Source organism: Anabas testudineus, chromosome 1, assembly GCF_900324465.2.
Source record: "Anabas testudineus chromosome 1, fAnaTes1.2, whole genome shotgun sequence".
Classification (NCBI taxonomy): Eukaryota; Metazoa; Chordata; class Actinopteri; order Anabantiformes; family Anabantidae; genus Anabas; species Anabas testudineus.
In genome coordinates this window covers 1350179-1420986 of record NC_046610.1, presented here as the reverse complement: position 1 = coordinate 1420986, position 70808 = coordinate 1350179, and the positions used below count along the sequence as shown (strand labels likewise).

The 70808-nt window shown below is 41.5% G+C and overlaps 5 protein-coding genes across 7 annotated transcripts in view; 2 read left to right on the top strand and 3 right to left on the bottom strand.

Moving 5' to 3' along the window:
* Positions 1–1080, bottom strand: part of mark1 (MAP/microtubule affinity-regulating kinase 1) — a 15583-nt gene extending 14503 nt beyond the window's left edge. Inside the window, exon 1 of the mRNA XM_026360699.1 lies at positions 1–1080. This exon is cut by the window's left edge and continues 148 nt beyond it. The gene's annotated coding sequence lies outside the window, so the exon portion shown is untranslated.
* A 561-nt stretch (positions 1081–1641) lies between these two features.
* Positions 1642–15885, bottom strand: zgc:158270 (uncharacterized protein LOC791213 homolog). 3 transcript variants are annotated; one of them, XM_026359920.1, is made up of 14 exons: positions 15798–15885; positions 10719–10993; positions 9467–9601; positions 9280–9384; positions 9097–9147; positions 7536–7592; positions 7267–7359; positions 7042–7180; positions 5765–5892; positions 5164–5220; positions 4679–4750; positions 4168–4599; positions 3995–4009; positions 1642–3406 (listed from the first exon to the last, which is right to left on the bottom strand). In XM_026359920.1, exons 1-14 carry the CDS (start codon positions 15856–15858, stop codon positions 3296–3298), a joined length of 1731 nt encoding a protein of 576 aa, XP_026215705.1. In that variant the 5' UTR covers positions 15859–15885; the 3' UTR covers positions 1642–3295. The 3 variants fall into 3 exon arrangements, with proteins under 3 accessions (XP_026215705.1, XP_026215708.1, XP_026215707.1); XM_026359923.1 differs by lacking the exon at positions 15798–15885 and adding an exon at positions 11120–11198; XM_026359922.1 differs by lacking the exon at positions 3995–4009.
* A 4019-nt stretch (positions 15886–19904) lies between these two features.
* LOC113162117 (heterogeneous nuclear ribonucleoprotein L-like) lies at positions 19905–35812 on the bottom strand. Its single transcript, XM_026360130.1, has 14 exons — positions 35791–35812; positions 34592–34884; positions 28048–28166; positions 25472–25709; positions 24986–25071; positions 24664–24760; positions 24434–24506; positions 23955–24014; positions 23635–23867; positions 22875–22996; positions 22386–22584; positions 22199–22256; positions 21929–22027; positions 19905–20408 (listed from the first exon to the last, which is right to left on the bottom strand). Exons 1-14 carry the CDS (start codon positions 35795–35797, stop codon positions 20353–20355), a joined length of 1740 nt encoding a protein of 579 aa, XP_026215915.1. The 5' UTR covers positions 35798–35812; the 3' UTR covers positions 19905–20352.
* Positions 35813–38557: 2745 nt separating this feature from the next.
* On the top strand, positions 38558–44549 carry slc22a7a (solute carrier family 22 member 7a). The gene is made up of 10 exons (XM_026360340.1): positions 38558–38905; positions 40250–40353; positions 41367–41521; positions 41694–41862; positions 41942–42062; positions 42945–43054; positions 43127–43341; positions 43442–43550; positions 43800–44006; positions 44465–44549. Exons 1-10 carry the CDS (start codon positions 38558–38560, stop codon positions 44547–44549), a joined length of 1623 nt encoding a protein of 540 aa, XP_026216125.1.
* Positions 44550–49417: 4868 nt separating this feature from the next.
* On the top strand, positions 49418–60947 carry LOC113161304 (NACHT, LRR and PYD domains-containing protein 3-like). The gene is made up of 15 exons (XM_026358813.1): positions 49418–49442; positions 50720–50744; positions 51483–51570; positions 51654–51773; positions 52070–52189; positions 54470–54542; positions 54625–54844; positions 54924–56718; positions 56947–57120; positions 57764–57937; positions 58968–59141; positions 59282–59455; positions 59637–59810; positions 60110–60156; positions 60244–60947. The coding sequence occupies exons 3-15, from the start codon at positions 51497–51499 to the stop codon at positions 60774–60776; spliced, it is 3852 nt and encodes a 1283-aa protein (XP_026214598.1). The 5' UTR covers positions 49418–49442; positions 50720–50744; positions 51483–51496; the 3' UTR covers positions 60777–60947.
* The last annotated feature ends 9861 nt before the right edge of the window (positions 60948–70808 follow it).

Sequence of the window (70808 nt, the reverse complement as noted above, 5' to 3'; positions counted from 1 at the left end):
AAGCTCCGCCGGCCGGTGGCAGAGGGAGGACGGGGCGGCGGCTACAGGAAGGCCCGGTGTTTGTGTCGGTGTAGGAGAGAAACCGGCATGGAGACAAAGAGAGAGAGGAAGAGGAGGGAGTGGAGGAGGAGGAGGAGGAAGATCAGAGAAGAGGAAAAGTCAAATGGTTCCAGCGGTTTGTCAGGTCACACAGCAGCACTGCAGAGCCCGAGGAAGAGAGTCATCAGTATGACGTCAGAGCTCCTCCTCCTCGTCATCCTCATCTTCACCATCATCGTCATCCTAAAAATATCCCAGCATCCTCAGCTGTTTCCACAAACACACCCTCTTCAGAGGCTCCACGCTCCGGACTTTTATTTTGAAAAACCTCGTAATGGCTGAAAAGTGAAATAAAAGACAAACAGAATGAGAAGAGGCAGGAAGTGTAGAGTTTAAATTAAAACAAGCACAGAAGAGAAGCTATCTGCAGGACTATAATAAAATAAAACTGTGCAGAGCGCAGTATCTACACCTCTGGTCAGTGTTTTAAGCTCGTGTCTGACCCCCTGTATGAAAACAGCAGCACATTAAACAACAGTCTGAATATTTTGATCCAGCTTGTTCTGCTGCCATCTGCTGGTTTTTCTGCTCCGTTGTGTCTCAGTGTTTCAGATCCTGGAAGATTGAGCTGCACAGTGCTGAGCTGGTTGATTACTCTGGTCTGTGCCAACTCCGTCCTTCAGCTCTTTCTCTTCGGTAGAAACTGGACGCTCCCTCCTGAGTTTTTCTTCGTTCCTGACTTGTGGCATTTGACCTCTGTGTCGTCATTCACACCTGGAGCTCATGAGTTCTCCAATCCTCTTTCAAACCACCCGTTCTCCCTCAGGATGTGGACTCTGAAGTCTTCAGATGGCTCCTCGCTGCCTTTCTGAAGCAGTTGTTTTGTTTCTTCGCTCCACTTCCGTTTCATCCCGAGGGAGATCGAGCTTCTGCCTCATTGTGTTGCTGGGTTTCAGTTGTTCAGGGAGGAGCCGTCTGATGATCTTCACTGCTCCTACTGGTCCTTTCTGTAGATCTTCCAGTGTCATCCATGTGTTTGTGTTGCTCCTTCTCCTCCACCCTTGTTGACATGCTACAACATGGTGGATGACGGAGCAACAATCACTTACACACAGAAAGCTCCTGTAGTGTACAGAAGAATATTAGTGCCAAGAAAAGGCACATTTCCAAATAGAAGTCAAAATGATAACGTTTTAAAAATAAAATGACTCCTATCATTTTCCTGCTGTTGGCAGATATGTGCCACAGTTTTTCCATTTGTTCCCACTCCATGAGATTCATTTTCTTTCTTTAGTCTTCATGGTGCAGTTTTTGACCTGGATACTGATCCACCAGTAAGTGAACCATCAAGATCCAGGAGTATTTATACTACAATCACTGAAACACATTTATTTAATAAACCATTTAGAAGAGTCGCTTAAAAAAAAAAACCTAACAAGCATCAGCATCATGCTGACAGACTACTGAGAGGTATTTTGTGTTTTTATATTTCTTTAGAGTCATGTCATCAAAACAGCTTCTATATTTAAATGTATTTATACACATAATATTGTCCTCATAATAGAAGCAGTAAAACGTATTAAAGAGAACGACATCGCTGGGTGTGTTGTACGAGTTTGGTTTAATATTGTATTGAAAAATAAATTAACGAAAATAACTTTAAAATGTAACAGAAGAAAAAAAAAAAACATCCTCCAGATAAACACTCTTAACCAGCAGGGGGTGGAATCGCAGTTCTCATGTAAGATTAAATTTACAAATATAGAATATATAAAAGGGCTTTATTACACATATCCACAGATCACGAAAGCATTCCTTTACATCCAGTGAGCTGAACCCCGTCTACCACACAACTCTTGTTCTTCCAGCTACAAAAAGGTCTAGAAAATTCATATTTATATATGTATATAATTAATACACATGCCCTATGTGTGGATGAGACCATAAAAAAAACTCAACTGTACAAAACCAAAAAGCACACAGCGGTGATGTGGTGGATGGAATGATGATTCAACAATGAAAACATGATTTACTAAATAAGAGTTTGGAATGAACCGTTCACTCATCCCATTCATGGATTTTGGCTTTAAAAACAAAACACTGACATGACAAAGTGTTCATAGGACGCAGGCGAACCAGCGTCAACTCGACATTTTAGTGTTTTACTAAACAGCTTCTTGGTGCTTTAAAAACAGGAAGTGATTCAGTCCTTCAGATTGGTCAAGAAGAAGAGGAATAACACTAGAATTAAATAATTAAACATTATCTACAGGTGTCAGCTGAGCTGAACCGAAGGGAGAAAATTTAAAAGCTTTATTCTGTGACAGTCAGATCAAGAGGACTGAGATCAACTACCACGGTTAAATGTGAAACCTGTATAACAAAGATAATTTAAGACTTAAGGAACAGTTCAGCTTCAGTTAATGGAAAAAAACAAAAACATAGCGCTCAGAGAAATTTAGCTCCGTCGATGTTCTCAGAGAGAACTCTGTGGGACTGAATCATCAGGCGCCAAGTGCTGAAGTCGGAAATGGAGTTAAAAACTAAAGGCTGATTTCTCACCGATTATTTTTGCTTGGTGGAGACTTGCTTAGGTAGCTGTTTCCAGAGCATTAAGACTGGACGACAGCAAGTTCTAGTCAAGGATCAATATTTATCACAGCTGTGCAGATCAGATTTAATCCAGGTTCAAGTATGTCACAGATCTGTGATCATCTTTCAGAAGCTTCGACTATTCTGATCTTTTAGCTGAACAGAAATTTGTCGTCAGTAGACTCTGAGCACCCTGAAACCAAACTGTCCTTTTAGTCTAAACCCTTGTGTGCGTTTCCTGTGTTCGTCAGTCTGCTCAGTCCGAGCGCCCGTATGAGTAAAGCTGTAAACTTTGGTCATGTCTCCTCCTTGTGACGCCGCCCAGCGACAGAAACCGACCTGTCGAAGACGACAGGAGGGAGGAGGAGGGAAACCATGAGGAGAGCAGTGAGGAGGGTCTGTGGTCATGCTCTTCATACATTCACATAAAATGGGAATCATTAATGTCGAGTTACCGTCTGACAGCCGATGGACTAATGGTCCCTCCCATGGACAGAATAGAATACATCAACTGTTTGTCCAGGCCTACAGCGAGGAGCCATCAAGTAGAGTCAGAACTAAAGCGGATTTTTACATCTCAAAATGTCCTAAAAACGTAGTTTCAAACCGAGCAGAAAGTGAAGGGACGGGAGGGGGACTGTGACAGGACCGAGGTGAAGTACTGCTAGTTTTTCTTCTTGACGTTGTTGTTTGACGCGAGCCGAGGCCGCGGTGCCGGGATCAGGCCCGCCAACGGGACTCTGCTCCGAGCTACCTCGAAGAGTTTGGAAAAAATCTGGAGAGAGAGAAGAGGGGAGAAGGTTAGGTCTTTGAATACAGTGAACATAAAGATGAGTCTGGACACAGGTGTTAACCTGATTGATTCATTTGCCAAGTGAGTGAAAAATTTACTCACTTGGCAAAAGTGAGTAAATATAAATTGTTCTAGTTTCTGCAACAAGCAGAGAACATTTTTCCTTTCCAGTGTGGTGCAGATGATCAAATGCTTTAAGCCAACAGCTTTGTAATTATGTCTACACTATATACTCTAGAAATGTTGTAGATTACAGTTTAATCATTTAGCATTAAATCACCACAGAAAATATAGTTAATGAACTTTTATTAGTATCGTTCATTCTGGTGTTTTAGCATCAACAATTATTCAGTTTGAGAAACTCCTTATGATGCCTAAACACTGTACTGTCTAAAACCAGGTTAGATCCCAAATATATATTATTTTCTCATTTGGCATCCATTCATAGGCTCTGAAGATTACACATCATGTAACTCCATCAAACAAAGACGTGGACAAATTATGTAATTAATCCTACAACTGTTTAAAACCAAAATCCTTTGAGGTGTTCTTGACATCTGAAGTGCTCACCTTTCGTGGAGTCCTCTGAAAGCACCAAGGGAGAAAATGAGGGAGGGAGATTAGAGGAAGAGCTGACGGATGTTTGTTTAAGAGGAGATTGTTTTTGGAAACGTCAGTCACATACAGACAGGTGAACAAAGTACAGGTAACACCAACCTTCACATAAGGACCCAGTTACTCACCTGTTCCCAGAGGGTTTCAGCCACCTGGTCGATGACTCCTCCAACTTCACGAAACTCTCCGGAGTATTTGACGTAAGCCCAGACACAGAGTGCTGTCAGAGCCACGCCCATCACCAGGTTACACAGTGTGGCCACAGAGCTGATGCCCACGAAGCCGGTGACCAGCGACACCACGTACATGACGAACATGACGGCAAACAGCGTGGCGGGCGTCCGCGCGGCGTAGAAGATGTTCTTGCCGTCGTTGTGCTTGCTAAAGTTGGTGTATGCCTCATCGAGCTCCACCTCCAGCTGCTCCTGGTAGCGCCGGCAGAAATCCTCACCGCCCATCTTCTTCACAGAGCGGAAGTGCCGCACAGACGCCTGCCGCAGCTCCACGTGACGGCGCTCCAGCTCCGTTGGGGAAATGTAGGGTTTGTCTCCACCGCAGATCTGAGAGCAGGACATGAGTCAACACAACAAGTTCTCCAACAAAACGTGCTCCTCTGAAATCCACTCAGTCATGCTTTACCTGTTCCATGCTCTTGTTGTACACGTCTTTGGCTCCTGCTACCGCTGCAAGGTTATTGGCTTCTGCTGTTGCCTGGTAACAGACATCAAAACATACTCAACATTAGATTTTATTTTAACTTCCCTCGGTGCATTTTTTTGTCGTTGTCAACTTGTTTGGCTCAGTGTGACTTAACTTTCCAGAATTTTTGCTAATTTGATTGATTAACACATTTCACCTCCTGTTAATGTATAGTTACTACAATGTATAGTTAGACAGTTTTACCACAGCTCTAGTAAAACATTAACAACTCCAAACATCTCAATCACGTATTACATTCAGAACCCCAGATGTCCAAGTCAACAGTCAAAACAATGTTTTTAAAAAAATGTATTTCAAAAGCAGATTATTCAGATGTTTTTGGATTAAATATCAGCATGTATACTGCCCAGCAGATCAAGCCGTTTAACGGCAACACTAAAGTCGACAGTAGGAACGGAACTGACCTGCAACATTGACTTAGGATGTGGAAGCTCCTCTCCCTGGTAGATCTTCATGTAGGCCTGAAACAACAACAACAAATAAATGAAGGAATCCAACAGAGCTTTTTCTGTGGCTGGATAGTGTAGTGGTAGAATCGCCATGATAGACAATACCTCCTTATGCCTCCTCCTGCCTTGTACCTCATTTGCCACTTTTAAAGTGACTTTGGATAAAAGAGTCTGATCAACAACTAAATGTAAATGAGGAACAGACTAAAATCTGAAAACCAAAATAAAACCTCTTCTAGACTGAACCTTTTGATACAGTCACCGACAATCAGGACTGATTCTCACAATCTGACCCATCTTGGAGATTAACAATGTTTTATAGGCATTTGTCCTGGTAAAACATATAGAATATAAATGTTCAATATGTTAATTAAAATGTGACTTGTAGAGGACTAGTGTTGTTACCTTATTACAGTACTCATACACTGAACAATACACTTTAGCAGGACATTTATTTTGAAATGACAACCCCTCAAAAAAATTGTTTGTTCAGAGACAGGTAATAAGTTAAATGTTTAAGGTTCAAAAGAAAAATTAAACTGAGATAAAAACTGACTTTGAAGTAGTGCAGCAGCTCTCTACAGGTGATCTTCACTCCTCCGATCTCTTTCTCCACCAGGTTTTCTGGAGAGAGCAGCGTTGGGACGAGGTTCACCAGCTGCTTCTTAAAATCTTCATCGATATCTGAGACACATTGAGCACACGTCGTAAAGATGACTGCATATTTAAAATCAACTCTGTTTAATTTAAACTGTTCTCCCTTCTCCACTGTCGCCTTGTGTTGCTCAAAGAGAATTTGTTTCTATAGAACTCTGTACAGTCTTGACTTTTTATAAAATTCCATAATCAAATTGAGCAATACTTACAAGTTTTGGGTGCATTTCCACCTGATTTCACACAGGAGACATTTACCACTTTCAACAAACAACCTCAATTATCTCCATAAAAATAAAACTGCAATAAATGGATCCACATTTTATTGTTGAATTAAACATTTCAGTAGCACACATTCAACACAATGTTGCTATGGTAATAACCTATGTGCTTGGCAATAAAAGGGTTTAATGCCTTTTACTATAAGAATTAATAGTGACACAAACTTCTAATTTGTAGAATATCCTAATTGGTATCATTTGATTTATAAGCAGATGGTTCTCTCATCTACACACAAGGGGGCGCTGCAGGTGAGGGTGGAGAGGAACTACACTGCAAATAAAGGTTTCTAATTTCTGCTACATCCATAAAAAAGACATTTGTCTTTACAGTGTGGTGCAGATGATCCAATGCTTTAAGCCAACAGCTTTGTAATTATGTTGACACAAGAAATGTTGTAGATTACAGTTTAATCATTTAGCATTAAATCACCTGACAGAAAATATAGTTAATTAACTTTTATTAGTATCTTTCATCCTGGTGTTTTAGCATCAACAATTCCTCAGTTTAAGCAAAAAGCTGCAGCTGAGTTTGATGATAAATGATTAGAGTCCTCAACTCGACCTTGATCATCCAGTTCGAACAGAACCTACACAGTTTATGGAGAATCTTTATCCTACAAGTCACAGTAGTCTGGAGGAGCCCATTACTACAACTTTATCATCCTACACGTTAAATCAAATCACGCTTGTATAGTTATGCGGACCTCATCAGTGCTGGAGCAATAGAGTACGTCGTTTTGTTTTCAGTATTTTGGTTTGATATCAAAGTCTTGCTTGTCTGGCATCAACATTTATTAACATCTCAGCTGAAGAAAACTAAACTAAACTAAACTAAACTAAAGCTGTTTCAGTGTTTCTATCATTGCTGTGGACATGGATCACATCCAGACTGTCTTACCACTGAGCCGGCCGTCGAAGCGAGGGTTGGTGGCCACCTTCAGGCCGGGGTGCGGCAGCAGGAAGCACTCGATGTTGGAGAAACAGGAGTGGATGTGTTTCCTGACATTCTGCAGCTCCTCGTGTTGGTTCTGCTTCACCTGAACACAGACAGTAACACCAGAGTGAGAACGTTCAGAACAGAGTTTAACCATCCAGAGAAATTCCAGAGCAGTAAAAAACTCACATGCAGTCGTTTCTCCAGGAAGTTTCGTCCTCCCTCAAGACCATACGGATGTTCGTAGGGGTAACTCCAGTCTCGGATCAGGAACATCAGAGTCTGAAAAGGACAGTCAGGTTACTAATCCAGAATGAATAACTGAGCAAAGGTCAACATGTAACTGAAAGAAACAGCATTTTATTTAAATATATATAAAAAAGTTTTCCAAAGAGCAGGTCGTTTTTAAAGGATGTTTCTCATTTTAAAACCACACTTTTGTGATAAGCTGATCATACCTGAAAAGGTTTCTTGCAGACCTCCTCCATAGCTAGTCGTCCATACTCTGTGAAGAGCTGAGAAAAGGAAACAACCAATCAGTCTAAAATCAAATAGTGAACCACTGCAACGCAGTCATAAAAGCCCAATTAGTACAGGAACAAATGTGAGAATATCACTTTTACAGTAACTCAACTTCATCCGGCTCATGAAAGCTTTTCCATTTGCTGCTCTAAACACTTGCTGCCTAGATGCCATTTGCTGCTGAGGTAAGAGATAGAATTCATTTTTATTAACAAAAGCTGGGTTGAACTGGGTCTGACTGGTGTTTGCTGTCATGTTCAAGCTGTCAGAGCCCTTCTAGGGGATCCTGCACCATGTTCTGCTCACAACAGTCCAATGTGAGCAGAATCATGTTAGTAATGAGAGTGTAGGAGAGAACTTTCCATTGAGAGAGATTTGTGGCTTGGTTGGGTTTCCAGTGTGAGCTGCTGTCTGCCACATATGGCTGCCTGCTGGGTTCACATCAGCACTTAATCCTGACCCCAACACATAAAACACCTGATATGGAGTGTTCACTCGCCACTGTAAATCTGCTGGATTAGGCACAAACTCTGAGGTTCTGTGAGGTCGGCCAGGCGTCAGGATGGGAAGAAAAAAGTTCTGCTAAGCCGCACAAAAGGGAGGACAGGGAACTAACAAAGTGACCAAAACTGAAGTATTTCAGAACAAACAAGTGGACCAATGTGAATGTTTTACTGACTGCAGCCACCATGAAAGGTTTTGATAAATGATATTTGCCCCTCATAATGAAACTCCCAGCCTTCATGTTTGTATGGATCCCACAGTCCTCACTTGACCAACCCTGACTTGATGTTGCCAACTTTCTGGGTGGCTGTGGCTCAATAGGTAGAACAGTTGACTGGCAATCACAGGATTGGTGGTTCGACTCCCGGCTGCCACGTTACATGCCAAAGTATCCTTGGGCAAGATACTGAACCCCAAGTTGCCACCGGTGAGTCAGGTCAGCTGCATAGCAGCTCTGCCATCGGTGTGTTAATGTGTGTGCTTGTGCGTGGGTGAATGAGACACAGTGTAAAGCGCTTTGAGTACCAGATGGGTAGAAAAGCGCTATATAAGTGCAGAACATATACATTCTACACAATTTAATTTAACCTTGTTTTTATATTTAAACAGATTTGAAGTTACCCAATGAGGATTCATACAACCACCACAGAACAAAAATCTTTTAGACATTTGGACAAACTGAATCACCTAATCATATAAACTGCTGTTTACAGCCCAGGAGCAACGTCCAATAATGGGCTAGCATCAGAACATTCAACTCAAAGCACACCTTTTACAACACTAAATGAAGTCAGTTAAAGAGTAGAGCTGAGCCTACTGTACCTCTGGTGACACCGATTAACATTTTTTGGTTATAATAATAAAGCTAATTTCTTTTCCATATAGCAGCCTAATTTTCTAGTGTTATAAAAACTGCAGGATCCAGGGGTTTAGAGTGATCACCTGAAGTGTAAAACAAGAGCTGTAAAAACTGCCCAGCAGGCTGATACCGACCTGGAGATGCTGGAGGTCGTCTTCCTGGATGTTCTGGGACAAGTTGTAAACCTGAAACACAACAAACCAAAACCTCAATCTTTTATATAACCTTAATCTTTACTGTGGCCATCATCACTTAAAAGCTCGAGAAAATTCAAACTCCAAATTAAATCCTGATGTGCGAGGCAGAAGGCGGCTGACCTGGACAGAGCTGGTCATGGTGCTCAGGGCAAACAGTGTAGCACAGTCCTTGATGGTCGATTGGCTGTCAAACGCCCCCTGTGTGTCGATAAGTAGAACTGCAACCTAAAAAAACAAAAACCACCTTTATTTTATTCCTCACTACAACTACAGTAGATCTTGAGTTTATACTATTGTGTGACAGGACCTTAGAACCATCTGGTTTCTCCACCACGAACACCTCGCTCCAGGCCAGGATGCCCGTGGTCTCCCTCTCACAGCCGCCTCGCCATTTGAAGCCGGTCAGAGGCTCATCACCACAGCCGATCCAGGAACCGAACGACTGGAAGACAAAGAGTTTGCATCAACCCACAAGTTACATAAAACAATGTTTGGGCTATGAAACTGGGGTGTTTCACATTTTTCTTAAATTTACTGATAAAAAAAAGTTAGAAATGAATCTGCTTATTCAATGATAGCATTGACAACAGTCCTCTTCACACCAAGGTTGAGGACTCTCAGTTTAGTACATGTTTATAAAAATGAGAGAAAAACAAATACTGATCATCTACACATGACAATTAAAATCCTCATCCTGTCATTTTATATCACAGAAATGTTCCACTGTGATCCAGTAAAGTTCCTATAGTAAAAAACAGTATCCAAAGTATTTACACAGGAGTTAATCATCGTACAACTTCTACAGGGTTCAGCCTGATGCTTAACCAAATGTCATTTTCCCCAAAATCTTCCTTTGGGACCGGCGTAAGAGCTGTGTGAACCCCACCATGACCCACCCTGTAGGGTCAGGCTTATACCACACATAAAGGTGTCCTTTATGTGTGGTATAAGCAGTGAGTGCTGTGGAAGCCCAGTCACAGAGAAGACATTGTGTTGGCCTAAAATCCTCTTAACAAGGCAATGAAAGCCTGCTCCCACTGCATGCCCCTCAGTGCTTACCGTACACCAATGGTCCAAGGTCACAGACCAACACATACCATAGGTTCACCTCAGTTTCCTCTACACAGTCATTTTTTACCATTTCTGCAGCAGGAATGATTCTGACAGCTTCAAAGGATATTAACTGCTAACATGTTACATGACAGTAACTGAAGAGTTCCAGTGAAATTAAAGCCGACATGGCCACAGCAAGGTTATCAAAACAAAAAGTATAAAACATTGGAAATTTACTTTCACTGTTTTTACAGTTAATGCAATAAACTATGCATATAAAAAAACTGCAGCTTAAATAAATAAATAAAACTGTGTGATAAGATTAAAAGCTGTAACAAAGTTGGTGCTGTTTTATTAAACTACCATTTCCAAGCCATAAAGCATCAGAAGCGTTCACACAGCAAGTATGATACAGAACAAGAAGCACAGTATTTATAAATTAATCCTGTCGAGCTTCACTGGAAACCTGCTACCTGTTTGTTTCCCATGACTTCAGTTAACTGTACCTTTCTATACATGTAGCGCAGCATGAAGTCCAGCAGGAAGGACTTGCCCTTGCGGAAAGCTCCGGCAACAGAGACGACGACCACTTGGAGGTCCTGCACCTCCTCCTGCAGCAGCAGCCTCTCCAGCACCTCCTCCTGCAGTGAAAATGAGTGCTCCTCCTCATCTGCCACCACGATCTGCACCGGTCTGGCTACGCCAATATCCTCCTCCTGTAAGTCATCTTCGTCCTTGTCGCGCCTCATCTCAGATGTGCCCGATTTAAACCCATGAGCACCTGAGAGGGAAAGGTGTGGTTAAAGCTTGACTGAAATCAAATGGCAGAATAAATCCCTCTGTAAAACCGCAATAGGGATGCTGAAGGTCATCTTCCTACAATACTGAGGATGAATACATCACTTACTGGGTGGATATTGTCATTTCAGGTGGAAATGGAACATGACAGTTGTCTTGAACAGGTCATGTTCCATTTCAGGTGGAAATGGAACATGACAGTTGTCTTGAACAGGTCTACAGTTCAGACCTGGTTCCCAGCAAACGTATGCACAAAATGTACCATAGAGTCTTTTGCTTCTAGGCTGCAAAGAAACATGAGTATGAAATTAGATGCAAAAAACTATTGTGTACGTTTCTAAGGTTTGTTGATCTGTGTTACATCACACTCTGGATAGAAAATACTGATTATGATCAATAGTGTGTGAGGTTACAGCACCACCGCCTTTTGGTTTTTAGAAGAATGTGTAAACTGTAATTTCTTATTTAGCAAATGGCCTCAATGAAATGAAACCAAAAATAAAGATATAGTAAGTTGCACTTGTGTGAATGTGTCAGGATGTCAGTGGCTTGGCACTTTTGCTAAACAATTTCCTGGTTAGGCGCCAGTTGTTGAGTGAAACAGTAATAACGATGACTAATGAATACAACACACCACACATACACCACTAATGCAGTTTGTTTGCTGCTCCCACAGAGAAATGACAGGAACCTCTTGTTTAACATGACAAGTTGACCTGTCGGCCAGTAGACATGTCGATATCAGGAAAGTCAATCACGATTTTATAAAATTTTTGCAGTAACAAACAGTTTGCTTCCTGTTGCTGATGTAACATCTGTCACATTCTGCACCTGCAACTTTGGCTTTTCTCCCAGTACAACCTGTGTTTTTGCTCGACGTTGTGGAACAAATGTGATGCCTTCCCACACTTTGATGGTACTGGTTTTCTACAAAACCTGCAAATACGATATGCATCTACAGCACTGTTTAAAATTGTGAAGAAAAACTACAATCAAGATTCAAGATCGTGATATTATCTTTTAGCCAGATCACCCACTCCTCGCACCCACATTACAGCACATATGCAAACAGACATTTACAAACTAGATAAGAGCTACATTTACCAATCTGTCCAACATATTTGCATGTTTATTTTGTGTATCACGAACATCTCAAATTGTGAAAACAAATTTCCCTGTTGGTTGCACATTAAACAACTCTGGTCACAATTGATTCTTGTGTACTTTCAAACGCCTCCTTAAATAAGATGCATTACTATTTTTACAAATGGGGAAAAAAATAAATAAATAAATCTGCATCGACTGAGTCGATACACAAAAAGACAAGCCTTTATGTTTCTTGTCTCATGTAGAAACTATACAGTCAGTCAGTCATGAGCCTAAATCCCTCTGTAGCTTAACATTAAAACTCATCTCACTCATTCAGCCAATATAGCCTGATATATTTCATTTGATATTTTATGCCATTATTTTGTTCAATATCAAGATCGTAATCACATTAGATATCAGATCTTTTAATAGACTAAAAATGAAATGAAAAATAAAAAGTATTCTCTTGTTAAACAGGCGCAGCGTGGGCATAATGGCAGAAACGTGCGCCCTTCAGTAACCGTTTTAGCCGTAAACTGAGTGAGAGCAGAAAAACAACTTTATTTTAGACTAGTCAAAGGTAACTGGTTAAGGCTCATCTTAATGTTGCTGCTACACAGATACTTGTCATGTGGGTAAAACATTTACATTGACTTTAAAAGTTCCGTTTAAAATAGTCAAACTGTGGCGTTTACCCACAGGGATCAACAAAGTCATGTCCACAAGTGAAAGTGGCACGTGGCTAATAAAATAAATCCTGACCTCCTGCAGTTACTCAAGCTTCACCAAAGCTTAGCTAAGAGGAAAGCTAAGAACTCTGGGCTATTATGGGATGTCAGGGCTGGCTTAAACTGTGCCATCAGTCAGTTCTACTGGTTGAACCTCTGTTTTCGCTCTCCTTGTACGGTGGCGGTTACACTTCACTGATCTACAGCTGAAGTACCCGTGTCAGGATTTCAGAAACGTGTACTTGACCGTTCCTTGGTGCTTTTGCCTTCATGTTACTGGTCACAGCAGGGTTGAGTCATCTCCAGCAACCAACATTAAGAGTTGTGTAAATAATTGCAAAGTTGTCATTGATGTCGAGTTTAGGGATCAAACCAGTGACCTTTTTACAGGACAGTATTCACTCAGATGCCATCATGTGATTCCTCAGAAAACAGGCCTGCAGCCTCATGAGAAGAACATCACACTCTTCATTCAGGTCAGTGTTGAGCTTGTTGGGGATGTGAGAGCAGGACAAGCAACAACAACACTGATCTGCTTCCACCACGTTCTACACAAAACTGATTAAAATACACCATCACAGACATCATCTTGGACAAGATTTAAATAATGTACAGTGGGACAAAAGCATTTTGAGATGCCTCTGGGACAGTGATCTGCGCTTTAACTGAGGCTCTTAAAGATCAGTGATCCAGTAAATTCAGTGTCCCAGTGTTCTGTGTGCAGCACGAGGTGCCTCAGGGCAAATATTTATCCAGTGTTTAGACAGAAGTGCAGTTTTTCAAATTCAATTAAAATTTTATTTATTTAGCAAAAAACACATTCTTATTCAAGCTTTAGTAATATTCTTAAATCACATCAGCAGTGATCAAGCTGGAAAGCAGATCCATGTATTCTGATTTTAAGAAGCAGGGAACTCCTTTTAGCTCAAATCATTACCTTCTAGCTGCAGAGCAAAGAAATCCAGTCCAAGTTTTGCACTAATGCCTGTAAATGCTGCTCATAGTCCAGCACTCAGGCAATTCACAACAGACTAGCATGCTCTCCCAGCACTGCTGACCTATTATGGCCTGGGAACATGTATGTTAGAAATTTACAAGTAGGGTGTGCCGTGTAAATGATACAACTAAGGATCTGTTATTCCAACAAAAGTTCTCCTTATTCTCTGGCCTCCAACACCCCTTTTTATGCATCATACAGAAGCACTTCTATAAACATTAATTTCAGTACCAAGAAGCAATTCTTCCTTCTTCTGCAGCTGAAGTGTTGAAGGCTCTAAAATACCTATCTGGAATAAGAGGATAATCACACCACTACAAGTATATATATCACATGACTACTGTTGCCTCTGCCTTTGCCCCACTTTGGTCTTGCATCAGTGTGCAGCTGTCCACACATCAAGCGGGAGGAACCCTCTGCAGCTGCAACAGCACAAGCAGCCCTGATTTCTTCTTTCTTCGTATCCCCAACACTCACTGTTGGGATACAAAGAGTCTGGGTCCCAGACTAAACTTCCTTAACCTGTGTCAAACAGTCCCAATGGAGCAACACTGCTGCCTGTGACCCAGTCTAACATTTTCCAACCCAGCTGAAACTTGCAGCTGACAACATTTCTCATTGTCATGATGATAAAGCACTGACAAGGTAGCAAACTCGAGGTTTCATCATCAACTCATAGTTAGCAGATAGCTGAGAGAAATTAGCCTACTGCAGGTGAGCTAGCAGCATTGGTAAGACCACCCAATACTGGGCTTCGATAATAGTAAATCAGTCACAGAACACAAAGCTGCAGGTAGCGTTAATGTACAACCATAAAGAAATAATGTAGGTGTTGGACGGCTTACTGACAGAAACAAGTTTAACTACCTGTACTGCACCTACTGCCAGCTATAAAGCCCAGTACATAAAGAGCTAAAATACAATGAGCCCAGCACCAAACTCCATTCAAAAACTAGTATATTGAATGTTTATGGGAAAAACATTTCAGATTACCACAAGGTAAGAAAAGAAAATCCTTATAGATTAGTCAGAGCTGAGTCAACCGTTTTCTCTGTAGGAACTTCTACATCAACGTTATTTAGCTTAAACATTTTCTGTTAACACAGAATAAGGATTTAATAATATTTGCTTAAAGGAAAGAATACTTAGCATAACATAAATTAGCCGACTTGAACAGCATTTATGTTCTGCTCGTTTTAAATGAGTCGTATTCTTTAAGACAACATTTCATTTTTGCATCAATAATACTTCACAACATTAATCAAACTGGACAAACGCTGTTAAAGCATTGTGTTCAGTGTAAGGTGTGTTAGCATAACTGAGTCAGACTACAACTGACCGTTTTATCAGCTTTATTAACAGAATTAACACAGTGAACAGTTAGCTAGCTAGCTAGCTAGCTAACTGTTCACCGTTAACGGAGCCAGATAACAGTCGTCTACTAGCGTTAGCTGCAAATAACCAGCTGTTGACAGAGTCGTTTAAAAATCACATTAATGTTAGAAACACAATAATGTCGAATTAGCTGGAACAGGCTAACAGGTCTGTTAGCTAGCTACACAACGAATACACCTTGAGCAGCAGGTGAGGGCAGCTGAGCGGCTTAACGAAACGCCCCACTAGGAGCTTCATGACCACACGCAGCGGGGATAAGTCGGTGTCTGTAGAAACACTGTCCGGTCGGTGTCTGTAGAAACACTGTCCGGTCGGTGTCTGTAGAAACACTGTCCGGTCGGTGTCTGTAGAAACACTGTCCGGTCGGTGTCTCCGGAGATAAACTGGCGTGTTTACCGCTCGGACACCGCGGGACGCCAAACGACACAAGATGCGATTATTCGCCGAAGCGGAGCGCTGCCCGCAGCGGTCACTGCATCACGTTTACCGTCGGCGGTGGGGACCACACGTTCAGAAAGCCCACACCGTCATCTGTCGCATCGTTAACACCACCGACCTCTGGGTTTATCTTGAATTACCTTCATTAACGATGCTGTTTTGGTGATTCCGCTGCTTCGACCTGCTCTCCTCCGCCGCCATCTTTACTGACCTGCAGAAAGCGGCAGACCGCTCTGACGTCACAGAAGCGGCGGCGTCCGTAGGGTTTTAAGGACAGCCGAGGCCCCGCCCCCTTAGGGGAAGTAACCAGGTAGAAATACTCAAATACTGGAGGTACTCTTAGTATTTGTGGTACTTATACTTCATTAGAGTATTTTTAATGTATCTTTAATGTAACTCCAGAGGGAAATACTGAACCTTTTACTCCACTACAGGTTTGTTTGTTAGTAAATCAGCAACTTAAAAGAATGATTTTAGTTCAATTTTACCCAGTAAAATGTTTAGTTCAGTATTTTAAAATGTATAATATTAACAATTAGGTAACAACATTCAAACCGGTTTAGAGTATTGTTTTTTAATATAATATTGCGTCTAAATTTGAAAATTTGAAAGGTAAATTAAATGTGTTTTATTAGTAACACTGATAGTTGGACTGAGAAATCTGTTTCCTAGTGAAGTACTTGCACTTACTAGATTACTGTATACTGTATTTCTGCCACCTCTGTGTAACAAGCTGTTAAAATAAGTAATATCCGCACTCATTGGTATGATGTTATTATTAAAGTCCCTTTTATTAACCTACAGTATATGATTACGTTATGACCTGAAAATCCAGCAGAGAAAATATAACAACAGTAAAACAGCTGGTTCGGATCCACGACTGCTGGTGAGGGTTCACTTCTCTATACTGATGCTGATTTGAGTTTGGTTCTGTCCAGTCAGCAGTAAGTGGTGTCGTTCACTTCATCAGAAAAGTTGCTGGGTTTCCTCTTTTGTTGTCGTGTTTTGTAAAACTTCACAGTGGATTGTTGTAAAATGGCAGAAATAGTTTCTGTAACCTTGTGACTTTTCTGTTGGAAATGGATTTGAGTGAAGACAGTCAGCTGATTCCTGTCTCACATTGCTGAATGCTGTCTGTCTGTCTGTCTGTCTGTCTGCTCACTCAATGTTCTTATTTTATAAAAAAAAGAGAAGCGGTTGTGTCAGACACAGCGGTGAAGAACTTTGACCTTGTTTCCTCTTTGTTGTGTCTCACGGGTCGCTGCTTGCAGCTGGTTTTATCAGATTAGAGTTTGTCTTTACACCTGGATGTTAGTGTTGAGTGTTATCTGATGACAGTCCAGTTAGACTGGCTCTCTGCTGCCTGTATTCTGCCATGTTAGTAAAACATGAGCTGTGGGTACAACTAAATCACTCCAAGTCTTCATTTACCATTTGCTAAATTCAAATGAAAGTCAGAGAAAGATGAGTTGTGTTTTTTCTGCAGTTTGCAGTGTGACACAGCTGAAAATGAGGATTCATGTATAAAAACTGAACCAGTTACAGAGTCCTGGATCATCAGTGATGAAAGGTTGTAGGAAATCATGTTCATTGTTCTGTCACTCAATATGAGACCTGCAGAGAGGTGTAATCTGCAGACTGCAGGACACACTGTCGGGGATGAGGTTACAGTTGTTGGATGCTGATGGTGCAGTTACCACTTTGCCTGAGACTTAACAACAGTAGCAGGACTTGATGTGAAACACTGTAGGTTGCAGACATTCATGGTCCCCAGAGGATGAATTCTGCTGACTGGGAAAATCTGCCATTCATACTGACTGTAGTATCATCATCATCATCATCATCATCATCATCATCATCATCATCATCATCCATTACCCGGGAATGACCAAACATATTTATAACCTAATGCTAATTAGTATATGTTAGCATGGTAACATTATATTAAAATCACCCACTAAACACCAAGATGCTAACATGTTACTGCTGACTGTAACCCCTCCTTTTTTCTTGCCATAAAAATAATAATATTAAATTTTATTTATGGGTGCCTTTCATGACACTCAAGGTACAGATAAAAGCAAAGATTACAACAATGAAATATATTAAAGTCAAGTCAAATTAAATAAAAGACGTACAAGTGGAAAATAAAATACCAACTAAAAAAGATAAAATAAATAAATAAACATGAACAACAGTCGCAGCACCAACTGTTGTGTCGTTTGTGTGGTTATCTGCTCAGGCTTCTCACTCATAGAGAGTAGGAAGCCTGAGCAGATACGTGTTGAGCTGGGATTTGAAGTGTGGGAGTGAACTGATATTCCATAGTTGTAGTTCCATAGTTGCTCTGCCCCCCACGAACCAGACAAAAACCATTTCACACCTAAACCAAACCACCTTTTTGAGGTTTAGTCACTGAATTAATCAATAAAGATTTGGGGGGGATGATTAAGACTAGTTCTCTGTATTGATAGTGCAACACGACATTCCCATTTTCACACCTGCAGCAGCTGGGACGATGACTGTTGCTCAAAGGCACCACAGTGGTAATGGAGAAGAGGAAAACTCGGCTCTTCACCTTTGCCATACAAATTTAACACTGTTGCTAAAAATCTAATTTCAAACAACCAAAAATTAAATATTCTGAGAAAACACTGGTCATAATTCGTATTGTGTTTTTATTAGACCCAGGTTGTTAATTATGAAGAGAACTGTAAAGTAAAACAAAGAGGTGCTCTGTTATTTGATGTGTTTGACTAAATAACATAAAGAAAAAGAAATAAAACATGAAGATTATGTCACAGATACAGTAGCACACATGTTGATGTAGAAAGCATGAATTAAACTATTACACGTAATATTATGTTTTATTATTATGAAAAGAAACAAAGTCAGACAGTGTTAAAGGCTGTTTCCACTATGAATGGATTTTTATAAGTTGTACGAACATTAAAACTAGACGTTAGAAGTGAAATGAGCTTCAAATGAGTAAAACGTTCACATTAAGTTAACAAGAAATACTAATTACTTATTAAACTAAATGATTCATTTAGTTCACTGCGCGATGTTTGACAGTAAACTCTGTGAAACATACTGAGCAACAGTCTGGAAGGAATTTAAACTGAACTGATACTGTTGGTATTTTTAAATACTGGGTACTAATCCGAGCTTTAATGACACGTTTTATATGAATATTTCTTCACTTTTAGCTGTGAGTTGAATTAGTTTTACATTAGTTTACTGTCATGTAATAATGAAACAGGAAGTTGAATGGACACTCCTGGTTTGTAGATCTGGTAAATAATTATTTACTGAATTCCATAATGTCGATGAAAACCACACTGTGTAGCGACTGTATTAAACCCGTATGACATCAGGCTGCAAGTAGATGTTATGTAGTTCGTTAGGCCTACAGTGACGAGGAGAAACCAGGTCTGATGAACTTATAATGATGAATTGTAGAAGTTGTATTTGAAATCAGGACCAGTGTATCTAGTGCAGCTACTGACACAGGTAAAAACAATAATTTGTGTTCAGTAGTCTGTGGTTTCTCCACTGAATGATTTTTTTAGATGATGAGCTGTATGGTATTTCTAATATTGTGATTTATTTTTCAATGCAATTCAATTCAATTTTATTTATACTGCGCCAAATCACAACAGACGTCATCTCAAGGCACTTTACAGTGTTAAAGGTTTAAGACCTTACAAATATAACTGTATACAGAATTATATAGAAAACCAACAACCCCACTGAACAGCACCAGAAGACAGTGGAGAGGAAAAACTCCCTTTAGCAGAACCAGGCTCAGGGTGGGCGGCCATCTGCCTCGACCGCTTGGAGTGAGTGGAAAGAGGAGAGAGAAAAGAACAGCAGAACAAGCAGCAGAAACACGGGACAGGTTGGTAGGACCAGGAACTGGACTCAGTTACAGCTCAGAGACTGAGGATACCTGGACGTATGTTGTATTATTTGATCCTTATTTCCACCTCTCTGTGTATTATCTGGTATATAAGATATTTTTTTGTGATTTTTAGTTTTTCTTTGAGCTGATTCTGCTCTGTATGATCATCACTGCTGTGACACTCCGACCATCTTTATGGATGGAAATGCTATTGTGTACTTTACGTTTTCACTGTAGGCCTACTTCCCGACAGGCAGTAACATTTTATACTGTGTTGATGAGAATAGTTTTTTCCGGGACCTCTGGTTGTTACAAATGTGAATTGTTCAGTGAATCTATGCAGATGTGTTGTAAATACGTTGTCAATCCAAACAAATAGAAAATGGCACAATGAAAAGGTAAAAACATTTTAGGATAGTTCAATCTCTCTGTTTCCCTCCTGAAGCTTCACCTTCTAAAATGTTGTTTCTTAATAGTTAACATCCGGATATAAAAGGGAGAATAAAGTTTATTGATGATTTCTGAACGATGTGCTTTGAAGAAAACAGAGGATTTCATCTCAGGTTGCTGGCGTCAGTCAAGTAAAATCTAAATCTGTCTCTGGTTTCATTCATTCAGTTCAGTGTTGTCATTAAGGTGCTTCTCATCCTCTAAATGTCTCGTAGACATGCAGAAATCATCCCAAACGGAAATCTTCTGTCCATCTCTTTTATCTTGTGGAATGACAAAACTCCCTCTTTGGTCCATCCTGGAGGAGTGGGGGGTGTGGGGGCCACCGCCATGTTTCAGGGTCACAGATGGGAGGAGGTGGAGAAGCAGAGTTTGAGGGTGTAGAGGCTGGAGCTGTCTGCAGGTCAGAGAGAGAACAGTTTTCTTAAGTTAATTGTGATGCGTAAGTGGTGAAAACACACATCCTGTCAGATTATTATCATTAAAAATGATAATAATCTGATAATGATTATGATGATTAATGATGATTTAGGATCAACTCAAATAGTTTTATGTGACGTGTCGTGTCAGATGATATTATTCTAACATGTACTGTACTGTGTAGTGCAGGGGTGTCAAACTCAATTGCACAGGGGGCCAAAATCCAAAACACACTTTAGGTCGCAGGCCGAACAGGATCAACATTTATTGAGCGCACTAAAACTTTTAAAACTTAACTTTTTTTAACATAAACCTTAAATAACTTATACTATTTTGCTTTCTATAAAAATATATCCTGTCTAAATTATACAAGTTAGAAATAAAGTAAACATTAAAAGAACAAACATTCAAATTTCTTTAATCTTATGTCATTTTATATAAAAAATAAACTTAAATTTTAAATATCCCAAAAGATTTTACTCTCCAATATATCCTGTCAAAATTATACTAATTCAAAATGTGAACATGCTGGATAACAAAACCTGGAAATATAAATAAAATTTGTGCTTTTCAGCAATAACAAATCAAATCCTTCAGTCTTTGCTCTTCAGTCATTCTATCAGAGCTGCATCTTTTGTTGTCAACAAGTTCGTTTATATTTGTTGTGAGGTTCTGTGTTGTGGAGATTCTCAGGATGGACTGTAGGTTCTCACCAGTGAGACGACTCCTGTGTGCTGTTTTGTTAGACTTCATCACTGAGAAGAGCTTCTCACTAAGATTTGTGCTACCAAACATAAACAAGGTTCGAGCCTCATGTGGACGGAGCTGAGACATTTTTTTCAATCAGCTCCATCTGAATCTGCACAGGTGAAGTTTCCACATCGACGGCAAAATTATTTTCTTGTTCGTCAAAGTCACCAAAGCTCCGTGAGAACTCAGTTTATCAGCAAAGTGCGTATTTGTGAACAGCGTTGTAACAATCTGGTTCAACATTACTTGGCATCCTGAGGACCAGATTCATAATAAGTTGCAGCATCATAAACTAGACTTGATTAACGTAGAATGTGTTCGGCAAGGCAGCTGAAGCGCTGCATTATGGGATCTGTAGTTTATTGTGTTACCAGCGCTTCATATCGCCATTAATAACAATAATATAGAAATGATCTCGCGGGCCGGATATAATTACACGCCGGGCCGGATGTGGCCCGCGGGCCTTGACTTTGACATATGGGGTGTAGTGTTTAACATCAGTGTTGGTTTGATTTATACATCACTTTTTCTTTACTTGCAAATCTACTTTAAATAGTTACTAATTATTTCAAGTAAAAGTAAGAAATTATTATTATTTTATTTATTTTATGATTATTATCATTGTTTACTAAGGGAAGGAGATGAGGAATATCCCATCTTTAACATGTCAGACGACAGCGTGCCCGTGTACCAGTGGAGCGGTTCCTGTAAACAGGAGCTACGGTTCTCTCAGAGCTGAGTACTCACTGGGTGTCCTGATCTGATGATGGTTGAGGACGGTCAGAGCCTCCACAGCTTCTGTTTTACTGTCAAACTCCAGCAGACCAGACAGAGTCTTTGAGCTGGCTGCAGTGACGAAAAGGAGGACGAGGGACACGAGGAAGAAAAGGAAAAAGATGTCCGAGTTGAAATATGTCAAAACATCTGTTGTGACAACACCGAAGGACTGCACGGAGAAGTAAATACCAAAGTATTAATGTAAATGACGGGTGTTGACACCTGTGTGATCAAACTTACGTTTGGCATCAAAGACCTTGAACTTGGTGAAGGCGGGAACACTGTGCTCAGCACAGAGCTGCAGGTGAGAAGGAGAGGAGGTCAGAGTGAGGTTGACAACTGCATTAACTTAGCTGATTAAGATGAATTATTTATATATATTTACAGTATAATTTACTCCCTCCAACTTATGCAGATGTGACTTCACCTTGTGCAGCTGGTGTTCGGTCAGAGTGGGTGGAGCGTTGTAGAAGTGCAGGATGGTGGCGGGCGGCTGGATGATGTTCCTGCTGCTCTGTGCGTTGCTGAAGCGGTTGTTCCTGGTCAGACTGAAGTCCTGGTAACTGCTGCTGCCGTCGGCCAGCTCGAACATCTGACTGGGAATCACCGCCTGCTGCTTGGACACGCTGATGGCGAGGAACGGACGGACGAACAGGTAGACGCCGAAGAGTGAGCAGGATAGAAACAAAGGCAGGGAGACAAGTAGTGGTTATCTATAGCAGTTTGAATGTGAACATGCCTCCTGACGTTCACACAATAATAATAATAATAATAATAATAATATATAGGTTTTAATTTAAGAACGTTTTTATGAGTTGAGTTTTGGATTGTATGCATTTAGTATAAATGACTCAGAGGTTTAACCCAGCTAACCACCGAATGTTGTTTTAGAGTTAAATGTTGCATCAACACTCACCAGACATTGAGTTTTTTGCCAAACACCTTGATGCTATTGAGATGAGTCACGGCTCGGTCCACAGCATACTCATCACCCATCTCCACCAACGCTGTGCCGGGAACGCTCTTCATGAACTTCACCTGCGAACACAACCAGAATCAGAACTCCTAATAAATAATACAGCCGGCTAATTACATATTTACCCAGTAACTGATCCACACTGTAAAGACAATTTCAACCAACTACTGTAAATTTTGATAGAATAACAGTGTGTAAAACAAATTTTGACTTTATGTAAATGTCATTACCTCTGATTTACTGAACTATTAATATAATATTTCATCCAATTAAGTGAAAAGTGAATTACTGCAGGTCCATTTTTTAGTAAATGTGTTGTTCTCAGCACATTTTCAGTAATTTGGTGAATTATTGTCTTAATAGTTTCTAAGTAAATATATGAAAATGTCAAACTTGTGTCACATCCTGTAATTTCATCTATATCGTGGCCAAATTACCAGGTAATTGAATCAAAATCTAAAATGTATTTTGTCCTATTTGGTTGCAATTTCATCCAAGTTATGAAACAATTACTATTTTATAAAATTAGTGGGTTATAATTTAAGTTTTCAGTTGTTTTACCTGTCTTAGTGAAATAGTCGTAGATGGTTATAGACAGATAGATTATATAGAGTTACATGGACCAGCAGGTAAAAGCATAGACGATACACAGGGAGAAACGTTTGACCCCGTCTCCCTGAGGTCAGGAGGGGAATCGTACCTTCTCCACGTTCCCGTAAAGACAGAAGAGGTTGAAGATGCGGCTGCAGTTCATCTCGTTGGGATGGAGGCCGCTCACCATGGCAACAGAGCTGGACGCTTGGTGACTCATGAAGGAAGAAGATGAAGAGGTCTTAGGGAGGAGCAGCGGGTAGGATATGGGGTTCTTCACCTCCTCACTACTCCTCCGGTACCTGCTGTTAGCAGGCAGAGGCAGCAGGGGGCAGTGTGGGCCTGCAGGGAAACACACACGGGCCTCTGTGGTCAGACAGACTGAAGAACTGTCAGAGGTCAATAAAACATCTGGAAGAGACACAGTACCGTAGCCGTTTGAGGGGTGCTCTCCCAGGATGGCCTGACGCTGCCTCCCCTTCCCCCGCTCTGAAACACACACACACACACACACACACAAACCTGAGCCAAGTGAGAGACGACACAGTGAAGTGTGGTGTGAAGGTTCGAGTTGGCTTAAATAAGGACAGAACAGTGGGAGGTGATAATAAAATCTACCCTCAACTGCACAAGGAGCTACACACTGTGGACTACTGAGCTCTACCCTGCTCCACCTAAACCAAGGAACTACCCAGAAGAAGGGGTCGCTGCCTTGGACAGGGCACCACACTGACTTCCCGCCTGTGAAAACCTACTTCACAATGAACACAGTTCTGATTCTGAGCGTGTTCAGTAACGTGTGAGTGGGACCAGAGGTGGCTCAGCTCCAATCAATCAGACAGTCACTAACACCGTTAACAGCCAATAACAGAGTGCATTGATTGTGGTGTTTAAGGGTGGTGTCCTACCTCGGTGCAGGAGGAAGGGTTTGGTGTAATCCCAGCTGGTGTTGTCATTGCGGACGACGTTCAGTCTGTTGGGCTGCAGGGGGCGACAGAGCACAGCACCTCTGGGTGGGTGTGTGTGCGTGGGCATGAGGGTGAGTGTGTGTATGTGTGCATGCGTGTGAGTGTGTGTTTGTCGACAGCAGCGTGTGTTCTCATGTGTATTTACTGTTCGTGTGTGTTCGTGTGTTTACCCGAGCGTACTCGATCTTGAGCGTGCAGCAGCCGGCGTAGATGTCTGCTCCGTTCAGAGCCAGTTTGGCCTTTTGAGCGTCCTCCACTGACTCAAACGTTAACGAGCTCGTTAAGGATGAATCATCACGATCAGGACGATTAGAGGAGAAAACAAGACGAGCCCAGCCCCCGAGGGGGGTCACTGTCAGCTCTAGTGAATCTAAACCTGATCTGGTCTAATCAAAACCAGTGAAATCCTGTTTTCATAATCATGTTGAATTAACAGCAGCAACCATTCATCTCTAAACTGCAGCTCTACAGCTACTACTACAGTCAGGATATTCCACCATGGCCTGGATCCCGTTGCGTTTGAAGATGACGATGCGACTGACGTTGCCAATGGGGTTACAGACGGTGTACAACACGTCCTGAGAGAGGAGACGACAGAGGAGACGACAGAGGAGACAACATGATGACAGTGACAGACTGGGCCCCTTAAACCTTTCATGCCTGAATTCTGAAAACCTCAGTGAAGGTGTTTTTATTCCTCTCTAGGCATGAAACAAACAATACAACAGAAATTTTATTGAATTATTAAATCTTATCTTTGACAAACCAGCAGAAAATGAAACTGTGTGAAGCTATGAAATAAACAGTTCAGACCTCTGTGCATGAAAGGGTTAAACCTTAGATGTTTCTTAAATGACAGTGAGAAATAAGAAAATACAGCAGGCTGGGTAAAAGATCGATGGAGTAGTACTAATAGTAGTATTAGTAGTAGTTTTTGGGTGGGGGTAGAGTAGATGTAGTGTGTTCTGATGTACTCACGGTGGTGATGGGGTACAGCGGGTTCTGGATGGACAGCAGCAGAACCTTGTTTCTGCTGGTGGGGTCGTCGGCATTGGTGGGTCTGGTGATCCTCTGGCTGGTGGAGAAGTTGAAGAAGGCCTGCTGCTCGGCGATGTAGACGGGCTCCCGGGCGCCGCAGGACACGCAGCGCTCAGCGCTCTCCACGCTGTCGAACTCCACCAGGGCCTGACGCTTAAATGGCATCATCATCACGTAGCTGCAGACAGAGCAGGAGGAGGTGGGAGTCGAGGCTGGAGGGAGGCCTGGGCCTCAGATCAGGTTCAAGATGCTGCTCAATTTATAGAGTTAATTTATAGAACATAAGTTATAGAGGATTAATTCTCAGCTAATGCTGTGGTCTGATGAGAATCTAGTTCAACAAAGTCAGTCACTGACATCAATGCCAGTTTAACTCCTGGCTACAGGAGAGTACAGCGTCTCTGTCTTTGGTGATGTATTAATCTATCGAATACAATATTGAAACCTGCAGCGTCCATCTGAGGAGACCACTTCAACAATTTCTTTGCTTTATTGCAAAAATATTCTAGTGACCAAGAAACAACTTGATTTACTGTATCAGACATATTTTCTTTCTGCTTTCTCATCATGTTATTCATCCGTTGTTTTAGTGGACAGTTTTTTTATAACCCAGTTTCCATAGACACAGCTTTTTATTTAAACTCATTACATTAGGAGTCACCTTTCTAAATACTGATCACAACATCACATGAAGACAGCGTCCAGCTCACAGGAACCTGCTGCCTTTTAAAATAAACACACACTCTTTATAAGTGTTCTTTAACATGTTATCATTATTTCTAAATGTTTTCTGGACCTTTTAGAAGCTGTAACTGTAACAGCAGCAACTGGCTGTGACGATCTCAGTAATAACTGGTTTCAGTGGACAACATGGCAGCAACACACACACACACACACACACACACACACACACACACACACACACACACAGCTGACCTGACTCACCGGGCGTAACTTGGGGTTCAGTATCTTGCCCAAGGACACTTTGGCATGTGACATGACAGGATGCCATGATGATCTACATGAACAAAGATGTTTAACTCCATGTGTTTAACTCATGTGTTTAACTCCATGTGTTTAACTCCATGTGTTTAACTCATGTGTTTAACTCATGTGTTTAACTCCATGTGTTTAACTCCATGTGTTTAACTCCATGTGTTGTGTCTTAATCATCTGTTCGAACACAATGAGCCAAATTCGTGCACAGACACGTTGTTAACTGAGTGCTGTGAGACTACGGCTTTTCCCTTTTCTCTACACAAAGTCCTGAAAACTTCAGGTTCACGTATCAACAGTATGACTCCAAACTATGAAACATTCAAATAAAACCACTGGTGTAGTTTCTACATTCACCAGGAAACACTGACTCTGAAATGCAACATACGCATGTCATGTCATGGCCGTCAAAGGATCAGGGGCAGAGTGATCTGCTGATCTGTTTCATAGCATTTATTCATTGTCTTTTACACTTCTAAACATTTACTCTGCACTGCTTTTACTTAACAGGTAAAACAGGGTTTTTACATGAAGTAGGTTAAATACGATTTCAGGATTAAAAATGGAAACTTCACAGAAACCAGCAAACGGAAACGTATTTCCACTCGTACGTATCTGAATACGTAACATGGCCTCACACATTCGACATGAGTGTGTGTGACAGCTGTGTATCAGAGGGAACATGGTTTTGATGCCGTGTTATCTTAGTTGAACTCTTTTTCAGTTTGTGTTTCAACACTTGGGAAAAGCTGTAAAACTAAAAGAGCTGCAGGTTGAGTCACCGAGGCTTTTCCTGACATCAGAATCAGGTTGTTCTGACGAACAGCAGAAACACACACAGGATAAATTTAAATAACCAGCTGCAGATACGTTTATATAGGTTTGAGCCACTTACACACACACTGATAACTAACACTGTTGCTTAACCCCCCTTAACCCCCCGTCCACTGTGAGAGCACATTTTCCACACACCTCTCAATATAAACCGCTTCAACCTTTATCTGTGACAGAGGTCGTCTCTGATACTGCAGTTACAGGACGATGGAGGCACAAAGCGAAGACATCACCGCTCGAACTGCGTTTCTTTCTTCTTTTCTGTTAGTTCCCTTTGGCAGAGATAACAAACCCTGCTGCAGCTGCACCTCTGAGGTGAGTTGACCTGGTGAAACACTTTTTCTTGTGTTCTTGTTTTTTTCTTTGAATCTGAATCAGACAAACACCTTTTTCAGTTTTTTTACTGCATCTGATTCAAATTCACACATTTGCAAACGACTTCTGCAGAGCTGAGGTTTCATTGAACTAAATCAGTAGGTTTTTAAAATACATACAAACTGGATTTTTAAGATGAAGGAACTTGGTTTTGTTTAAATTGCTAAAATGTGTTTGCTCTTTGTTCTGACACTTGGATGCTCGACTCTTTATTTCTTGTGCTGCTCTAAATTTTAACCCTATTATTTCGAGTCTCCCCTCATGTGGTCCTAAGACACAACCCCGGATAGTATCTAAAGGTGAAGTGTTACCAGATGCTGCCAAACTTGTCGAGCGCCTCCACCAGGTCGGCCTCCACCACGGCGTCACACAGACCTCTGACGTGGACGACCGGGGACGGGGGGATGCAGTGACTGTTCTCCACGCCGTCCTGCAGGGTGAAGAGAACAGTTTGGACTATGAACATCATGCGTGGTAACGTTTGTCACACCTTTTAAAAGCACCAGCTGTAGTTTGAAGAACACCTTGTAAAATATTATATATATAATAATGTGGAACACTCCTGGATCTGGTTTTCTTATCTGAAACCTGCATTAACCCGTCTCAATGTGGCCGTTGGATCATTTAGAGACTCAGAACCAGCTGGATCTGGTCCGTTTGTGACACAGCGTTGGCTTCAGAGCTAACGTTAGCTGCTGATTACCTTTCTTATTTAGTTTAAAGTTTCCAGAAACTTCATCTCTTTGATGATCTGTTTCAGTGACGTGTGAGCAGCATCTCAGCCGACAGAGCTCCAGGTCTCAGTAAACGGAACAATGGATAAAACAGACATCTGAAGACATGAGAGTTCTGGGGAACTGTGATGGGGATTTGTTGCTATTTTCTTTCTAGTTTTACAAACCAATCAATAAGTGTAGTACAGTATTTATACAGTACAGGATGTGAGTACTTCATCCAGTGTAGAAGTAAAAATCAGCTGTGTGTCTGTCGTCGACTGAACTGAAACAGAACTGGTCCAGAAACGTCGACTTTCTCTGGAAATGCAGCATTTTACCACTTTAACACTCTCACATGCCCAAAATGACGCGACCAATGTTCAGTGTGTTTCTATTTCTGAGTAACTCTGACTTCAAATGTGAGCAGACGTTTTAAAATGTGCAAGTGTACGCAGGGTTTAAGAAATGAGATGCAAACACGTGGCATCACACATGTTGCTGTCAGTGCACGGGTCTAGATCTGGCCTCTGGTGCTCACACACACACACACTGTCATGCAGATCAAAGCAGCCAGGCCAGGAAGTGAGATAGTGATCAGAAAAACGTGAGAAACACAGAGAGACCCCCTCCCTCTGTCTCAACTATCAACTTTACATCATCACTGTGCAGTTGCTCGTCAACAAACCAGTTCCTGAAACAAATAAAGCTCCACTCACCAGAAATAATGTCTGTCACGTCCTGATTTTCTCATAGTTTCATTTAACTTGGTCCCAGTGGACCAAAGTATCTGGATACTGAGTTACTTGTCATTTATTTTCCATTTCATGGTACTTTCAGCTTCTATTCTAATACATTTGCTTTACTTTTAGTACACGCTGGTGTTAATACTTCTCTTTTTGCTGAAGTCAATTGTGAATGTCTGTATTTTGTCATTGGTACCTCAGACCGTCCACCCTCAGCCTCAGTGACTTTAACAGTAAAATGCATTATCCTCTGTTGGGAAAGATGAATTAGTACAGTTGTCTTAAACTTGAGCCTTCTGCAGGATGTTTGGGTCAAAGTCAAAGGAAACTGGATGACGATAAGATGAAACATTGCAGATTTTGCAGAGGTGACTAAACATGTGTTGCTCTGTGCAGAATATCAGAAGAGATCAATGAGAGAGAAAAAAACAGAGTCGGGAAATGTTCTCACAGTGAGAGAGAGACGACAATAAGATGTTTACTGTCTTTCTCAGGAAGAGGTTGAGCAAACTTTTGTGCAGCCTGACCTTTTTTCTGCAGCAGGTTGATTTTTTTTTCTGCTTTTTTTGCCAACGCTTGCAGGAAACGTGCGCTAATCTCGTCAGCCAGCGGAGTGAGGTAATGACCTCTAGAGAGTCTGATCTCTACATCTGACTCAACGCTTCTGTCCAACACATCAACAACATGTTTCTCATTACCTCACGTTCAGCTCATCCTAATTGCAGATTGTAGTTCTGCCTCACTGCTGACCTGATGATGGTTCCGTCAGAAAAGTCACCAAAGTTATTAGAATTTATCCTGAGAGGATCACGGGTGTCTGATCCAAAGATCAGTCCATCCAACAACCCATAATCTGGTTTCCAGGCATCCGCACAGGCCGTCTGTAGTGTACTGTGTGTAGTGTTTCAGTTCAACTCTGCATCTTTATTTAAGGTCTTTAAATAAAACAGATTTTGTACTGACATTATCAGCCACGCGCTAAATCATGTCGGCAGTCTTCCTCTCAGAAACCTGCCTTCAAGAAGATATTCCAACTTCGTTTTGGCTGAGAGTTGAAAAAAAGTCTGTAAATCCTTTGCTACAGTTTAATCGCCCTAAATTGAAGGTGACTCAGCTCACAGCTTTTCCCATCTGACACTTTAAACCTGAGAGCGATGCGATGACACTGATAGATTTCAATGAATAAGGAGTTCTGAAAAACAACCACAGAGACTGAATTTTGAATTTCTGTTCTGCTGATTATGGCTCCCTTTAAGAGACAAACGACTTCAGGAACAAGCGCTCTCTGCTCTCTGGGCTCATCGTGGCACCTTCCCAGAGAAAGTTAAAAGTGTCACTTTTTGATGATGTTCAGCCAAATCCATCAAACAAAGAAGCTCTACTTCTTGCTGTTGCTTGCTAACAAACGTCCATGTCCATGTATGAATGCAAAGGCATCTGTTGTGCAAGTACACATAAGTTGGAGGGTAAGTGTAAACCACAAACTGGCCTTAAGGCCCCAAACATGATCTATGCAAGATCAGTTTCCTGTTTTGTGTTTTGCAGTGTGTGATTTGAAAAATCTAGCTGCAAGGAAAAGCTGCAGTCTGTGGTGGAGGAGACCTGATGCATATTTACAGCATTTAGTGAGTCAGACAAGAACGCAACTGAAAACACTGCGGATTCTTCCTAGAAACCAGGTGTGTGGCCTGCACACACCACATAGGCCGGTTACTGATACAGGTTGGGCAAAAATACATTGATGGAATTATTTGTAGTCTATGGAGAAATCTCTCTAATGCATAACGTATGTATGACAGCTGCAAAACCTTTAACGTAACAAAGGTCGACTCTCACGGGGGCTTAATGAAAAGCAGAAGTGATGTCACCGTTTCTATATTGACAGAGCTGTGAAAATGGACTGAATGTGTTGAGATAACAGGTGAACAGGAAGTCTGGAGTTCACATTAAGATGGCACAGCCATTGCTATGTTTGGTGTCATTTAGCTTTGCTTACTTGCATGCACTACGTCTGGGGCCTGAGCTGTGGGGGTCATGTCACATTTTCCACTGAGACAACATGAGCGGTAACTTTAACCTTCAACATGTCATATCAGAAACCACAGGTGAAGTCAGAAATATTTTTACACACCGTCAACTGTACGGACGGGCGCACATTCGACTTGGCTTGGTTACTATAGCAACAAAGCGGGAGGCAAGTGGTTGAAACAGCGATGACGTTGAGGAGGAGGAGAGGTGGAACTGATACAGTCACCGAGTCAACAATCGAATACACAGACACAATGGGTTCAGATTGTGCTGACATGATTATCACAGTTCCTCGTCGTTATCTGTGTGACAACCTCCTCCACCTCTTGTTTCTCTTGAGCTCACATGACTCGTTGCCATGGTGACTGAGCCTCCACTTATTTGGGTGCATGTGTACGACTGTCTTTATTTAGTGTGTGTGGCCGAGCTTGAGGCTGAGCGTACAGTGGCATGTTGCTTCCTTCCTGTCAGACTGCTGCATTATTATAGCTCAGCTTATATTCCTCCTCCCTCTTACTGACCTCCCGCTGCCTTCATCTTCGTCACCACCTTCCTCTGCTTCTTCTTCCCTGATGCTGCACTGTAAACATTAGCTGGGTCAGCTGCAGAGCTAACGAGCTTTTAGTGTTGCTAATGAGGCAGGATGCTACATCATTTATAAACCTCATCACCTACAGCCCAGAGTGCAGCTCCTCAACACTGACTGTTCATGCATGAATTCTGCTAACACATTTAATGCTTTAGCCACTCAAATAATATGTAGAATCACAAATGTACAAAACTAGCAAATGCACATCAGCAGCCTGTGTGTTGGCAGCAGCAGCAGCGTGATAACCCCCCCCCAACTGGGATGCTGGTAACTTTTCAAAAAGGACACCGAGTGACATTCTGCAAATGCAAAATTGAGACAATGTGGTCGGTCGTTGCAGCAACATCACCGACTCTTGTTTGTTGTATGACCTACAGCAGCCTGTACGACACCGTGACCTCCTTTTGCAGGCTCCTGAGTCATGACTCACTTCTCCAAACCTGCTCATCATTCCATTACCTGCTACAAATACTTAAGATCAGATAATTTTAAGTTATAAGTCTAATATGTTTCCTGACAGGTTTAACTGGGTTCCTTCTATTGTGTCTTAAAAAATCTAATAATGTTTATGTCATATTTAAAAATGTAAATGTTACTAACGTTTAAGTCCCACTTTATAGTCATCTAAATTCTGAATGGACTGAGGATTTGTTTGATTGATTTGAATTTCATTGGATGGATTTACGATCTGGTGAAGTACTGATGTTTAAGGACAGTGGATGGATGGATCAGGGATGATTCTGCGTCATGTTTAGACCAGAGTCTTAACAGATGAATGGATCTGATGCATCTGTTCACTGTTTCTCAGACTGGTTTCCTGCATCAGTCCTCTTACTGACGGACTCTGGACTCTGGTCAGTTTTACTTCATGACTGCTGATTTGTGTTTGATCTTTTCTCCCAATTCTAATGATGAAAACCAGGAGATCAAAGGTGCTTTGAAGTCGGCAGAAGTCGGGAGAAAGCTCCACATCAACACCGCGTCAGTCTAAATATAATCCACTGCAGCTCAGCAGGTGAGTGAATCACCGCTTATAGAGCCTGGAAATCAGGAGGAGGCTGTTCACAGAACAGCAACTCTGACACGAATTTGATCTGATTGAATTATAGAAACACACGAGCCAAACTTTAACTGGTCTCTCAGTCTCGTTTCTGAGCACTTAGCCCCTTCATAGAGAAGACTAATTAAAAAACAAGATGTTTAAATAATGAAGCTGGTTGCAGTGAGAGGTACAAGGAAGAGGCCGGTCCAAAAACAGCTTCACCAATAGAAAAAGATTACGGTCTCATTTCAGAGAAATTAGAGATCAGTTAGGGACGTTACAGCCAATAGATGTTTTGATAGAGATAAGATCAGATAAAACATGTTGCAGATGTTTCAGTATACACACGTGTCTCAATGCATGTTGTCAGCATTAGTGACTCGCAGCAGCTGTGGAGGCTGCATATGTAGCTCACAAATGATAAACTGCGACTCCTACGTTCTCTTCAGTATGAACGTACGAGTCGAACGACATGTGTAACGACATGCTGCTCCACAGCTTTAACAGAGCTGCAGTAGAAGGCATGAATCTCTGAGCTAAGGTAGTCGAGAGAGTCCAGTAGGGTCGTCCGGATGAAAACAACCCCCACTGACGAGGGCTGACTATCCTTCTATCCTTCTCCTGGTTCAAACGTGAAATCTGAAGACAAGCTAAAGCTTTCAAACACTGGACTGATGTAACGTCATTAAGCGTGTGCATCTTTAACCAGATATGTAAAATCATGTGGATGAACCCGTTAAAGGAAGCTTCAAACACAAGAACTTCCACAGAGACTCATTGTTCTGACTCGTCTCTGATCAGGCTGCAGGATTCGGTTTGAACAAACCCGAGCACTAACAGAATCTCCTGCTGACATGGTTAGGGTTAGGTAGACAAGGTGAACAGATGGCCTCGTGTCCCACTGAGTGCAGCGCTTCCTTTCAGTGTTGGAACCTCACAGACGCCATATTGTATCACAGAGCAGACACGGGAAACAAACCAAGCAACAAGAGAGGGCACAGCGTCAACTTTAGAGAGAACCAAAGTGAAACCAAAATCTCCGGGTTCTCTGTCTGTTCCTTGTACGTTGTAGTGGCTCTTTGAGAGTCTCACTGCTTCACCCCCAGAGTTTACAACCAGCATCAAACGTACTGACAGTTCACAACTCTGCAGCCTCCTAAAGAAACAGGAACCTGTTCCAAAACGGGTCTTTGGGTCTTCAAGCCTCTTGAATCTTCTAAAAACCCAAATGCAAGAGTGTGAGAAGCACCTCAAGGACCACGAAATCCTCCTCCAGAGACCACAGGCCGTCCTCAAAGACCTCCACAGTTTTAGTACGTGTGGAGGAAGAGCTGCTTTTATTTCTCAGGAAGTTCAGCAGAGAGTTGATGGATGTTCTCCAACAAACAGCTCGTTTGACTGATGACTGAAGATTATAGATCTGATTTCTATGAACAACTCAGTGAGGAGCCTGTTTTTCTGCACAAGGTTTATATGATAATAACAATAAAAGGTGTGAGTGATTCTCTCCATGATTTTCTAATTTCATATATATTTAATCAGATTTTCTGCTCGTTTGGTTGAATCTACACTCAGTAAAGACACAGACGCAGCAAATGCTTGATTTGTAAAAAGGATTCTCTCGGTTTTAAGTTTGGACCCGGACCTGGACCTGGACCTGGACCCGGACCAGGACCAGGACCCGGACCAGGACCAGGACCAGGACCAGGCAGCAGGACTGAGAAAGCTGTTCCCCACCTTTGCACCTTGTCCCCGGTTCCTCGTCTCGGTGCCTCCGCTCCCCGCTGCCTCCTCACCGGTGGACTCCTGCTCCTCCTCCCCGTCCTCCAGCTCCTCTCCGCGGGCATCCTCCCCGATGCGGAGCCGCTTGGCCGGCCGATGGTAGCCTTCTCCTCCCGCTGCTCCGTCCTCCATCACAGGAGAGTCGGTGGATTCTCGGATTAAGATGTTCAGAGAGGAAGAGACGACGACACCTGCCCGAGCTGCTCGTCTCCTCTCGTCTCCTCTCGTCTCTCTGAGGACACACTCGGCTTCAAAGATGAGAAAAAACAGAGAGACGTCTCACTCCGTCACAATATTTATCACCCAGCTTTGTTTTCCATTCAATAAATTAAATTTCACATGTATTTGTTTTGTATATGTCTTTGCATTATTATTCTATATAAAGTTAGTATTAATATATTTACAGAATAAAAAACATATCCGCAAAGCTCCAGGTTCCTGAAGTGGTCCCAGAAATGTGATAAAACACTTTAAACACTTAAACAAACAGTATCTGATAAACAACATAACCATCAATATACAGTATTAGCAGTATTAGATACAAACACACCTTTTACTTCATATATTGTTGGACAGTCTGGTTTTTCTTTTTCATAAAATAAAAATACAATTTCGTACTATGAACATAAGTTATAAATGTAATAAATATAAATAAATAATATTTAATATTGATTCTACTTATAGAAAATAAGTGGCTTAAACATGTACTTTAGTACAGGTTGTACTTTTCTAACCCTAACCCCAGCTACTGCTCAGATCATCCTAAAATCTGCTGATCACTCCATTTTGGTTTGAACGACCTCACGACCTTTCCTCTAGCGCCACCTTAAGGAGAAACAGGAGAAACTCCTGGTCAGAACAACTCAACCACTGTGTTTCTGTCTTTATCTACATGAAGATCTGAACCAGGAACACGTCAGCTTGTCTCTGAACTTCTCTCTCTTCCCTGCTCTCTCTACAGACCCGGTGGTTCCTACTGAGACATGAATCTTTAAAAGTTCGTCACAGACTTAACTTTAACTTCACTGTCATCAAACCAGGGACTATTTTCAGTAGCGGATTAATCCACATTTTGTGCTCTAGTGAGTGTTGTCTGTTTCTCTCTCCAGGTGTTTCCTCTACATGGAGGTCAGGTAACCACAGCAGCAGCACACCTGTCATAGTCTGAAGAGATGCACCAGATTCATCCTGTCACAGGAAACAGCCGACTGAAGTGAGGGAGACATCTTATTTGAAGAGCTTTTCATGCTTTAGCTCCTTTGGTGGACGAAGGATTCTTCAGGATGGATCAGTTCTTTCATTTCCTTATTTCCTTTTTCAGTAGAGCTGGAGACAGTTTTAATATGTTTGTGTGATTCTTTTGAAATCTGTGACAGAATAACAGTGAACATCACACAGTAATGAATACTAGGAGCCCACTACTCAGGCCTTTAATATCCTATATTAGTATAATTATTATTTGACATTACAGATGTAAACGCCACTCAATCATCTTTCTTATTTTCAGCACAGTGTGGCACAAACTTGGCTTCTGAAGGTTGGAGCTTTTTTTCTTCAACAGAGTGAAGCATCGTGACAATAAACAATCTTTGGATTTTCGATTTCAATGTGATTTAAAGTGAAATTCTTCTTTTTAGACACTGAAAACATTTTGAGAGTCTATTTGACATTTTATTGATCTCACGTTTTTCATGTTTCACTGCAATTTAGCAACAACAACAACAACATGTTAATTTCCTTGATTTTCCTTAATTAAACTCCATCTTCCTTTAACATGACATTAACATGGATCAGCATAGTTTCAGTTTTCATCGTGACATCTGGACAGCGACTGCTTTAGCTATCGCAGCAAGTAAAATTACTTGTATTTCTCTTTCTGTTGACCTGTCAAATTAACATAAAATGTTAATTCATATTAATACTGAGTAGTACTGTCGTGTACTTTAACCTCAAAGTTGTACTGAAACCTATGGGTGATCATTGATGATCAACTGATCTGTACTTTACTGATGTCTCCACATCGTGCAGATTTGCTCTTTTCAACATCACACAGATCAGACTTTACCTTTCAGACTATACAACACTACTCATTGTTCAGTCTCTGGTCATATCTGGTGCTGACTCCTGCAGTTTCTTACTGACCGTGTCACCAGCTGCACCATCAAACCTCCAGAGGATCCAAAATGCAGCAGCACGTCTTTAAGAAGACACGTTACACCACTGTTCAGATCTCTGCAGTGGCTTCGTGAAGCTGCTGCATCAGGTTCAAACTCCTGACAGCTTACTTTTCAAAGTGGTCAACTCAACAGCACCAGTACCTGAACTCCCTCGTCCTGGTCTACAGTCCCTCTCGATCACTGCGCTCTGCCAGTGAACGGCGTCTTGTGGTCCCCTCAACTCATCTCAATAGATCCCAGGTTAAACTTTTCAACTCAGTGGCTGAAAACAGAACTCTTCTACAACTTTCTCTGCACTGGGGGTGCAGTGACACCGACACCCCACAGTAGTGCTATCATCTACTGCAGCTGTCAACAACAGTTTCTTCAAGAGGATCAATAAAGTTTCTTAGAGGATCAATAAAGTTTCTTAGAGGATCAATAAAGTATGTCATTAGCCACCCGTTGTTTTCAGCATTAAGAACATTTCACCTGTGCAGAGAAAATAACACCTGTCCATTTTTATGTGTTGCCTCAGTGTTCATGTCAAAAAATAAAGTAGAAATAAAATAAAAGTACCTGCAACTCTCTGAAATGTCTTGCCCTTAAACCTTTTTCTAAAAATCACAATACACGAAAAAAGGAAAGTCTTGGTACATGAGCAAAAAAATTTCAATGTCAAAGCTAAAAACATAAAATAATGTAAATTAGACACCAACGTGCGACATCCACAGTAAAACCTGGGACAGTATTTCAACATGAAGCAGTGCTGCATATGAATCCGAGTCTTGGGGATGACGAGTCCCTCAGCTGGATGAGAGTGTGGCCTGCAGACTGAAGATGTCACAGGACACAGAGACTTGTTGGATTCTTGAAGTTTTAACTTTATTTAACTTCTATCAGGTAACGAGTAATAACACAGCAGCGACCTGTGACTGCTGAGAAATCCACAAAATCAATTCAGATGTAAACACCATATTACCATAAAATATTATGCACGGTAAAAATACCGGTTTGATTTATTAGAGTGTTGAATTTGACTCAGACACACACATGAAAACATGAAGCCGGCAGAGGTTGTAACGTTGATCAGTAACAGATACAGGAAGTGACGACACATTTATGTTTTCTGCTCCTGGATTAGTTTGATATCTGAAATGAAATAAAACCACACTGCAGACTGATGAAGATCACGATAAACTCTGGTAAATGATTTATTAGTAACTTTCCAGCTCTGTAAAAAGTGGGTAATCACAGGTAACAGGTTAAACCAGGTAGTTCTGCATTTAACAACATGATTTGATGGTTATTAAATGAAATGCACATAAAGAGAAGCTAGACCAACTAAAGCAAAGACACTAATTCTTTAACCACATGTGAAATTGTCCCTGAACGAGTGGCTGAAGGAGGCAGCATCAGTCAGTCTGAACGTATCCTCAGAGAAATCCAGCAGGACGTAAACTCAAACAAAACCTGCTTTATGACTCAGTGACCTCCTTCACAAGCCGGACTGTCGTTTGAGGAGGTCAAACGCTGTCCGTCACATTTCTCCATCTGCCATGTGTGACACCAGCCTGACCGATCCAACACACCAAGAAATCATTTATCCTCACACCAAGCACCTCCCTCTCACCGTGTTGACGCTCACATTACAAAGAGCTGATTCTCTGAAGCCGCAGACTGAGACTCACACGGAGAAACCTTAGAGGACGAGAGGACTGTGGATGATTCCCCTGTTGGACCGCAGCTCTTCCAGCTCATCACCATGAGGTTTGAGGAGATCCTGGACACTGTTGGTGGCTTCTCCAAGTTCCAACTCCTGCTCCTGTTCATCCTGTGCCTCCCCCGTGCCATCCTCCCCTTACACTTCCTTCTGCACAACTTCATCTCTGCCACTCCTCCTCACCACTGCGCCATCAGGAGCCTGGAGGAAAACCCCAACCCAGAGGAGCTAGCCCTGTGGATCCCCCGTCAGGATGACGGCTCCTTCAGCTCCTGCAGGATTTATGACCCCCCACTGACCTTGGACTTCAACCAGAGAAATGGTACTGCACCTTGTCCACATGGCTGGACCTACGACCAATCCCAGTTTAGCTCCACAACAGCTACCGAGGTAAGAGAGTCAAAATGAAAACTGCATTAACCAAAGTTTTTAATCCGAAATGATGAAGTGGCTCCAAAATTATTAAGTAAAAAATATATTTACTCAGGAACTTTCTGCTGCTGCCTGCACATGTCAAACATCTGACTGGATTTAGAGGTCCTGGAGACAGAAATGAGATTATGTGAAAGAAAAGGCTGAATTCCTGCTCACTGCCGGTACAGAGACTGTACAGAAGTGATGAAGGAAATCACTTCCCTTCAGTTGTGCTGTATTTGTATTAGTCTTGTTCTGGGACGGTTTGTTTATTAATGGTAACATACAGTTGGAAAAGGACAAAAATCTCAAACCTCTTCATTTGTTATTCTGAAAAAGGATCCAGTCCAGATCCAGTTTTTAAAGTCTAACATCACAACCCTGTTCCATTGAAGGTGACATCTTGTCCAGCCCCTCAGAAAGTGCTGGGATGCTAAGGTCACTTTGTTTCCTGTTCATGTATTCGACTACACCTCCCTACTTTGCTAATTGCTGTCAACTACACTGTTGGTCAGACGACATGTTTCTGAGCCTGTTCCAGAAGCAGCCCGTGACTACTTGTTACCACCTCCATGCTTCACATATGGATTTTGGTTTGGATCATGAGCAGAACTTTCCTCCTCCACAGTTATTCTTTGTCACATCAGCCCATAAAACTTCCAGAACTTTAGTAGCTCTGCGTCCTGTACTGGACTCAGACGCTTTCTGCTGATGAGGGCTTCTCATCTCGTCCAGTGTCCTGGCCTCTGTGCTTATGAAGTCTTAGTCAAATGGTGAACTGTGATATCGTTGCCCTTATGTTTCTGCCATCAACTGTTTTCTTTGAATGATGGTTCTGTGCATGTTGCTCAGTTCTTTTTCAGGACATTACAAAGTCTAACCAGGTGTTCTGTCTATGTCTAGTGCTTGTTCAATGCGAATGATTGTTTCTCCCTCCCTGTTGAATCTAAAATGGATTTTAGATACGATACGATGTAAAAATAAGAGCTGTAACTTAGGGGCTAGTTATCGTTTGGACAAACAGTCTTACAGGATACACCAGGGTCAGAGACACCTGTCACTCACATGTTCCATATTTTTAATATATCTGTGTGAACAGCATTAAATAAAAGATGAAAACCAAACTTTTGTCTCAGATTCAAACACAGTACACATCAAAAAATAAATGCTGAACACGTTCGGTACCAGCATTTCCTCTTGTTGTCATCTGATCCTCATTTATTGTTGTAAATCAGTTTACTTTAAGTTTGTGAGTGCAGGATGGTAAATGAGTGAGACAGGTGTCCCACAGACTGTGCTTCAATCCTTCTGTCTCTGCAGTGGGATCTGGTCTGTGCTGATAAAAAGCAGAATCAAGCTCTCGCCACATACTTCTTCCTTGGGGTGATGTTTGGAGCTATTCTGTTCGGACAGCTTTCTGACAAGTGAGTGATATCATCTCTACGTCAATGTAACAGTGAAAAAACTACAGCATCAGCTAAAAATACTTAGTTACTAAGAATAATTTCTTATTGTTACAGACAAAACATAAAATGTAATAAACCCAAACATAATAATTCTGTTATTATAAAACAAAAGTAGATGGATTGAATCATCCAGTGTTTTTTAATTATTCCGATTTTCTAATAACTACTGTGTGTAACTGACGATCAATGAGATGAACTCATGTCATGAACAACTCTGTGGCGACGCCTCATGATTCCAATGTTACTTTGCTGATTTACTGATTATGATCATAACGGTCATCATCCACTGGTTCAAACGGTCCAAATGACAACGTTTGTTTGTGAGATGTGTAACAGTCAAAGCAGACCCTGTGATTAACCAGAGTATTTCATGTCACCCTGTCTCTCAGACATTAACGTTAACCACTTGTTAAACTGGATTATGTTCAGAAGAAACAGTTATTGAATGAGTGGGGGGTTAGGGCTAGATGGCAGGCGTACAAAGGGAAACAAACCTCTAACTAATTTAACAAGTATCAAAAAGAGGATTAACTTTAAAACAGCAAATGAACTAAAGCTGTGTGATCACATTAAAACACTCAGCGGCTCTGAACCCTGGGGTTCACCTTTTATTTGGAGCTTTTGTTCAGACACAGTCAGCTGCTGCTCTGCTGATCAACTCCAGATTCCTCATGTGACTCTATATTGAATAAAGCCTAAATGTTATCCAATAAGCCCGAGTCATTGATTAACAACACAGAACTCTGTCTCCACATGACTACGGACCTCTTAATATTTCCCTAATGTCTTTTTGTTTTACACGTATCATGTAACTATTCTTATATTTGTATTAAACAGACTGTTTGACTATTTAAAATACTTTTGGAAGCTCTCGTGATCTCAAACGGCAGCTGAGACGTTTCCACGTGCAGGAAGTCCCGTTCGATCGAAGGTCTCAGACCAGTGACTAAATTGAATTATGTGTGTTGCAGGTTTGGTCGGAAGTCGATGCTTCTGTTGGCTTTAATAGCGACTACCATGCTGGGAGTCACCTCGGCCTTCTCCACCTCCTACGTCATGTTTGCCATCACTAGATCGCTCTGTGGGACGGCCCTCAGCGGGCTGTCAATCATCCTTGTGACCCTTGGTAAGAACTCAGTGATATAGCTTTGAGTCAGGACCAGCCACAGTTCTGTTTTTAGAAGAACCGTCTTATGGTTCTGTTCTTTATGATCCGAGGTGGAAATGTGGCTTTTTGTCATATTAAAAAAATCTCATGGTTCATGCTGATTGAAATCTGTTGCTCACCTTCTGCTCAGGTATCGAGTGGACAGACGTGAAGCACCGGACTTTCACTGGTACCATCATGGGCTTGTCATGGAGCGTGGGGAACATGCTCCTGGCCCTGATAGCCTACTTCATCCGAGACTGGAGACACCTGTTGCTGGCGGTGACGATGCCCTGCATTGCAGCCATTGTTTCCTGGTGGTAAGAGGGACGTTAGAAGCAGTTCACATGCTGCACAGTCAGTATCTTTGTCTATGTTTTAAAGTGTCTGTCTGTTCAGGTGGCTGCCTGAGTCGGCCCGCTGGCTGGTGGCTAACGGCAGAGTGGAGGAGGCCAAGAAGTATCTGGTTCAGTGCGCCGAGATGAACGGAAGAAGCGACTCAAGCAAACTGAACACCAAGGTACAACTGTACAGAGCCAGTGACTAGTGTAATGTAATGTAACTCTAGGTCAGAATTAATATTTGCTGTCTGATATGGATCCCTAAGAGGGCAATTGTTGTAAAGGATAGTGATAAATTTAGCTTGAGGTGCCTTAAATCAACTTCGTTACCATCTCTTTACATTAAAGCACAGTAAAGCCTTACAGGTACAGAGCTTAAGGAAGTGGAGAAGAAAACAGGTGACAACAGGTACATTTGTTAAAGCTTACTTTTATAGCTTGATCAGTACTGAGAGGCAGGAGACCAGGAGCAAGGTGAGCACAACATGGTAGGTTGAACAATGGAGACAAGATGGCGGCTTCAAGGATCCTCTCCATCTGACGCATGGTGACTGGAAATGAGCAGAGTGGAAAGCACTCACACAGTGAAGCAACCAAAACTCCCCTAAACTCCTTCTTAAAGGGAAAATGAGAAAAACCTCAGTCCAAACTCCACTAATCCAGGTGAAAGTCTAATCACAGAGGCAGAGAGCAAACAGTTCAGCATCCAAACCCAAAAGATAACGGATCAGCAGCCAGAGGAGCAGGAGGGCCAGAGGCAAAGTTCAGCAAGTCCAGGGTCAGACAGAGTTCCAAAACCACAATCAGGACCAAGACTTACAGTTCAGGTGATTGGGTTCAGAGTCAGGTCAACAGACAGAGATAAATAACAAGGTGACTCACCCTGACAGTAGACAGCCCCCCCACTCAGCTGCATATTAACCCACTTTAACACAGACAAAACTCCAGCTAACGCTAACCCTTTTGATGCCACTTTTCATGTTACAGCTTTACAATTTCATCAGTCAAGCTCTTCTCTGAATGAGCAGCGGTCTCTGTGTTTGACAGTTTGCTTGTTTCAGAATCTGGGGAAGGTGACGGTGTCTGAGGTGGCCGCGAAGAACCACTCCTACCTGGATCTGATCAAAACACCTCAGCTGAGGAAGATCACCCTCGTGTCCGGAACATTCTGGTACTGAATCATCTTTTGGAAAACGCCAATTAATGCTGGAAAATCAAACTCATGGTGCTACTGTGCCTTCAGGTTTGCTGTTTCCTTCCTGTACTATGGGATCAGCTTCAGGATCTCAGGGTTCGGTGTTGATATGTACCTCACACAATTCATCTATGGTCTAATCGAAGTTCCCGCCAAAATCATCACCTTCTTCGTCCTGAACTGGATTGGTCGGCGGAATGGACAGGCCTGGTTTCTAATCGTAACCGGAGCTCTGATTGGAATAAATGCAGCCATACCTTTAGGTGATATTGAACATTGTTCATCAAGTATAGAGGACGACCCATGTTTAGGTAGTTGTGGATTTGATTCGAGTTACCTAACTTTAATAATTTCCTCTTTCAGATTATTCTGTTCTTCGTATGTGCATCTCTGTGGTGTCAAAAGGCTTCTCAGAGGCAGCGTTCACCACAGCCTTCCTCTACTCCAGTGAACTCTACCCGACCATCCTCAGGTAAAACCATAAACCTCAAAACATGAGGGTCCACTTTAGGGCTGTAACACACCAATCAGTCGCAGGGAAATTCCCTCTGAACTGGACCAGCAGGTTATTACAGACACATTAATGTTCAGGCATCATCTTAATGCTGTGGCAGGTAAAGGAGGAGTTAGTTTGAAATAACGGATTACCAGATTACCAGATTAAATAAATGTTAAATAACAAGTGTTAATCTGAAACTCTCTCTTGCCTGTTGTTGTACAGGCAGCGTGGTTTAGGCTACACCTCCTGTGTCTGTCGGATGGGGAGCTCCCTGGCTCCGATGTTCATGCTGCTGGAGGACGTTTGGCTTCTTCTGCCGCCGCTGATCTTTGCTGGAACAGGAATTGTGAGCGGCTGTTTGGTTTTCCTGCTCCCAGATACACTTAACATCTGTCTGCCTGAAAACATCCTTGATGTTGAGGAGGGAAGGTAGAGACCAGTCTAAACTTCTCTAATGATATCGTATAAACACTCAAGCAGTAGATGTCGGTGCCTTCAAGTAAAGACGCAGGTCACAAGTTGACTTTTAATCCTGAAACTTTCTTTCTCATACACAGTTGATAAGTTTGGAATTCAAGCCAAAAAACTCATTTAAACCTTTAAACCCCAGTACGTTTACTTATAAACCCTTAAAGATCCATTTACAGTCACAGCTTTTGCACTTTTTATAGTTAAATTGTGTAATTATGTGCCTTATATTGTAATTTGCCTGTGGTACATATTCTCTGCATTTTAAACTGTTAACAATGATTCTGTGATATTTACATGAGCATTATTAAGTTATTGAGCATTAAAAGCTGGTTTGTAAAATTAAAACAGCTGCTGCAGAACAGGTGCAACATTTGGATTGTCAGCTCATACTGTTCCTTGTTTTCTTTCTGTCTTAGACACAGACAGATGGATTCAGATGGAGAAGTAAATATTGAACTGAGGAAAAAAAACTCTGAAGACTCAACAGCAGAGGAAAACTGACCCGCTGCCTTCTTCCTGATGGTCCTGGCTGGATATGCTGCAGTAAGGGGGGAGTCAGTGGACTGCTGTCAATAAACTGGTGCTTGATTGTAATTTAGACCTTAGATGTATTGACTGTTTTTAAAACCTTTAACTAGCTGCTGCTGATAATTATCTGTCGATCAACTGACTGTAAGTACAATCTGTGTCTCTAAACGTTGGACATTATGTACTGAGATCACAATTAGACCCTGCAAATAAATGTTTTGTGAGATGATAGACATTCCAATTTTTGAGATCTGTGCCATGTAACACGAAATAAAATGTCAACAAAAGCAAAAAAGAAAGAGACTGGAAAACATTTCTACTGACAAAGTATATTTTATTGTCCCTAATGATAAAATGTATCTGAAGCTGCTCAACAACTCAATGCATCCATCACCTAATCCTTTGTTTCAACCTCCACATAACTAACAACCTTTTGGGGAAGTTCGTGTTAAGACAAAGCTGCAAAGTTTTTCATATTTAAAATGAATTAAATGACTGTAACATAAGATTTAAAACAAGTTGCTCAGTGACCAGCTCTTCACCTCAGGAGCTGATAGAAAGCCTGTTGTAAGCAGCACTTTGCAGATGGACACTACTCGTGTACCAACATATGAACACCGGCATCTGTTTACACAGGTGAAATTGCAGATGTGCTCCAACAGTTGTATTTATGAACCCAAATATACAGAGTAATCTGAGGCGGGCTGGTGATGAAGCCTCCACCTTCCTCACGTGCTCACCAGGTGGAGCGTGTTGTAATGCTGAAGGCAGTGCATCAGGAACTGATGGCCTCTCATGGCTCTCCAGTCAGTTCCTGATGCAGTATCATCAACATCAGAAAGGTCTGGTCAGGTGATTCTGACTCCACAGATGGACACAGAGGTGGACTCACCTTTACCTGAACACACAGAACAGCATAACTCCTGAACTCATGGCGCCTCCCCCTAAAACTCTCTGATAGCAGGTGATGGTGCTGCGTTCAGGTGAACCTCAGCCGGCGCCGTGAGATGCTCAAACTCACAGTTGCCAGCTGAGATTTACCTGGATCCCAGCTGTTTCATAAAACACACCATGCTCTGAATTCACGTCCTCTAGCCCTGCTGTTTGACTTTGTATTTATTTCACAACACAGAGTGTGTTCTTTTATTTAATTTAGCTCACTGTTAGCAGGATTATCTGGAAATGTAGACCTACTTTGGTCCCTTCAGCCTGTTATTGCTCAGTCATTGATCAGAGCAGAGTGATCAGCAGAGCGACTGGAGCATCTCTGCAGGTGATTGTGAGGAAAAGGTGACGTCACAGTTGCCTGCAGAGATTAACAAGTCGACCTGTCAACACATAGTTCTATACACTTGTGAGGCCACTCATTGGCACAATGCATTCTTTAGACCTTTACCCTAACCTTAACTATCACAGCTGACCCCTCTAACCCTAATCTAACTCTAGCCTGTACCCTAAAACCAAGTCTTAACCCTCAGACAGGTCCACACATCCTTAAATACATGATGCTGAGCTCAAATGTGATGTAAAGATGGACGAGACACCAACTAACCTGCAGGTGTTGTGGGAGGAAAATGTCAGCGTTTCAGATCTTCCTAACTGAGCTGGATCTGACCCCCTTCCTCCTTCCTCATTCCCTCCCATCACTGTCAGTTGGTGAGCTACTGTTTCACTGTACAACACAATACAAGAATGTCAATTAGCAGCAGTCCTGCTAACGACCCCCCACTTCCACCCAACAAACAAGAACTACAGCAACTGAGCATCAGTGATACAGACAAAGAGTCTTTTTAAAAAGCTCCAGTTAAATTCGAGCTGTTCAGACGTTTATTCTTTGTACTGATGATTATTTTAAACCAGTTTAATACAGGAAGTTCATCTTAGACCCACTTTTGACATTTGACAGCTCAACCCTGCAGTAAAACCTTGTTTCTTCTTCTGGACTTTTCTGCCTTTGTTCATCTTCGAATCATTTGCTCCTAATTGTTCCACTATTGAGGTCAGTGGGTGAAAAAGCTTTGGGATAGCTGCTCACTTTCATTCAAGCTTTTCCTCCTTCAGACGGTTTTAAGGTAAATCTCTAGACTTGTATTTTCATACGACTTCATTTCTGTTCTACTAGAAACTGTAAAAGGCATCATGTACAATCAGTCTTGTAGACGTAGATGTTTCAGGTGGATATCTGTTTAAAAGTTCCAGTAATTATTTAGTTTTACGCTGCACAAAGGCTGAACTCAGCTGAATATAGGCTGCATATGTGACCGTGGCTCAGAAACTCCTTCACTCAAACTCACAGACAGAAACAGTTCGAGCAGCCCTGAGGCCACATGACATGTTGGATTTGTTCCGGCCTTCGGGCTCGGTGGGATCTAACGAGCTGAGACGTGGTCGAACAAAGGGTCGGTTAGTGCTGTGGGTGTCAGACAACCGGCCAGTGGACACTGAACGTGGACCCCCTGAGCTGCTCTATTGTCCCACTGTGGAAAACAGAAAAATAAAGACAATGTGATTTGATTCTGCTGAGGTGCACTCCAAAAGCCCGGGCAGCGTCACAGAGTTAAAAAGCGCTCGCTAAAGTCTTCAAAGTGACGTCTGCAGCTGGCAGATATGTCCCTGCGTGTCCACCCCTCGCTGTGCTGCACATACACTTTACATCAGGCAGTTTCTAGTCAAACAGCATAAACATCACAGCAGACGTTTCCTGTCCGTCAGGAATCTATAATGTTTGATGCCACACGCTGTTTCCAGATTAGGGTCAGTCGTGTTTCAACATGAAGGAGAAATACTGTTACCAACAATCTGACTCATCTTTAGAGGCAGATCTTAAAATCTGTTGTACGACAGAAACGTCTGCTTGATGTTAGATATCTTCAAGAACCAGTTCTCTTTGTGTTCACTCCCTGAAATACTTTACTGTTCTTTTGGTCAAGTCATGTCACATGTGACAATGAGAGATTTTTTAGTAAAGCATCAACTCAACTCTAAGTTATGAACGTTTGATTTAAGTCCAAGATTCTGCGCCCAGTTCTTGAGGAACCCTCATGAACAGAAGAAAAAACGGATTATTCCATCTGACACATTTTCACCATCGAACAGACTAAAATACGAACACAAATGTCTCCACAGACATGTTCACTACATGAAAAGATTTGTTCTAACATAGTTAAAAAGATCATTTTAGAACATTTATCAAAATACAACCTGCAGCTCAGCGACTCCAACACAGATCTCTAGTTTTAACGTGACTTTTCAGAATAAAAGTTTTTCTTACCGCAGTGTTAAACACACACGTGCAGGCTGCCGGACTGAGCTGAGCTGTGAGAGTCAGCACCACAGCACCACTCTGACCCCAACACATCACACTCCCCCCTCCCCGCCGTCGCCCCCACAGAGCTTCACCCTCGACCGGCCACGGCTGAAGAATTTCCCAGGATGTGTCACCAAGTTTTCATTTTAAAGATGACATGTGGTCGCTCTGATTTTCTACACATTTTAATTTTCTATTTGTTCATATTTCAGTGTGTTGGAGCATCATTAATAAACAGTGAATGTATTAATGTTTCATGTAAGCAGCTGTGGTGCATGGTGACCCCCACATGTGTAATATACCACTGGACATTATTTCCTGCCCTGGTGTAATTGTGAGATTGGAGAAGGAATCTTTGTTTCACATAGAGCAATATGAAAATCCAGAGGTGTTCACACTGACACTGCAGGCTTCACTTCTTAAAGTCCCCCTATCTCTAATAATTAATGAATTCAGATCAGAGACGTTCATATGGAAGTGGAGACATTTTAAACGACATTTCGACCACGTTAGTCACTAATTAACTGCTCTGTGTTTGAGTCAGCGTAGCCTTGATGTTGATGTGTTCTTCTTATCAGGCAGCCGCCGGCTTTCCCACCTTCAAACATCTGTTTGTTTCAGATGCAGCAGCTGACGCCTTCCCACCAACAAAACCACAGTCAGTAACAGCACGGACACACTTGGTAACAGCTCATCAAAGACCGACACAATAACATAACATTAACAAAGATGCTTTGAAATCCTACATCGAACAGAATCTAATGATTCACAAATCTCAAAAACTCATATTTTACTCAGAACAGAAAAAAGAAAAGTTTTTAGGATCAAATGAGGTCATTTTGAAATTGATGGAAGAAAAGTAGGTGGTACTAACATGAAGAACTGAAAGAACAGTTCAGACAGACACAGAGCTGGACAGAGGTTCACTAACATCCACAAACAAATTCAGTAAAATGTTGCTCAATATAAAATTGCAAAGACTTTTAATAAGTCATTATAAAAGTTTATAATATTATCAGATAATATTCAGAAATCTCTGTGCACACGTGACATGGCTGAAACACTAAGGGTGGATTGGTGATTGGCATCACTGCACTGACTCAGGAAAACTCCCTGAGCACAGTTTGCTGTCCCATCCAAAAATGAATGTTTCTGAAAATGAGCTTCATAGTAAGAGTCTGGGTGCTGAACTGGTCTGACTGCAGTCCAGAACCTTCTGTAAACCTCTGAAGCATCTTCAAATGCAAAATACGACAAAGAGAGGGACAACAACTCTCATGGCCGTGTCAAACCTCATTTGAGATGTTTTGCAAAATGACCTTCATTTTTCAATAGTGTTTTCTCTGTTTAAACATCAAATAGCTTCATCAAATCAAATCATGTCATGTATTTGTGCAGCCGCAGTGTTGATCTGATCTAATTTGACATTATGCACAGTTTTATGAGGGCCCATAACACAAGGGTCAGAATAATTAATGATTAACATCTCTTTTCACTTCTTTCACTTTTGACTTTCTCTTCTCTGTGTGTCACACATTATTTTCTGCCTTCAGCCAGAGGTGAGTAGGTTTAATATCATTTTAACTTTCTGTATTCTCTTCGGACATGTTTTTACTCTCAGTAAACTCTACTCAGTGTGAAAACTGAGAATGCTTGACGTATTCCACTGCTCATTTTTGGGGGTTTTACACAGGATGTTGCTGAGCTACCCGTCAGTCATGAGTTTCAAACAGGCTTTATGTCTGTGAGTCTGTTCAAGCCGTGCTGTCATTATATTTTGCAGCTTAATTAACTGACACATTTCTTCTGTTGACATTTTACACAATCACCCATTTGGCTAAAAAACTGAGCAGCACACCTGACTTTTTACACAACTTATTTGTTTTACATGTTTTTATTAATCAAAATTTTTTTCATAGACTTTTTGTGAAGAAATCAGCAAAACAAGCTCAGAACATAGATACATAGAGAGTAGTACGATAGTTACTGTACTGTTTGTTCTGTAATGAAATCCAGGCCACAGCCATAAACTGCATCTAGTTGTTTCAAAGTCCACAGTTCGTGCTGCTGTCTAATAAAAATCTAAATCCGATCTCAGATAAGATAAAAGTCTTCTTGTTATAGTGTGGCAGTTGTTTGTTACCTCCAGTAATAATTCTGTTATGGCTCCTGTCCTGGTCTGGATGATTACAGTAAACCTTGTCTGTGCTATTGTCTCAGTTCACGTGGAACTTTTTACAACTTTCTGACCTTTATTTTCATAGTACCTTTATGTACAGTATCACATACATCATTCAGCCACAACATTAAAACCACTCACAGGCGAAGTAAATAACATTCTTCTTGTCACAGTGAGACTCATCAGTGCTTTGGGATGTATTAGGAACCATATTATTATTATATCAGTTCTTCAAGTTGATGTGTGGGAAGCAGGAAAAATGGGCACAGTAAAACGAGTTATGTCCTGTAAAATACGACTTTATAGTTTGATTATAGCAGCCAAATTAAAAATACATACGTTTAACTGTACAATAATATCTGGGTCAACGACACACAGGACCGGAGTTCGACTTCATGTGAAGTTAAGGAACATGGATAAAGATAGTAAAGATTCAACAGACACACATGAAAGGGTTCAGCTTTTTAGTACAGTTTGATGAAAACCTACATCTGTCTTAATTTGTAAAGTCTGTTGGTGGACCGTGTTAGCTGTACCAAGCAGAATTAGGATGCAGTTAATGTCAGTTTATTCTACTAAATGATTAATGATTGATGAACGTCTGTTTTCATGTTCGTTCTGTCCAACCTTTGACTTTCGTTTCCTGGTGTGTTGCAGATTCTTTTCTACCTCAATATCAAAGGTAAATGTATTTTAATTTCACACTTTCGCTGCAGATTTCTGTATTTTCTAGTGTAATAAAACAGACTGAGACACTCAGCTCTTTAGGTTTTCAACAGAAACTGAGCTTTACGGGTAATGCTAACTAAATGGAGCTGGACAATTAATCCAAACTTTTGAAGCTGTGGAAACAACTTCATTTCAGCTGTGCTCTCTGCTGCCGGTGTGTCTGACAGTTTTGTTCCTCCGTCTACACCTCTTGAAGGTTTTATAACTGTAGCTCTTACTCTTACTCAGCTGCCCAATCAGAGTATAGAAGATGTCTCTGTGTTTGTGCTGGATCTGTCTTCAGCTCTGTGATCGTGCTACTGAAGTTAATGTGCTTCTTCTAGTGCACTCACAGCAGAAGTTATATACACGATTATGTGACTATGTTAATGTATACCGTAGGTCAGTTCCAACACAATAGTGTTCAGTATATACTGTGAATACATGGTAAGGTGTATAATGCGGATTTTGATTATTATTTGATCTGAATTGAATTATGCATGAACATTGACATAAAGGTTTTCCCAAGGACACGTGCTGCAGTTTGTATCGTCCTGTATATTATATTTGCTGCACTACTTACGTGTATGTATTCATGTTTTATGTCTCATCCTCATTAGTTTCCTCCTAGAAACCTCTAGTTGTCATGTGACTGAGAGAAATGACAAACATGGTGATGACTCTGACAGCATGTTGTTGTGTTTGAGTAAAGGTCTGCGTTCTGCTATGATTCAGTGTGAGGAAGCAGAGGAGGGAGTCTCCCCTTCTAAAACAGATGAGAACCAGGCCAAAGCTTTGAGGTGAGATGAGGATCTAGAACTCTTAGTGATGAATCAGTCTCCACCACCATCATTCATAGTCAAACATCTGTGTTGTGTTGAAGCCCAGAGAAGCAGCAGAGACCAGACCCTCCTGAACCTGCAACCAGCTGCGTCTCTGACAAGAGTCACCGATCCATGGATCCACCATTTGTGTTTAAAGGACAACATTTTTCAGAGACTGAGTAAGTCAACATTATTCCAACTACAGAAAATGTTCCCTTAACACAGAATCATGTTTAGTTCCAACTTGAAGAACAGTCTTCAGTCTGCAATCTTTGGTCTTATCACAAAACTGGTTTAATCAGGACACTAGAAGTGGAAGACTAACCTGGTGCAGAGACCACGCACTGCTCAAGTTATAATTATTATAATTAGTAGTAGTGACAGGTCAATTGTGGATTTGTTCTCTATGTCAGAACCCCGCACTCAAACCTCTACCACCATTGTTATTCACAAAGATCTGTGTGTCCTGTTAAAGCCCAGAACAGCAGCCTAGACCAGACTATCCTGAACCTGAACCCAGCTGTGTGTCTATAAAGAGTCACCGATCCATGGATCCACCATTTGTGTTTAAAGGACAGCTTCCTACAGAGATTGAGTAAGTAAACACATTTTCTTGCAAGGGAGTAGGAGCCCATCCCAGCTGTCAGTCGGAAAAGCCTGGTACATAGAGAGGGTGTCTGCCTCTTGATGTTCTACGAACGGGCTAACAAGCAGACCCAGTTGCAGAGTGAGAGTTCCCACAAAAGACTTAACAGATATGATCATGGTAAATGCAGAACAGACGTAATGTAATAAAAAAAGGGACGAACAAAAAAACTCAAAAGGAGGAAAAAACTAATGAACACTGCAAAAGGCAGGAAACTAGAAACGTACTAAATTAATTAACAAACAAGAAACACGCAGTAAATGGAATACAAAAGAAAATCACAGCAAAAGCAGGAACAAATAAACACTGGAAACAGACTACAAAGCTAAAGCTACTTCTAACAAACAAGCTAACTGTACTAACAAGACTTACAAACTGTGGAGATGAAAGCTAGAGTCGGGGAAAAGGTGAATGGAGGAAGCAGGGAAAAAACAAGGTTGACAGTCGACACACTAGCAAATGACAAACACCCAGACATGGACTTAAATACAAAACACACTAATGAGTAACACAACACACCTGCTGCCACTCGAACCAGCCAAGACATGTCCCTGGAAGTGAGGAAACATACAAAACAGGAAAACAAAAATACAGAGACTTCCGGGGACACTGCTTCAGCTGGTCGGAGGAGGGAATTCGCAACACTCAAACCTGAACTGGGGGCTGGACCCACAGGATGGTTTCATAGATAAATATAGTTGGATATCATCTGCGTAACAATGGAAATTTATAGAGTGTTTCCTAATAATATTGCTTAAGGGGAACATATGGAGTTAAAATAATTGGCCCAAGCACAGAACCCTGTGGAACTCCGTTGCTAACTTTGATGTGCATGGAAGACTCATCATTAACGTGTACAAACTGAAATCTATCCGATAGATACAATTTAAACCACTCTAGTGCTGTTCCTTTGATTCCAATGACATGTTCCAGTCTGTGTAATAAAATGTTGTGATCTATAGTGTCGAATGCAGCACTAAGATCTAACAAGACGAGTATGGAGAGTAGTCCATTGTCTGATGCTAATAGAAAATAGAAGATTAGTAACCTTTACCAGTGCTGTTTCTGTTCTATGATGTACTCTAATCCTGACTAGAAATCGTCCTATAAATCACTCCTGTGCAGGTGCTAACATGATTGCTTTGAAGCTACTATTTTTAAGGATTTTAGAGATAAAGGGCAGATTGCATATTGGTCTATGATTGGATAAAATCCCAAGTGTAGGATTTTTGAGTAGAGGTTTGACTACAGCAACCTTAAAAGCCTGTGGTACTAAGCCTGTAAGTAAAGATAGCTGTAAATATTGCTTAAACTTAAACTACAGCATTGCAGTGGAACCACAATTTCAGACAATGGCAAAGAAGATCATTTAGTTTGATGTAATGTGCGCGCTAACTACAAACAAACATCTATATTTGATCTTGATGTAAATATGCATGCTTAAAACATTTTCTTATCATACCCCAGTCAAAATTTCCAATGATTCCATATAACAAAATGTGAACTCAAGTAGTCTAAATATGCCTAAATATGCTGCTCCTGGCAATAACATCTAGGATTTCTGAGACTTAGCATCCTAAAAACAGCGAGCCAACTGTAATAATCCTACAAAACTTTGGTTACTTCAATGCAAAGTTAAATCTGTGTGGCAGTTTAAACATCAACCAATTATTGGATTATTACTACTTGTTAACTGAACAAATAGCAACAGCACAGTCCTTTGACCACCTCAGCCATGGTGTTTGGTTCCATGGATATTGTTCAACTACATTTAGCTTTTATCCAAAGCAACATACAAGTAGGGTACAATGGTAGGCAGGGTAAGCATGAGGAGGTCTTGCCTAAGGACCCCTACTGGTGGTAGGCCACGGCTGGGATTTGAACCCCAGTCTCCAACATGGGAGGTGGTGATGTTACCACTACACTAACAGCCATCAACTAGAATTATTCTGGACCAGCACCAGTCTTTGTTGCCTGATTTCAGCATAACTAAGCCCCTTTCCATGACCGGTGGCCAACTGAAGAGGCATCTCTCTCTTTTGCAAAATAACAAAGGGGGATTGTTTGAAGTGTGCCAACCCCCAGATTATTTCATGCTGGTTTTCTGGAAGTTAAAAAGAACAACTTGGTTTCTCTATAAAAACTTTCTGTGACCCATGAGGTACTTATTGACAAGTTAATGATGCCAACACATTTCTTTAGACATTATAATATATGTTCTCTCCACAGAGTTCAGCAAAGGTCAGAGGTTCCCACTGGTCAGACTTTCCAAAGCACTCAAGACCTGGACTCCATATTCATGGTGTGTAAATGTTGAACAACCATGTTTCCATTTCAAATAAAATTAAACATTGTTTGAAATTTAAGGTTTCATTTGTTCACAGCTTCTGGAGGAAAACATTGTCATGTTTGTGAAGAATGAGCTGAAGAGGTTCCAGATGTTTCTTAGTTCAAATTTCCCAAAAGGTTTTGAGAGACAGAGTGAAGATAAGAAAACTGAGGATGAAGAGCAGAGCAGGAGCAGCAGAGAGTCATTTTTGAAGGTCACATTGTACTTCCTGAGAAAACTGAAACAGGAGGAACTGGCTGAGTGCCTGCAGAGCAGTAAGATGTCTTACTTACTGACTTTTCCCACATTTTAACCATCATCCAGTCAGTGTTGTTATTTTTTCTCTTATTTCAGGAAATGTTGTTGCTGTTTGTCAACGTCAACTCAAGTCTAATATAAAGAAGAAGTTCCAGTGTGTATTTGAGGGGGTCATTAAAGCAGGAAACTCCTGTCCTCTGAACCAGATCTACACAGAGCTCTACATCACAGAGGGAGAGACAGTAGTCAGTGATGAACACGAGATCAGACAGATTGAAGCAGCATCCAGGAAACCAGGCAGACCAGAAACAACCATAAGGTGTCAAGACATATTTAGAATGTCACCTGGAAGAGAGCAACCAATCAGAACCGTGATGACAAAGGGAGTGGCTGGCATTGGGAAAACAGTCTTAACACAGAAGTTCACTCTGGACTGGGCTGAAGACAAAGCCAACCAGGACATACAGTTCACATTTCCATTGACCTTCAGAGAGCTGAATGTGCTGAAAGAGAAAAAGTTCAGCTTGGTGGGACTTGTTCATCATTTCTTTACTGAAACCAAAGGAATCTGCAGGTTTGAAGAGTTCCAGGTTGTGTTCATCTTGGACGGTCTGGATGAGTGTCGACTTCCTCTGGACTTCCACAACAACCAGATCCTGACTGATGTGACAGAGTCCACCTCAGTGGATGTGCTGCTGACAAACCTGATCAGGGGGAACCTGCTTCCCTCTGCTCGCCTCTGGATAACGACAAGGCGTGCAGCAGCCAATCAGATCCCTCCTGGGTGTCTTGACATGGTGACAGAGGTCAGAGGGTTCACTGACCTACAGAAGGAGGAGTACTTCAGGAAGAGGTTCAGAGATGTGGAGCAGGCCAGAAGAATCATCTCCCACATCAAGACATCACGAAGCCTCCACATCATGTGTCACATCCCAGTCTTCTGCTGGATCACTGCTACAGTTCTGGAGGATGTGTTGAAAACCAGAGAGGGAGGAGAGCTGCCCAACACCCTGACTGAGATGTACATCCACTTCCTGGTGGTTCAGTCCAAGATGAAGAACATCAAGTATGATGGAGGAGCTGGGACAGATCCACACTGGAATAAAAAGAACAGGAAGATGATTAAGTCTCTGGGAAAACTGGCTTTTGAGCAGCTGCAGAAAGGAAAACTGATCTTCTATGAATCCGACCTGACAGAGTGTGGCATAGATATCAGAGCAGCCTCAGTGTACTCAGGAGTGTTCACACAGATCTTTAAAGAGGAGAGAGGACTGTACCAGGACAAGGTGTTCTGCTTCGTCCACCTGAGTGTTCAGGAGTTTCTGGCTGCTCTTCATGTCCATCTGACCTTCATGAACTCTGGAGTCAATCTGCTGTCTGAAGAACAGTCAACCTCCCAGATGTCTAAAGTATCCAGAAGACAATTCAGACGAGTAGATTTCTACCATAGTGCTGTGAACAAGACCTTACAGAGTCCAAATGGGCACCTGGACCTGTTCCTTCGCTTTCTCCTTGGTCTTTCAACTCAAACCAATCAGTCTTTCCTTTGTCGCTCATATACTCGCACAGGAAGTAGCTCACAGACAAATCAGGAAACAGCTGAGTACATCAAGATAAAGATCAGTGAGAATCTATCTCCAGACAGGAGTATAAACCTCTTCAACTGTCTGAATGAGCTGAGGGATCACACTCTAGAAGAAGAAATCCAAAGGTACCTGAGATCAGGAAGTCTCTCCACAGACCAACTGTCTCCTGCTCAGTGGTCAGCTCTGGTCTTCATCTTACTGTCATCAGAAAAAGATCTGGACGTGTTTGACCTGAAGAAATACTCTGCTTCAGAGGAGGCTCTTCTGAGGCTGCTGCCAGTGGTCAAAGCATCAAACAAAGCTGTGTATGTCCACAGATAAGTGAAAATATGTTTTAGTTATTAAATAGAATTTAGTCAAATAACTGATTACTGATTGGTCTAATTGAAAAATTTATCTTTTTTTTTTTGGTGAGCTAAGTACATTTGTGTACATAATTTTTTAAGTCATGTCATTCACTTTTTAAAGTAGGCAACCTACTGAATCCAGAAACTGTCAGTGTCAAGTGTCTTCATCACATCACTCTCCTTCAGGCTGAGTGGCTGTAAACTGTCAAAGAGAAGCTGTGAAGCTCTGTCATCAGTTCTCTGCTCCCAGTCCTGTAGTCTAAAAAAACTGGACCTGAGCAACAATGACCTGCAGGATTCTGGAGTAAAGCTGCTGTCTGCTGGTCTGACGAGTCCAAACTGTAGACTGGAAACTCTCAGGTCAGATCACACTTTTGTGAACTACTGTGTTGTATCTCAAATATTACTACTTTATAGACCCTTTTATGGATCATGTTTTCATTTCATTATATAAAGTAAATACATTTTCTTCCCTATGATTTATAGAGTGGGTTTTAATATGACGGTCCTTATTTGGATCGTCATATTTAAACTTGAAAAAATCTGAATTCTTTTTTCTGTAAAGTTTGCTCAAACAAAACTCTCTTAACAACAAATCTGTCATAAATGACTTGTTTCAAACTTTACTACATTTTCAATAGAAGGTGAATATCAGGGCATCAGGGCTGCTGCATGCTTCTTGTGGAAGAAACCACCACTTCCTTTTGTACCATCTTCCAAAAAACACCATTAATAAGTAAAATAACTCATGTTTATGAAGAACAAAATGATAGAACCCAACACACATTCAGTACAACACAGAGAAACTGTAAAGGTCCAACATAGAACTGTTACATTTTGACAAGTCAGTATAGTGGCATTAAATGACAGTTAGTGTAGTGTGTAAGGAACACATACATTTACTAGTATTCTAGAAGTATCATATCTAACTACTGTATACATATAAACATTCTTGAATGAATGAATACAAAGAGAAAATCCTCTTTTTTAAAATGATTTTCAGGTTCCATCAAACCAGACTCACTACAAAATGCTGCAAGGACTTCTCATCAGTCCTCAGCTCCCAATTCTGTAGTCTGAGAGAGCTAGACCTGAGTAACAATGACCTGCCGGATTCAGGGGTGAAGCTGCTGTTTGCTGCAATGAAGAATCCACACTGTAAACTGGAGACTCTCCGGTCAGCTCACACTTTGTTGATCTTGTACAACTGTCTTTTAATTGAGACATGAAGTTTTGAGTGGTTTAGTTTTTGCATTGAACACTAGAAATGGGTGAGCCTCCAGATTTTGAGACTGTTCTTCTAGTTTTGTTAGTTTAGTTATACTTGATAACACCAGGAATTAAAGCAATCACCCGTTCTTAGCATACTACCACAGGTCAGCTGACACTTTACAAAGAGATGCAGCTATGAGGGGCTATGTGAGACCACAAATAGACCAAATGGAACGAAAGCTATGGAGACTGAGCTCTTAGGGTTGCAGAAAGAACATAGTATCTTGTAGTCACACAGTGAATGCTTAACTCATAAGAACCCAGACCCATTTCTACTGAAAAGAAAATAATGTGGTATATGAAACAAACCAAATATGGTTAAATAAATATGAAACACATTTCTTAAAGTGTTGGTTAGGATCAAGAGGAGCATACTACCCTAATTACACCTGGATAAAACACATACTCCACTTGGTAAAGCTAAACTGTCCAACACAACAAGTGCCCCAGACTCCATGTTACATGCTACGCTGCCAGTGTGAGGATTTTGGTTTAAGTGGACCCAATTAAATTGGTATTGTCAACTGGGGAGTACTGGGTGAGGGAAGGTTTTTAAAGGGAGGGTAACAAGACACAGGTGGGAACAAAGAGGGATGATTAGGGAAAAAGGAAAGCTGGAAAGTGAGGACAGGAAATAAATCATAGGGAAGGAAGTGAGGAGCAGAATCATGACAGAACGTCAAAAATAAAGTGTCACTGTGGGTTCTAATGGGCCAAGACCCTTTTACTAAATTCTTATTAGCATTATATTACACTAGCTAGCTATTGTGTCTACTAAAGACAGTTGCCACTGCAGTCGACAGTATCAACCTAAGAATGAGAAATTTGGTGAATGCTACAAATTCTCTTAAAATAACATGAAATATACAAATCTATTGTTCTTGCATAAGTCCCACTGAATTTATTTTATGTTTATTTTTCTTAATTTTTGTCAGGTTGCATCAAACCAGACTCACCTCAAAATGCTGCAAGGACATCTCAAAAGTTTTCAGTTTCCAGTCCTGTAGTCTGAGAGAGCTGGACCTGAGTAACAATGACCTGCAGGATTCAGGAGTTAAGATGCTCTCTGCTGAACTGGGGAATCCACACTGTGGACTGAAGACTCTCAGGTCAGATCACACTGTGAGATGTTGTTAATACACTAAGACTAAAAATAAGTTGATGAGAAACAAAATTAAAACTGTAATGTTTTTAACAGTGAACACAGAAGATATGTCAGTGTTTGACATCATCACAAACTCTCTTACAGGCTGAGTAGCTGTAATCTGTCAGAAAGAAGCTGTGAAGCTCTGTCTTCAGTTCTCAACTCCCAGTCCTCTAGATTACGAGATCTAGACCTCAGTAACAACGACCTGCAGGATTCAGGAATTAAGCTTCTGTCGGATGGACTGAGAAGCCTGCACTGTCAACTGGAAGCTCTCAGGTCAGGACGACCACGAATTATTTGTTTTTTGTTATTTGTTTTAATTAGTGTTTTTACATATTGTGATAGGTCTCAACATATGTATGACTTTACTCGAATCACATAACACAGACGTGTGTGTGTGTGTGTGTGTGTGTGTGTGTGTGTGTGTGTGTGTGTGTGTGTGTGTGTGTGTGTTCAGGCTGTCAGGCTGTCTGATCACAGAGGAAGGCTGTGCTTCTCTGGCCTCAGCTCTGGGATCCAACCCCTTTCATCTCAGGGAACTGGACCTGAGCTACAATTATCCAGGAGACTCAGGAATTAAACTGCTGTCTGCTGGACTGAAGGATCCACAATGGAGACTGGACACTTTAAGGTATGGACAGACAACAGGTGCTTCTCACTGCTTGTGGGCAGTCTCGTGACTATTTGTAGTCAGTAGCAACAGTGAGAAGAAGTCTTTGTTTATTTGTTGAACACAATGTGAAAAAGTGAAATAAATAAAACAGCAGGTTCGACTTGTGTGGACACAAATGTATTAGGTGCACATGTACATCTGTAGAGAGTCCATCTTGACCCTTTTGAAGTGGGGAGGTGATGAAATGTTTGTCTTGTCGGTGAATCTGAATGTATTGAAGCTTCTGAAGACTCCTACTGACTAGATTCTTTGTCCAGGGTGGAACATGGTGGAGAGCAAAGGCTGAAACCTGGTCTGAAGAAGTGTAAGTCTGTATTTATGTTGATGAACAAACAACTGTGTTTTTTAAAGTTAGATCACAAACTGCTGCTTCACTGTGTCTCTTTATCAGATGCCTGTGAATTAACACTGGACACAGACACAGCAAACACAAGCCTCAAACTATCTGACAAACAAGTGACAGCGGTGACAAAGAAACAGTCGTATCCTGATCATCCAGAGAGGTTTAACTACTGGCCTCAGCTGCTGTGTAGTACTGGTCTGACTGGTCGCTGTTACTGGGAGGTCGAGTGGAGTGGAAGAGTTAACATATCAGTGAATTACAGGGGAATCAAAAGGAAAGGAGAGAATGATGACTGCTGGTTTGGACGGAACAATCAGTCCTGGAGTCTGGTCTGCTCTGACGTCGATGGTTATTTTGTTTTGCACAACAAGAGAAGAACAAACCTCCCGATTTCCTCTGACTCTCACAGAGTAGCAGTGTATGGGGACTGTCCTGCTGGGACTCTGTCCTTCTACAGTGTCTCCTCTGATGAACTGATCCACCTCCACACCTTCAACACCACATTCACTGAACCTCTTTACCCTGGGTTTGGGTTTGGCTTCGGGTGGCATGGTTCTTCAGTGTCTCTGTGTTCCCTTTAGGAGATAAACACTAAAATCTATTCAACTTTATTCTTGTGTCCTTTTTTATTTCATGATGGCAGCCATTGTGTTGCATTAATTTGTTAGAAGACTGTTTGTTTGATTATGGAGACTAGGAGACAGTGGCACTGAGACAAATACACACTCTGAACAACAAACTGGGAAATATTAAAGAGCTATTCAAATGAATTGTGGCACCTGTGTATTTATATTAAAAAGATGTCATGGCTTCAGTCTGACTTTCAGGTGGATGGTCCTTTATTTTGAAATCCTGAGCTGTTCACCATCCTGTATTTACATCACATCACTTACTAGTGAGGTCGCGCCTGGACACCCCTACTGGACGTAGGCCACAGCCGGTCGATATAAGAAGCTTCTCCAAATCTCTAACACACACACACACACACACACACACACACACACACACACACACAGAAGCATCAGACATGAATTCTACTTTCACAAATTTCTCAGTTTTTAATTTAGACAAGGTCAAAGGTGATAATTCTACATTATGTTTATTATCGAGGTCATAGTGAGTGGTGAGGTTGTACTGCAGTGTATTATAATAGGAGGTGTTTCTGATATTTTGCCCCCTCATTTCCATAAATTGGGGCTCCAGCACAGTAGAAAACACTTCTGTGCTGCACACATGCTGCTCAGGTTCAGCCTGGAAGGTAAAACTGAGGGCTGAAAGACCCAGAAGGCTGAAAGACTTACGTCATCAGTGTAGGCTAACGCGTTGCCTGGCTACAAAACCTGTTTTAAAATCTATCTAAGTATTTTAAGGCTGAGTTTTAACTTCACTTTTCGCTGAATGGTTTAATTTGACAGAATAGAAAAGATGTTTGATATTCCACACACACGTTTTGTACCTGTTCTGACCTTTGACCGCTGCTCGTTAAATTGTTCAGGCAGCTCGTGGGGCTCCTTCACTCGGGACCCGGAAGTCATGACCGGCACAGGTGAAGCAGCTGTTTGCTGAAGGTGAGTTAGTTCAGTGACATTTAAATGTTAGTTTGTGATTTTACATTTGTTTAAGCTTTGGTTTGTCCTGTGATAATAACAGGCTGCTGTCTGCCTGTTCACAGACCCGAACAGACAGACAGCAGCCTGTTAGCATCAGTGTTAGCTGTTAGCAGCCTGGTCATTCTATTTTAGGGCTATTGGAGTTATGGTAATAGTTTTATAGTTACTCATAAAAACATGAGAAACACACGTTGACATTCATTTGGTTTCCCCGTGTGTCAGTTATGGGTCTGCGGACGTTCTGGAACAACTACAAAGTGCTGATTGTAATGGGCACAAGTCTCGGACTGATCCACTGGGGCTGGTACAATCTGAAGGACAACCCGCTGCTGCACAAACCCAGAGAGGAGTACGTTCCCGAGCCCGGCATCGTCGCTTACGTTTCGCCTCCAGCAGCTCCTGCTGCCAAGAGCAAATAAAACACACTGAGGTATGAACCTGTGTCCTGCAGCTGCACGCTGAGGCCACTGAGAGCATCCATCAACTGCAGTTCCTCTAACGTCCAGTAGGCTGCTCCTGTTAAAAAGGTACAAGGGAAGTTGAGCATAAGGAGGTGGACCAGAACTAGTCCCAGTCCAACGATCTTATCACTGCACTGTCCAGCTGCTTAAGAGTGGTACCTATGAGATCTGATTAATGAATGAATACATCTGGGGAAATGTTTTCTATGCATATCTCGGCATGGATGCAGTGTCCACATCACTTACTGGTAATGATTAGAAATAACCAGGAGTTTCACATCAAGAATATAGATGTATCATTACACATTTCAGATGTAGCGTGTGGAAGCTGGTAGCTTCCACTTTGACCCTGACGACCTCTACTGCTGGAGAAAATCAGTCTGTTTGGGACAATATAGTGTTTTCAGACATTGTTGGTTTTGCAAATGTTTAAAGTCATGAGCGTCCTGAGCCTCTTCCCAGTGCTCTGGCACTCTGAGGCACATTTTAGGTCGGTTCTATAGTTTATGTTTGTACACGGTGTCGTCAGTGACGTGTTGTCTGCACTGAGGCAAATCCTTGATAAAGCTTGTACTAGTTGGTGTCTTCGTTCAGCCAACAGAGTATGAAGCCTCAGAGCTGGCTCAGGAGGAACTGGCTGTGGGCGGCCTGCGGGGCCTTCGTCACCATCCACCTGGTCACGTGGGGGATGCAGAGAACGATGAAGAGCGCCGCCCGCTCTGAGGTAGCGCTCAAACAGAAAACTGCTGAGGAAAGAGTGGACTGAGATTTATTCAGATAACTTTACTGGTGGGAGGAGTGAAGTCAGCGAGAGAAGCCGGAGGTCAACAGAGTTCATATTCACACACAAGCAATCCACTTTATTATTCTGGTGGCAATGATGCATTATATTAGGAGGTGTTAATGTTAATCTAATGGTAAAGGAGGAGGCCAAAACATTACAACCACCTCTAAATACACTTCACCACGCACCATAACCACAATAATAAATGTATAGTACAATCTTTCTGTCTTTCAAATTCACCTAATGAAGTGGTCAGTGAGTGTACTGTAAAATATGAACTTGTTAATATAATAAACTGCAAAAAGAAATTGCAGGATTGATTTTGTTGTTTGGTTCATGAATGATTTTTGTTTCACAGTAAATAAATCATTAAAGCAGGAAAATATAAAAAATATAATTCCATAAAACTAATAGTCACAAATCTAAATACATGTACACAAGTTTTAACATGAACGTGATGGAGCTGAGAAATGTTTATTGATATTATGTATTTTTCCCATGAAAAGACCAGAATTGAAACCAAGGTTGGAATCCTGTTTTAAAACCTTTCATTCCAATGGCTTTGTCAAAAACACCACGATTTGATCTATAAATACAGATTATTATCATTTTTAAATGATGCAGTGATTCTCAACCTCGAGACTTCACTAGATGTTGTGAAACTATTGTTTCCATATTGTTTTTTCTCTGTTTTATTTGTTGTTATAGCACAATGACATTAAAAATGTCTGAGCTGTTATCCACGTGGGACTGTGCACGTCGTCATTTCTTTATCCAAACAGAACTTTCATTGTCATTGCTATCATTTTAAAATGTGCATAGAGGGTTTATGTTAAACTAATGCAGAATTGCTTTTGGAAATCTGACGAAGAGACTTCATTATAAAAATACTTAATATGAATAAAGTTTAGGAGAAATGATGCAGAACTTCACCAGAAGAAGAAGAAATTTGAGGTAAGGTGCTGACTGTGTTTTGATAATTAGAAAAATACAGAATATTGCCTAACTTGTACTAACTCCGCTAACCAGTGACTATGTAGTTTAAAATGCACATCAGAGTCTTATGCATGAGTCCAAGCAGATGTAATGATGTTCCTTCCAGGAGTTTCTAGATATATTGATGTGAATGGGTCATACAACAGGTCACAGTGACCTTTGACCACCAAAATCTAATCAGTTCATCATGACTTGGAAGAAATTCCATGAATGTTTCACAAATCCAGTAACCAGCCTGTAGTCCACGAACATCACTGAACTCTGGTTAACGTGCGCAAAATGTAGTTCTGTCGTGTGCAGTTTAACAGTATTCTGGGAATTTGTACTAAAATACAGCCACTGAGCAGCTCAGGTCACTTTAACGACGAAAGAGAAAAAGGAGCTCATGAAGAGTAAAAGAAATTGGTCCTAAAGACTGTTTCTGTGTCTTTATAGAAGTCCAGGGTGACAAATCATTCTGTCCAGGTTTGCCTGAAGGTTTGTGATCAAGCTTCTGGAAAATAATAATAATAAAGCATGTAACTCCACAGATCCAGTTAGAGGAAGAGGATCTGGTTCTCAGCTCAGATCTGTGGAGGAAAAGTTCATCAGGAACTCAGACTTTTATATATAAATGAATTCAGGGGAAGAGAAACGACTGAATACAGAAAAATAGGTTATGGAGGTTTTGGTTGTGGCTGAAGATGTTGCGGTGCTCTGATATTCCTGCAGAAGGCGCTGTCAGCTGTGTTTCAATCTCAGAAACCAAGCATCATTTCTGCTGTTGTGTGTTCACTTATCAGACAACCTCACTACGTCTGTGACATAGATCTATTATGTCTATTTGTCTGTCACATATACTACTACTAGTAGGCCTACTACTACTACTACCACTACTAACAATAATAATAATATCACTAAACACAAAGTCATCATTACTGTAGTTTGGCAGGTATTTGGTCAAATTCGAATCTGATTATGTCCATAAATAAATTACAGTTCCCGCAGAAGGGAACATGACTGCGTACCAGTCCCGTAGATCATTCAGATATATATATATATATATATATATATAAATAAAAATTTAAAAAATTGTATTAATCAAATTTGTTTTGTTGTGATGCTGTCATCACAACATCAGCAGGACGTGATGCTGAACTTAAAGCTAAATGTTTTTAACAGAATCAGTTGGAAACTTTTCTGTGTTTAGTTTCTGGATCAATAACTTAACAACTTCCATAATTACATTATAGGCTGTGGTGGGTGGTTTCTGCTGAGTCAGCATTCAGTTATTTATTCTCATTTACAGGCGTCCAGAGACGTGCAGTCATTGATCATCCTGATGGTAAATGCTAACCAGCAGCTAAAGCTAATCTCCATCTGTAAGTGTCTGCAGCATGTTTTTCAGTGTAATGTGATCCAGCAGCACTTCACTTCTGTAAAAATCCTAATGTGCAGAGAGAAGCGGAATCAGCTCAGGTCTCATTTTTATTTGTGCACTTTGTGAGCTTCTATTGGATTTCTGTTCTATTAATACAGGACACAGGAGGATTACTGTGCACTAACATTGTCAGTTTTATCAACTCAGCTGGTTAATAATAAAGAAAGTTTGCCCTTCATCAGTCATCAGTCCAGTTTTTCATTTTATATTTATGATGACTGCTGTGAGTTTTTCTTCATCCTAGCCTGATACAGGTAGTAACCAACTTTTTCTCTTCATGCGGCCATCATTTACTTTATCAAACTGTCATCTGAAGTGGAAACATTCACTGTAGGATGAACAAAAAAGAAGCCAGGCTGTGAAGTTCATGTGGAATCAATGGACTTCTTAGGTGAATGCACCAACATAAAGATGAGTCCTGGGATCCTCTGCACCCTTGTATTAAAACCAGGTTCAGCCTAAAAAGTAGACCCACAGAACAGGAAGTCACTTCTCCATGTGTTCACAATATGAGTTTGATGAGGTCTAGGTGTCTTCCTGGTCCAGTTCAGTTCTTTTTAGACTCTAATTAAATGGAGCTCTCAGAATGGATTCCTTTGGATTTTGGGGAACCCGACTGAGACCACGTTTCAGAGGGGTCTCCGTCGACAGTGGTCACATGTGCACAAAAATTCTGAAAGGGACAAAATGTAATTAGAGATGTCCAGGTCCAATCCTGGTCCTCAAGGGCTTGTTTTACGACCATCCCTTCATTCACAGCTTCTCATGAGCTGAACACCAGTTGATCAGCAGTGGCTTGTAAAGATAGTTGGAACCAGGACTGGACACCACTGCCCAAACCTTTGTGACCGTTTCATTCTCAGATCCAATGGTTCCCTGCCAGTCCACCAGAGGCCCTCAGCGAGTCTCTGCACCTGATCGTTCACCTTCCTGCACACCTGCTGTTTACTTGCTCACTAAAGTCTCTACACCTTATCCAAGATGTTTCCACCATTGACCTTCAGCGAACTGTAAGTTTAAAATCAAACTTTCTCCACACTGGATCTTTCTGCTCATTTCAGGCTCAGCTACAAAAGATCAGTGCAGGAATCGATTTTTATGCAGAGTCACCATGAGAACCAGTTCTTAGTTTGACATTAACTTTGATGTTTCAGTATTTAGAAGCAGCTGAAGTAAAAAAGCTGTGATGGTCGGTGTTTTAAGAGGCAGATATTTTTCTCAGGATGAATCCAGGTCTACACTCTCACGTCACTGTGAGACGAATGCCGTATTTTTATTTAGTTTTATTGAAATAACCCTCCATCACAAACGTCTCTCCAAGACCTCCTCTACGAAGGCTGCAGGCCTTCCCCTGTCATAGAAAAGCAGTTTTATTATCTTTCTGCTTCTCTCTCATTGTGGTTTGTGTTGCTCTGAATTCTATTTTGTCATTTTTGGCTCAGCTTTGTTTGAATTCTTCTCACTTTATTTGGTTTGTTTGAGCCATTTTGACTTTTATGAATTTTATCAGCTTTGAATAAAAAGTTTCTCAACCATTTTATTTTGCTTTCGAGCCTCAGTTTGTTCACTCCTATGCTTTGTATTTTGGTTTGAGGTGAAGGACGCAGCTCCCGGCCTTTTTCCCAGGATGAAGAATCCCTGTGTAAACAGGGTAAGGGCCTCTGTGTTTATTCCGTTTCTTAGCTCTGACTCCAGTACAGTACTAGAACCAGGCCTGGTCTCTGAGGCTTTTTACTTTTGGTTTAAAGTTTGAAGCTGCTAGAGGCTTTTCTTTGAGGTTTACTTTTATCACCCCCCAAAACGACCTTCTCTCACCACATCAAGGGAAACAATAAGTGGCTGAAACCCAGCCCAGTTAAATTCTTTCCACTAAGTTCGAGGACAGGAAGATGGTGCAGGAATAGATTTTAATGAATGTCTGGAGGGTGAGAAACTAGAACAGATCTCACTGGTAGGTTGATGACTGACTGCAGAGGTGCCAAACATCCGCTAACAGGGCACTGAGCGTCCTCTCTGTTATTATAATACATGAAACAGCTTTGTGTTCTGAAAGCACCTGTGGAAAAACCACTTAAACATTTTAATATTTAACTTGTGGGTCTGAGAAAGTGACTTTTTGTCTTTTAGTTTTATTGCTATTTTCTGTAATGATTAAATAGTTTCCACCTCTACAGCATTTTTCTACCTAATTGCACCCTAAGAACTTCACAATGTTGATTCTCATTCACCTGACACACTCACCTGGCCTGACCCACCAGGATCAACATGGGATTCAGTGGGTTAGGGTTAGTGTCTTGTCCACAGACACTTTGGTATATTAACAGGATGAGCAAGGGATCAAATCGCTAACCCTGTGAATGGTGGACTAGTGTTTCATCTTTAAGGGGCCCTGGGCAGAGACAGATAAAAGGGCCCACGTCGTCATTTACAGGATTCCCAGATCAAATTAGATCAACATCAGTTTTTGGTTGTTGTTTTTTTATTTTTATCATCCCTTATGTTTGGTTGCCATGTTTCTCTTTTTGTCACCTTCCAGCTGATTGTGGTCATTTTGAGAAATGATGATAAGATGGGAACTTTACTGTCAACGAAATGCAGTTTCACCACCTGCTGCAGCGCCTTGTGCTCAGCAACAGTGCAGTTCCCATACCAGACTGTGATACTGCTGGTGAGGATGCTCTCTATCGCTCACAGTCGCAGTTCATCAGGATGGATAAAGACAGGGAGTTCTTCTTTAATGTCCTCAGGAAAAAGCTGGAGACCACTCAACAGTTTTCCCATTGATGCGGATGGGGTCATGCGTGTCTCCATTCTCCCTCCTGAGGTCCACAGTGAGCTTCTTAGTCTTGGTGGAGTTAAGAAGCAGGTTATTGGCAGCGCAATGCAGCTGCTGTACCTCCTCCCTGGAGACTCATCTCTTCATTGTGACTGATGAGGCCGATCTCAGTAGTGTCGTCTGCAAACTTGATGATGGAGTTGGAGCCATTCACACATCTGCAGTCATAAGTAAAGAGGGAGTAGAGGAACGGGCTGAGCACACAGTCCTGTGGTACACCGGTGTGAGGGTGGTGGTGGTGGAGCGGTGGAGATGTATGGCCTGACCTGACAAGCTGAGGTTAGGAAATCCAAAATCCAGTTAGAGAGAGAGGGGTTGATGCCCAAATCTCAAAGTTTAGCAGTCGTGGAGGCTATGACTGTGTTGAATGCTGAGATAAAGTCAACAAACAGCCTTCTTGCATATGTGTTGTTATTATCCTGATGTGTGCTGTGGAGGTTACGTCCTCTGTGCTTCTATTGCTGCTAAATGCAAATTGGTAGGAGTCCAGTGTCAGTGGGAGGCTGTCCTTCAGGTGTGACAGAACCAGTCCCTCACAGCACTTCACAACAATGGGTGTGAGTGCTACAGAGCGTAGTCATTCAGGCATTTCGGGGTGGAGTGTTTTGGTAGTGGCACAATGGAGGTGGGTTTAAAACATGTCGACACAACTGCTTGGGCGAGAGGCAGGTTGAAAAATGTCTGTGAAAAGCTCAGCGAGCTGGTCAGCACATACCCTGAGCACGTGTCCAGCGGCCCGGTGTGCGTTAGCCTGGGTCAGTGCAGCACATACAAAACCAAACTAAACAGTTATATTTATGTTTCTTCTCATTTGTTCTTGACTCTAACGTCCTGTTTCTGAAACATTTCTTCCTTTTTACTTTGCTTTAAATATTTCAGCATCATCTTCTTGAAGTGAGTGAGAACACATTTAATAAAACATGACGACTCGTGAGCTGATGACTGCAAAGCAGAAACAACTGTCCAAGACTTTCCTGTTTTTCTCTCTGAGTTCATGAAACAAACGTTGTGCCTGCAGCAAATTCCTGATTTGTTTTAAATCAGTAGCAGTAATAGGTCTCACGTCGTTGAGAGAGTAAACGTGCGTAAAGGTCGCTGGTTGATTGCCAATTTATCTGATTTGATATTGATCAGCTGAAGTCTGGTTTGGTCTTTCAGATGGGAAGGAGGGGGTGTTTTATTTTAGTAATGTTGAGTAATGAGCTGTTGCGATAATGCTGTGTGCGGAGAGCCTTAAATCATTTTAAGTCTTCTGCCTGTTTCTTCTTTTCTTTCCACTCGTCTTTCTCCTGCAGCTTGTTTCCTTTCCTCCTTTCCTTTCCTCAGAAGCTGTAGATAGACACACGTCTGATGTGTGAAAGGTTTTTATTAACAGGATGGCTAGGTTTACATTTTAGATTAGTGAATGATAAACATCCAGTGATCCTGGAAAGTTTGTGAACCCTTCAGATGCCTTGAAATCATCTACTATGCTAAACGATAATAAGATTACATCGGCTCCTTCAAACCTCCATAGAAAATCAGAATATCTGAAAATGCAAATGTTTCAGTTTCAAAGTTTAAAGGATTGATTCTCTATTTGATGTCTTCAGATGAACAGTGAAACAGGTTTGACTTCTTCCTGTTAACACTGGTCTTTAAGAGATTCCTCAAAAAGATAGTTCCTTTGTAAAGACATAGTCCTATTTCCCGCATCCATTTCGTCACCACTCCCGACGTGCACATGTGCACATACAGCTCAAAATTGTCAGTGCATGCTGCTCGAGCCCCGGTGCACTGACTGTACATGTACACGTGTTGCTGCACTAACTCCATTAATGTCATTTTTGTCGTCTTTAACAAAGTTAAACGTGCTGTGTTATTTTCTTCACTCTTTCACATCGTTTGTTGTATTTCACTGAACGGAGGACTTTTCTCTCTTGCTGCTGCTGTTCAGAGTTGCCATCATATCTTGTAGCCTACTGAGCGTGTGTGGAACGTGTTCATGTAAGTAGTGACTGAAATCTGAACACAAAGGAGTGTGTGTCTGCAGTGTGGCTACGAATCCATCAGAGGGCTAACGGCTACTGTGAATAAGTGGCTGGACACAAAATCCACAGTCCTCCAGTTAGAAGAGTTCATCTGAAGACAATAAAAATCTTCAACCTCCTAATGACTCACATTAAGTGGATATCTTCCAAAGTTGTGGTATTTTTAGGGCTAATTCCCTTTTTGTTACTTTTCCACTTCACAGGAAACAAGGAGAATTTTATAGTAACAAAAACTTTGGAAGATCCTCTTGACTTGAAGTCAGACGGCTTAGATTCACATTTGAGTCCATTTGTACACAATTCCATCTCTTTGATGAAGTTACTGTAGAGGTTTTGGTGACTGCTAGTGGTCATTAATGTTCCCTTTGTATTTATAATGAGTCATTTTGTTGATAAGTTGACTTGCACATGGACAGATTGAGCGACTGACTGTTGACTGTCACCAGACCACCCTGCTCACTCCGTGTTGAGCTTGT

What these genes read in the sequence shown, in the direction of transcription:
- zgc:158270 (XM_026359920.1), bottom strand. Translation starts at nt 15,858, where the DNA reads ATGGCGGCGGAGGAGAGCAGGTCGAAGCAGCGGAATCACCAAAACAGC. An exon ending in AGAAACCAGATGGTTCTAAG is followed by an intron (nt 9,385 to 9,466) that starts GTCCTGTCACAC and finishes TTGTTTTTTTAG; the next exon opens with GTTGCAGTTCTACTTATCGA. An exon ending in AGCTGCTGCACTACTTCAAA is followed by an intron (nt 5,221 to 5,764) that starts GTCAGTTTTTAT and finishes TTGTTGTTTCAG; the next exon opens with GCCTACATGAAGATCTACCA.
- slc22a7a (XM_026360340.1), top strand. Translation starts at nt 38,558, where the DNA reads ATGAGGTTTGAGGAGATCCTGGACACTGTTGGTGGCTTCTCCAAGTTC. An exon ending in GCAGCCATTGTTTCCTGGTG is followed by an intron (nt 41,863 to 41,941) that starts GTAAGAGGGACG and finishes CTGTCTGTTCAG; the next exon opens with GTGGCTGCCTGAGTCGGCCC. An exon ending in CAAGCAAACTGAACACCAAG is followed by an intron (nt 42,063 to 42,944) that starts GTACAACTGTAC and finishes TGCTTGTTTCAG; the next exon opens with AATCTGGGGAAGGTGACGGT.
- LOC113161304 (XM_026358813.1), top strand. Translation starts at nt 51,497, where the DNA reads ATGATTCAGTGTGAGGAAGCAGAGGAGGGAGTCTCCCCTTCTAAAACA. An exon ending in CAACATTTTTCAGAGACTGA is followed by an intron (nt 51,774 to 52,069) that starts GTAAGTCAACAT and finishes GTCCTGTTAAAG; the next exon opens with CCCAGAACAGCAGCCTAGAC. An exon ending in AAAGCATCAAACAAAGCTGT is followed by an intron (nt 56,719 to 56,946) that starts GTATGTCCACAG and finishes ACTCTCCTTCAG; the next exon opens with GCTGAGTGGCTGTAAACTGT.
- LOC113162117 (XM_026360130.1), bottom strand. An exon ending in ACCGGGGACAAGGTGCAAAG is followed by an intron (nt 28,167 to 34,591) that starts GTGGGGAACAGC and finishes TTCACCCTGCAG; the next exon opens with GACGGCGTGGAGAACAGTCA. An exon ending in ACCCTTCCTCCTGCACCGAG is followed by an intron (nt 24,015 to 24,433) that starts GTAGGACACCAC and finishes TGTGTGTTTCAG; the next exon opens with AGCGGGGGAAGGGGAGGCAG.